Source organism: Podarcis tiliguerta (genome assembly GCF_965153285.1).
Source record: "Podarcis tiliguerta genome assembly, chromosome: 14".
NCBI classification, from domain to species: Eukaryota; Metazoa; Chordata; class Lepidosauria; order Squamata; family Lacertidae; genus Podarcis; species Podarcis tiliguerta.
The window spans coordinates 8,685,580-8,756,501 of NC_139547.1; the positions used below are offsets into that span (position 1 = coordinate 8,685,580).

The following is a 70,922-nucleotide window of genomic DNA, read 5'->3' on the forward strand; positions in this document are numbered from 1 at the left end:
CGCTAAGCTGCTAAAAGCATTTTAGCAGCAAAACCGCTAATCCCCCAAGCCTTTTATAGCCTTTTTTAGCCCTTAAAGTGCCAATAGCGCTAATAGCGCTAATCCGTCAATGGGCTTGCTTCGCAAGACGAAAAAACCGCAAGACGAAAAGACTCCTGGAATGGATTCTTTTCGTCTTGCGAGGCACCACTGTATATTCAATAAACATTTTCCAGCCTTCTCTAAATGCATGTTCTTCTTGTTCTCTTATTCTATATGTTACATCTGCAAGCTGCACATATTTTATCAGCTTAAGTGGCCCCAGCTTCCATCAGCTCCAGCCAGCATGGCAAGGGTCAGGGGTGATGGAAGATGGAAGATGGAGTCCTACAATATCTGAAGGACCACAGGTTCCCCATCCTCGTTTCAGAATTCTGCACCTCAGGTTGACAAACCTATTTTGAGAAGGGTGGCGAGGATGGGTTAAATTTAAGCCCAGCTTGCCTCACCCCATGTGAGACTTATACGCGATACCACAATACTATGCCGCAAATCATTGTTATTTTTTCCTTCTGTGGGTTTATTTGGGACTTCAAAGGGAAACACAAATAAATCGGGAGGGGGCTGGAAGTAGAATGGCAGGACTGCTGATGCAGAAAACAAAGCTGCCCTTTCTCTGAGTAATTCTCCATGAAATTGTTCTGCGGTAGCATATCTCGAGAATTAAATGGATCAGAAGGAAATTCAGGGTTTTTTATTTTCTTTTAATCTTGATTGTGGTTTCTTTTGAATGCTTTTGATGATTGAGGTTGGTTCTTTCAGAACCGAGGAAGGGAAGATTAGAGCAATGGGAAAAGTAAGGCGGGGGGGGCGAATGCGGCCCTCCGTGACTCTCTGTCTGGCCCTCAGAATGCTCCACACCTTTCACTGTCCCTGTTTTCCACCCGAAATGTTTGTTGTTGTTGTGTTGCCTGGTTGTAATGTATCCTTGATCTCTGATCATGCCTCTTGCTTGACTGGCGGAAGAATGGGGAGATCTGTGTGAATCTGTGTAGAAAGAAAGGTCAGAGTTGCATTTGTTCCTTCTCTAGCCTGCACCTGGCATGTGAGACACACACACACACACACACACACACACACACACCCCAAGGCAAAGCAAGATGAAGATAAATTGAACCGTGTAATTTAAAATACTCATTTTACATCCTTAAGATATCAACGGCTTCCCTTCTTATCTTTCCATGGTTCGTTTTACATATCATAAATCCCTGCATATTTTACAAAAACTATACCATTCAGTATTCCTTTATTGCATCCATCAAAACTTATTTACACTGCTGAATTTATCTTAATGCTGCCGGCGTTTTCAGCTGTACACAATTATTTCCCATATATCCAATTAACATTTTCCAATCTTCTTTAAACGTAGGTTCTTCTCGTTCTGTTATTCTATATGTTAAGTCTGTGAGTTGGGCATATTTTGTCTACTTATGTTGCCATTCTTCTTTCGCTGGGACCTCGCTCGTTTTCCATTTTGGGACTAACAAAACATGGGCCGCAGTACAGTGGTACCTCGGATTAAGAACTTAATTTGTTCTGGAGGTCTGTTCTTAACCTGAAACTGTTCTTAACCTGAAGCAGCACTTTAGCTAATGGGGCCTCCAGTTGCCACCGCGCTGCCGCCACGCGATTTCTGTTCTCATCCTGAAGCAAAGTTCCTAACCTGAGGTACTGTTTCTGGGTTAGCAGAGTCTGTAACCTGAAGCGTCTGTAACCTGAAGCATCTGTAACCTGAGGTACCACTGTATATCTATCTGTTGGCCACTTGTGTCTAATGGAGAGAAATATGCCGCCCCACCCTCCAAAGCAGCCATTTTGTGTCTGGCACCCACAGCACTTTCTCAAAATTGCAAATCTCCCCACTGGCCATGAAAGGTTGGCAAAGAATCAAAGAAAAGAAAGTGTGGGGGGGGGGTCCTATTCAAAGATCCTCTGCACCGCCATTTTGTTTGGCCTCGTCTCCCTTGCAGTAATGACATCCAGAACGCCTCGTGTATTTTCAGCCTTTATCCCTGCTTGTTTCCTGCGGTCAAGATATCTGCAAGGTGATATTCTAGTTTGTAATGCTCCATATTACAGTCCAAACACCATCATGGTCTCCTTGCTGGTATCATCATTATTAATTATTATTACTTCATACATTTGACTCTACAAAAACGCCTAGTAATTTGATAACATGATATCCAATTACTCGCCTGACTAGTTATTGCAAATTACTTCAAAATATTTAGGCAGTTAACTTGCTAAGTAATTGAATCACTTCTGATGTAAAGGAATGCAAAACACCAGCAATTACTTTAATTTATCAGAAGCTGCCAGTCAAACGGAAAGACTGCCTGATCACAGTTTGATCATCACGCACTTTTACCTGGTGGTATGCACCTGGAAAAATGTCTCCAGGGTTTTGCTTTTTGAACAAATGCAGGTGTCATGATACTATACCTATAGTTTTGTTTTGTTTTTTTACTACTGTGCGTTTAAAAAAACCCTAATTTTACTTACTACTCTGGATTATGTTTTGCTTTTTAAGTCATTTTTGTTTTTTCCAAGTGAAAGCACACACATAATGCCTGCTTTGCACGAAAAGAATGGCTTGCCAGGACCATACAAATGTGCAAACTACTGGAATTTACAGCCATTTTGCTCCTCTCTGGCCCTCTTGATTAAGTTTAACATGTTTGTTGTCTGAACCTGGGCTCATGGCTAAGCTCTTGCCTCACTAATCATTGTTAGCAACATCACTTAAATAATGTGAGCATTCATTGTAAGGAGAGCTGAGCATCCTTTGTTGTTGTTTAGTCGTTTTTTCGTGTCCGACTCTTCATGACCCCATGGACCAGAGCACGCCAGGCACTCCTGTCTTCCACTGCCTCCCGCAGTTTGGTCAAACTCATGCTGGTAGCTTCAAGAACACTATCCAACCATCTTGTCCTCTGTCGCCCCCTTCTCCTTGTGCCCTCCATCTTTCCCAACATCAGGGTCTTTTCCAGGGAGTCATCTCATCTCATGAGGTGGCCAAAGTATTGGAGCCTCAGCTTCAGGATCTGTCCTTCCAGTGAGCACTCAGGGCTGATTTTCTTAAGAATGGATAGGTTTGATCTTCTTGCAGTCCATGGGACTCTCAAGAGTCTCCTCCAGCACCATAATTCAAAAGCATCGATTCTTCAGCGATCAGCCTTCTTTATGGTCCAGCTCTCACTTCCATACATCATTACTGGGAAAACCATAGCTTTTACCATACGGACCTTTGTTGGCAAGGTGATGTCTCTGCTTTTTAAGATGCTGTTTAAGATGAGCATCCTTAAGAGACCCTTAAACCCCTCGCTGAGCTACAATTCCTAGAGTCCCATTGGAGGAGAGATTGGTTATTAAACCAGACTGGGAATTGCAGCTCAGTGAGGGAAGTCTCCCAACAACTCTCAACACCCTTAAAAAATTATAATTCCCAGAATTCTTTGGGGAAAGCCATGACTATCTATCGTAGTGTTTTAAATGTATGGCATGGATGTGGCCCCAGATAAGACAGATAGTAAAGGCCACCTTAGGTACAGCATCATTTTGATCAGAGCAATTGACGAAGGCAGAAGCTGGAACATTTTGCTATAACAGTTTAGCATTCAGGTTTTGTTAGCCACTGTAATATGATCATTCACATACACACACACACATAACCCAAAAACCATGTAAAAATTTAAAATCAGACGATCTGCTAACTATTACGGAAGATATGTTCTTAGTGGTCAGCATAAGTGTGGTGGCATAAACATTTTTAAAAAATTGAATCTGTAAAAATGACTTTAAGTTCAGTACAGATATTGACTAGGATTTAAAACAAGTTATTAGTACAGTGGTACCTCGGGTTATATAAGCTTCAGGTTACAGACTCCACTAACCCAGAAATATTACCTTGGGTTAAGAACTTTGCTTCAGGATGAAAACAGAAATTGTGCAGAGGCGGCAGGAGGCCCCATTAGCTAAAGTGGTACCTCAGGTTAAGAACAGTTTCAGGTTAAGAACAGACCTCCAGAACAAATTAAGTTCTTAACCTGAGGTACCACTGTAGTTTAACTTAGAATAAATTCCCCCAAATTGGGGGGAAAACTGTGGGTTTTTTATGAACTCTCAACACAGCCAAAGAGGAGATGGGGGTTCCAGAATGTTCTAAAGTGTTCTGCGTGTTCCCAACTGCCGGATATATATTTTCCACAGAAGCCCCTCTGTTCCAGCTCCAGGTGGCCATAGGAAGAGGGAGCTCAAGAGAGCAAGAAAAGAAGGAGGCGCGAGTGAGGAGAGCACACCGAGAGGACAGCATGCCTTGGACCACGTGTCGTGGGGATATGGTCAAGCGGCGGTACCTGTGGTGGGCCTTGGGGTGGCAGTTTAGGCAACTGCTACCACTGCCCTTCCTGGGCCGAAAAGTGCACCACAGGACCTGGCTGGGCCCAAGCGGGGAATCGGTACTGAAGATCAACCAAGCCAGGCCATGGGGACGCAGGGAGCCCCCACAGGTCAGTCACAGAAGGATGGGTGGAGATGAGACTGAGGATGCCAACCTGGCTAGGCTGCACCACTTATGGAGATGTGTGTGTGTGTCCTTGAATTGCGTGGCGATTCCCGCCTCCGCCCAACTGGAATAAATAAAGACACAGGACACCATTGATTAAGGTTAATGGGCAAAAACTGGCCACAATTTTATTGGTTACAGGTAAGAGCGGTATTGGCTTTAGGCATTGGTCCTATCAGACTATCCAGCGTCAGACTGTTAGCATGAACACCGGAAAGGGTTAACACCAGCAGCAGGAGCCCTGGGATGCACATCACTAGGAACTCCCCCAGGGGTCACCGCTCGGGGGCGTGCTTTAGGCCCTGGCCTCCATAGGTTTCAGACGAGACAACGCCCCCCGGAATCCTTTACCAGGTTACCCTTTAATATTTGGGGGAGGTGATGGTGCTCCTCCCCCCGAACACATCTACATAATCAAAATGAAAACAACAACCCACTAGCACCCCCGCCCAAAAAAGAGCCACGTTTTAAAAGGGCATAGGGACATTCCTAGTCTTAACTGAAGGTAAGTGTAAAGGTAAAGGTAAAGGACCCCTAGATGGTTAAATCCAGTCAAAGGTGACTATAGGGTTGTGGCACTCATCTCACTTTCAGGCTGAGGTAGTCAATGTTTGTTCACAGACAGCTTTCCAGGTCATGTGGCCAGCAGGACTAAACTGCTTCTGGCACAACGGAACACCGTGACGGAAGCCAGAGTGCATTAAAACGCTGTTTATCTTCCTGCCACAGTGCTACCTATTTATCTACTTGCACTGGTGTGCTTTTGAACTGCTAGGTTGGCAGGAGCTGGTACAGAGCAACAGGAGCTCAACCCGTTACGCAGATTCGAACCGCCGACCTTCTGATTGGCAAGCCCAAGAGGCTCAGTGGTTTAGACCACAACACCACCAGAGATTGAACCTAATACATTCTGCATACAGAGCAGATGTTCTAGCACTGAGTCACATCCCTTCCCCAAAAGGCCCGTCCCTTGATTTTTCCAGAACATTTAGGAAATAATAGCCATCCAAACTAACTCTTTAAGAAATGATTTCAGAGATCCAACACTCCACCAGTCCACTTTGACAGAGCATAGATGGGGCCAGCTACAAATGGCTTAGATTGTTTAATGGAAAATAGTGGATGAGGTAAAGATTAGGAAAACAATATAGGGAGGGGGCACAGATTAAAGAAGGAGAAGATAGAGAGTCGGACGTTGCTGAGGTGATGAAGAGACGGTGGTTGGGATTGCAGCCAAAATTGCAAAAGAGCTAAAATGTAATTATTCTATTTTCAGGCTCAATTGTAAGAACAGTCTGACCATTAAGTTATTGATGGCACAGCGGCAAGGTAGGTCATGAGTTTTTCTCTCCCTTTGAAAGTGTCAGGGTGTAGAGAGAGAATGATAGCTTCTAATCTTACCCAGAAAAAACTGTGTGGTACTGTCAACCACGTCTAGATATTTTAAACTGCCACCTGCTAGGGATGCTGGAGTTGCAAGATTGCTGCACCGAGAAAAGAATTTGATTAGATAGCTCCACAAGATCCCTTCCAACTCTACAATTCTATTGTTTTATGTCTTCATATTATTCTAATTTGGGACGCGGGTGGCGCTGTGGGTTAAAGCCTCAGCGCCTAGGACTTGCCGATCGAAAGGTCGGCGCTTCGAATCCCCGCGGCGGGGTGCGCTCCCGTCGTTCGGTCCCAGCGCCTGCCAACCTAGCAGTTCGAAAGCACCTTTGGGTGCAAGTAGATAAATAGGGACCGCTTACCAGCGGGAAGATAAACGGCGTTCCGTGTGCTGCGCTGGCTCGCCAGATGCAGCTTGTCACGCTGGCCATGTGACCCGGAAGTGTCTTCGGACAACGCTGGCCCCCGGCCTCTAAAGTGAGATGGGCGCCCAACCCTAGAGTCTGGCAAGACTGGCCCGAACGGGCAGGGGTACCTTTACCTTTACCTTTATTATTCTAATTATTGCTACTACAACTACTACCTGCAAAGTCCCAGGGGAGGCTGCAACAATTTAAAATTAAAAAACGAGAAGAAAGATGCAACAGATTATAATCACAGGGGTAAGAAAGCCCTGAGATGTCCTTTTTATATATAACAACAACAGCAGCATCTTCAGGTTGGTAAGATTTGTGAGGCAGGCTAGGCCCAGAGAGTATGAATGCCCCAAAGTCCCCCAGTGAGCTATAGGGTTGAGTGGGGATCCCCTCAGGTCAGTGGCTCCAACTCTAAGGAGTCCCTTTGAGACCCCAATAATACATCAGACTGAGCTCCTTGAAGGATAAAAATATAGTAACTAGAATAAGGTGGGAACAGGATATTTGGGAGCATGACTGGGGAGAAGCAGTTGTTGTTGTTTAGTCATTTAGTCGTGTCCGACTCTTCGTGACCCCATGGACCAGAGCACGCCAGGCACTCCTGTCTTCCACTGCCTCCCGCAGTTTGGTCAAACTCATCGAGAACACTGTCCAACCATCTCATCCTCTGTCGTCCCCTTCTCCTTGTGCCCTCCATCTTACCCAACAGCAGGGTCTTTTCCAGGGAGTCTTCTCTTCTCATGAGGTGGCCAAAGTACTGGAGTCTCAGCTTCAGGATCTGTCCTTCCAGTGAGCACTCAGGGCTGATTTCCTTAAGAATGGATAGGTTTGATCTTCTTGCAGTCCATGGGACTCTCATGAGTCTCCTCCAGCACCATAATTCAAAAGCATCAATTCTTTGGCGATCAGCTTTCTTTATGGTCCAGCTCTCACTTCCATACATCATTACTGGGAAAACCATAGCTTTTACTATATGGACCTTTGTTGGCAAAGTGATGTCTCTGCTTTTTAAGATGCTGTCTAGGTTTGTCATTGCTTTTCTCCCAAGAAGCAGGCGTCTTTTAATTTTGTGGCTGCTGTCACCGTCTGCAGTGATCATGGAGAAGCAGTACTGAGGTAAAAAAAAATAGGATTTTGGTTTGGGGCCCCAAAGGGGTCCACTACAGTCGGAGAAGATGGGTGATGTCCAAACAGGGAGAGAAAGAAGCAAGCAGCTTTTTAAAAGCAAAGATCCTTTATTCAGTTGCCATCAGGTTCCCTACACGAAGGTGACAAAAGGTACAAGGAACCCAAAGCTAAGTCCAGAATTTTATACAGTCACAATTGTGGGTGGTCTTATTTGTTATAAGAAAAACTTGTTCTTTTTCCCTTATGGGGTACCCAAGAGCCCGTATAGAGACCTTATGTAGGTTCCCTATCGGTAGGAGAAAATAACAGAGACCAACCAGAGAATATTGAGAAGCGAAGCAGCTAGTAAGCCTGATCTTTATTAACTGTTGCTACAGGGGGCTCACAACCACATGCAGGAGGCAAGAGGGACCCAGAACATTGGTGTGCAAGCTCTTATATAGACTTTTGAAATTGCCCACCCTGTAGCCCAAGACCACCCCCCTGAAACATCATACATACATCACAGAAGGAGGCGGTCTACAGCAGAAATCCTGTTTGCCAGGGTACCTGATAATGGTCGCTGATTGCTTTTACCTGGGCAGTCTGGCTACTCTTTTGGGATGGTAAATACTCAGTTCCTGAATCCAGGTCACAGGCTCACCCTATTCATACACAGATACGCCCTTAAGACAGGATTTGTGAGCAAAGAGACAATGGGGAGGTTTTCCCATTTCGAAACATTTGAGGTCAATTAGGGAGAAACTAATTGACCAAACTGCGGGAGGCAGTGGAAGACAGGAGTACCTGGTGTGCTCTGGTCCATGGGGTCACGAAGAGTCGGACACGACTAAACAACTAAACAACAACAGGGAGTCAAAATGGTTCCAGGACTGATTTCCTGTACTGTTTTCAGACATGTGGTTTATACTGTATATATTTGAGACCTTAAATTCTTATAACATATTTGTCACAGATTCGTCAAATTACAAGGTAAGGGGGAGGTACATGGGTGCAGGGTGCAAAAGGGAGGTTTGGGTGCAAGATACAAGGTGGGGTGCAAATCCTAACCACATGAGTTAGGTAATACCTAGAAATCCAGGAAGAGGTGGCAAATGATATGGTAATCCGTTTTTTTCTAGAATAGCAATAGGAATGAGGGTATCACCCAACAGTTGGGTTTTTCTCCCTACAGGGTCAAAGGAAATGGATCTGGTCCTCTGCCACTTTACAGAAGAAGGAAGGGGAGCTGAGTGGAAGTGATTAGTTTGAGGCTAAAAAGAACATTTATCGTTTCATGGTTGCAATAAAGTGGTGCAATTTGAATACATGGTGTAATGGTTCTAGGGGTTGCTCGTGCGTAAGTTGCCGCCACTCCTGGCTAGGTTACCTGGTTGAACCCTTTCTGTCTGGACAGCCTCAAGTTTTGTGGCTGCCTCAGTCACTGGCAGAATCCGTCAGTGGGCGTTTCTTGAACCTTTTCCAGCATAAAAGCTGTTTGACGCCCAGTCTTCTCCTACTCTCCCTGCGCAGAAGTATTCTGCGCAAGGAAGGTGTGGGCAGTGGAGTACCCGTACTCTCTCCGCTGGTCTCCGGCGAGGAGTCCTGGAGGCACCTCTCCGATTCCCCCATCTGCTCCCCTTCTCCACTGGTGTTACGCTGATTTCCTTCCCCAGCGGATGGGCTGCCTCTCTCCCTACTGGGACCCTCTCCGGCATCCCTCTGGAGCCTTCTCTCTGCCTCCAGCTCCGATGGCAGTTCCCTGATACATGGGTTCCATTTCTTATTTTCCTGACAGTAGTTACATTCATTGAGAAGTCCAACGAATGTTGATAAGGCACCAGAATACAAAGGGTTCAGTTCCATTCGCAAAGACGCCAAATGTAACAATTGCAAAAGGGTCACCTTAGGGATTCACATTTACAAAGACACAATTATGGGGAAAATACCTAGATACAATTTAAAATTACCTGGGTACAATTACAAAAGAATACTTGGATACAATTATTAAAATAGGAATAGGGTAAATTCAGGAAATAGGGTAATAGGCGGAAGGGAAGAAAGAAAAATGCTTTACAGTGGTACCTCGGCTTAAGAACTTAATTCGTTCTGGAGGTCTGTTCTTAACCTGAAACTGTTCTTAACCTGAGGTACCACTTTAGCTATTGGGGCCTCCCGCTGCCGCCGCACCACCGCCATGCGATTTCTGTTCTCATCTTGAAGCAAAGTTCTTAACCCAAGGTATTATTTCTCGGTTAGTGGAGTCTGTAACCTGAAGCCTCTGTAACCCGAGGTACCACTGTATTTGACAGAAAGGAAAGAAGGGATTTGAAGGAGGGGAATAATGGGAGAAGTGAATTAGAAGGAGAGCAGACTAAAAGGCAAAATTCAGAACAAGGTTTATATATATCTCTTAGGTTGTCGTCATTTGGTTTATTTGGTCTTGGTTTTCAGCTTCTTTGGCTATTTTTCTACACCAGTACTTAGACAGGAGTGCATGAGATAGTCTTCCTGTCTTTTTCTCCATTCCTTCCATTCAGTTTTTGTAAAGGTGTTTACTGGTGCTGGAAGGTTTCAGAGGCCCTGGAAGGACACAGCCTCCACCCATGAACCTGACCCGCTGCAAGCAGCAGCTCAGCGAATTTCATTCTCATCTGTCTGGCCTATGCATCTCAGTCAGCTCGAGGCATAGAGGACTCCAGGGCAGTAGATTGCTCCTAGAGGTCATGATGGACGGGTGTTTCTTGCTAAGACATTTGGCAAATGAGACCGTGGGGCCTGGCCCACAACTCAGCAGATGACAAGACCATGGAAGAGCTACTGGGTGTTGAAACATGATTATTGCTATTGTTACAAACCCTGTTCCAGTCAAGTGTGGGGAGGGAAATGGAGCTATGTCCTTACCCATATCATCCATCCATCCATTAATAAATTACCATTGCCCCAAGTTTGCAATAGCATTGGCTTGACTAACAACATCATGGATGTCGGCCCTATCACAGTGGCCTTATGAACTTCTCAAGGTGTCATTATGAAGTGACTCCTTTCCTTGCTGCGATGACATTAAAAGCTAGGAGCATAGGAAATCCCACAGGCAGGATATTAATGAAGGCCATTGTCCTCTCTTGCTCTTGCCTCTAACAGCTAATTGTCAATGGCCCACCATCCTCTGAACCTGCCATCTTCACAGCTTCAAGAGTTTCCTAATCCATTTTAAAATACTCAAAACCACAGTTAGGCAAGAGGCGAGGCTGACCCCTATCATCAGGTAGAATGAAACCAACCCCAAGAGATCTGGGAGACAGTAAAAGGTAAAGGGACCCCTGACCGTTAGGTCCAGTTGCGGACGACTCTGGGGTTGCGGCGCTCATCTCACTTTACTGGCCAAGTACAGCTTCCGGGTCCTGTGGCCAGCATGACTAAGCCGCTTCTGGTGAACCAGAGCAGCACACGGAAATGCCATTTACCTTCCCGCCGTAGTGGTACCTATTTATCTACTTGCACTTTGACATGCTTTCGAACTGCTAGGTTGGCAGGAGCAGGGACCGAGCAACGGGAGCTCACCCCGTCGCGGGGATTCAAACCGCCAACCTTCTGATTGGCAAGTCCTAGGCTTTGTGGTTTAACCCACAGCACCACCCTCATCCCTCTCTGGGAGACAGTAGCAGATGCCAAACAACACCAACCCTCAATGATAATGATAGAAAGCAGAGGCAGGGAACCTGAGACTTAGGGGTCGAATGCGATCTTCTAAACTGCTCCATCCAGCCCTCAGCACTCTCCCTAGGCCAGTGGTTGTCAAACTGTTTTCCTATGGGCCACACTCTCAGAATAAAAATTTTCTTGCACCACACCAATTTTTTTTATTGAAAAAGGAGCAGAAACAGCTCCTAGCAGTGCCTGATTTATAACATTGAACACAGCTATTTTATAATACGATCATGGACACCCAGAAAGTATAAAACAATGCAGCAACATAAGAACATGAATCATTCCCAAAATATAATTATAAATGAGCCTCTTACGTATGCACCTTAGGTATGTATACAAACTCAGTGAGGGGCATGAGCTTGCTTTTGCAGGGTAATCTCGTTTATATTAGGTCTAATTTGAGATAAACAGACTTTCTTCTCATCAACACAAAGGAGCCTTTCTCTTCTCTGGTCTTTCATATTTGTCAGAGTTGAAAATCCATGCTCATGATATGTCATGGAGAATTGTAGAAGAATAGCCAATGCTTTTGAAGAGAGGTGTGCATACTATTTCTGGCTGTATATTTTTTTATTTTTTTTAAAGTATTTTGATACTGTACTAATTAGCTGGAACTGACCACTACTTTATGACTAAACTTCTTATCTCTGATGACCCTTTATTTGCAGTCCGAACCAATTTATAACAGATAAACATCAGTTCATCACTAAACAGGGCTGCATTTGAGCAATAAAGTTGCATTTATAGCTTATTACAAATATAGTCAGCTGCAGATTAAAATTAATGACAATCTTAAGAGGAATGCTAAGGATAGAGGGGGGGGGAATCAGTGGAAAATATAGATGTTTGACTTATGCAAGATCAAAGGTTTATCCATGTACCCAGCATTAAAATTGCCACATGTATGTGACACTTGGCACCTGTATGGTGTAGTGGTTAACGTTTCAGACTAGGACCTGGTAGATGAGGGTTCAAATTCACACTCAGGCACTGGGTGACCTTGGGCCTGTTACTGTCTCTCAGCCTAATCTACTGCACAGGGTTGCTGTGAGAATAAAACAGGGAATGGAAGAACCATAGAATCATAGAAGCGTAGAGCTGGAATGCACCCTAATATTCCTCTAGTCCAACCCCGTGCAATTCATGAATACCACCTTGAGCTTCTGGAATGAATGAAAGTTTGTTTGTTTTTTCCAGTAGTGCACTTCAGCAAAATCAACCAGAAGACTGAAGACACCTTAAAACCTAACAAAAGTTATCGTGGCATAAGCTTTTATAGTTTACAGTCCACTGAAGTGGCCTCCAGGTCATGGACCCTTATGCCAACCTGGTGCCCTGCTAACGTTTTGAGCTATACCAGCTAGATGAGCTGATGAGAGCTGCGGTCCATAACATTTGGTGGGCACCCAGTGGGCAAAGGCTGGCTTAAAAGGTAAGGAATCCCCTGACCATTAGGTCCAGTTGTGGCCGTCTCTGGGGTTGCGGTACTCATCTCGCTTTATTGGCTGAAGGAACCGGCGTACAGCTTCCGGGTCATGTGGCCAGCATGACTAAGCCACTTCTGGCGAACCAGAGCAGCACATGGAAATGCCGTTTACCTTCCCGCCGGAGCAGTACCTATTTATCTACTTGCACTTTGACATGCTTTCAAACTGCTAGGTTGGCAGGAGCAGGGACCGAGCAACGGGACCTCACCCAGTCGCGGGGATTCGAACCACCGACCTTCTGATCGGCAAGTCCTAGGCTCTGTGGTTTAACCCACAGCGCCAACCACATCCCTAAGGCTGGCTTATGCCATAATAAAACCTACCACTTCTTAAGGGGACACAGGACTCTTGGTTTGTAATGCTTTCAAGCTATCCATTTTATCCGGTTGTCGATGCATGCATTTAAAAACTGAGAAAAGAAAATGTCCATTTCAAAAAATGAAAAAATTAGGAACTACAGTGGTACCTCGGATTAAGTACTTAATTCATTCTGAAGGTCCATTCTTAACCTGAAACTGTTCTTAACCTGAAGCACCACTTTAGCTAATGGGGCTTCCAGCTGCCGCCGCGCCGCCAGAGCATATTTCTGTTCTCATCCTGAAGCAAAGTTCTTAACCTGGGGTACTATTTCTGGTTAGCGGAGCCTGTAACCTGAAGCGTCTGTAACCTGAAGCGTATGTAACCCGAGGTACCACTGTATAGAATTGCTCTTCCTTTGAAGACTTATCTCAGCTGTGGCAAATTCAGCCACAGAGACCACGTCTATGACTAGGTTTTGCCAACCTCATCCGTAATCATTAGCAGTCATGGATGTTGCTAGTCAAGTAGAGCAACGCTGGGCTAGCAGCAAGGGTCCTGCCACCCTTGTTTCATTTCATTACCCAGTTTAATTGCATTTTATAAAGGTTGCTGTATAGGGGAAAGCCATTACACATAGCAAGCACAGTGGAATACCTTTTCTGCCTCGTCTCTGCTTCCACTTTCACCCCTGGTGAAATTCATTCTACTCCTTGTCCCCTGGTGAGGGACTGGCTAAGATCCTCTAACTGAGCTGAAGATGAATTTTCAGAAACAGGGAAGCGCAAGTATCATAATTGAGATGATACACAATTCCTGTGCCAACTGTTGAGAATTTCCATTCCACCTTAAGGAGCAGACATGGGATTGTTACATGTCACATGTCTGTTTACATTCCAGCACAGTCTGCTGGGAACTTGCGTTGTGTGTATAGCTTTTGCTTTTCTCTGTCTCTCTGAGGAGAAGAAAGGGAGACGACATGTTTTCTTTGTCCTGATTTATGCTTAATAAATCTTTAGCTGTTAGTATGTTTTCACAAGCCTCACGCTTGTTCTGTTTGCGCAGTATGCTCTGCTAATATAGCATGCTCAGGCTTTTGAAGTCTGAGTGGCTGATTTACGTCGCACCAGAGATCGAGGGATCATCACGGCTGGAAGGGCATGATCCAGCTGGGGGCTAGCCAGCTGGCATCTCAACCCCCGAAGGATGCTGACACCAACATGCTCCCACCAAAATGTCATAAGAGCCCTTCTGGGTGAGAATTTAGTCCAGGGGTGAGGAATCTGTGGCCCTCCAGATGTAGTTGGATGCCAGCTCCCATCAACCCCAGCTAGGATGGCCAATGGTCAGGCATGATGGGATGGAAGTTCACAGGTTCCTCACTCTGATCAGCAGTGAATGGGACACCTCTGGGAAGGTCACAAGAGAGGTATGGAAGAAACACAGACCTCCCTATTGCTGCTTCCCAGCAGCTGACCTTCAGCGTCATACTGTGTCTAATGCGAACCAATGCCAGTGTACTGGAAGAAGAATAGATTGCCAGTGATGAAGCAACAATTCTTCAACATCAATTTCACTGGACTGGTCATGTTGTGTGGGTGCCTGGTTATCGTCTTCCAAAGCAACTACTCTACTCCAGACTTAAAAATGGAAAGCGTAATGCTGGTGGTCAACAAAAGCAGTTTAAAGACTCTCTCAAGGCATATCTAAAAAAAATGTAGTAGAAACATCAACAACTGGGAAATACTGGCCTGTGAGCACTCCAGTTGGAGAACAGCCTTTACCAAAGGTGTTATGGACTTTGAAGACGCACAAACTCAGGACGAAAGGGAGAAACATGCTAAGAGGAAGGCACGTTTGGCAAACCCTCACAGTGATCAACTCCCGCCCGGAAACCAATGTCCCCACTGTGGAAGGTCATGTGGATCCAGAATTGGCCTCCACAGTCACTTACGGACTCACTGTTAAAACCGTGTTCAGGGAAGATAATCTACGAGGGATCACCAAAGAAGAACTGTGTCTTCCCCTCTTTATTATTATTTAAAGGACATACATACTACTTTTGATCAGAAAAGGTCACTTAGCAGTTTACAAAGAACAGCATGGAACAAAGGACAAGAAATGAAACACAGGATGCCAAACAGAGGCTTAGAGGGCGTCTACAGCCTTTTCCAATGGTGTCAAAAAATATACCCGATGTCCCTTAAATGTGCAGGGCCTCGGAATGTGACCCCTGCAAAAATGGGGAGCTGCCGGGGTTCACACTTTTCTGAACTTTGCAGTGCCATTCCCCAGCCAAGTAATGTGTAGAAAAAGGCATAACTAGGGTCAAGTGTGTATAAAGTGAAACTTTCAACAACCATCTGCTCCTGCTTGGGATATTTGGAATCACCCACTGAATGTCATATGCTGTCTACATGCTTCCTTTCTTCTGTGTTTACTGAAATTGTGGTTATCCAGATGTTTACTGCTTTACTTTGAGTTTTATAATGTGCATGCCAGGAATAGGGGAAGTCGCTTAATCTAGTTTTATATGGTTTTCTCCCTTTCTCCTTTCCTTCTTTCTCCCTTTTCCATTTTGCTCTTCTCCTCTGCTATCTTCTCACTGTCTTCTTTCTTTCTTTCTTTCTTTTCTGGTATGCTGTCCCTGCTGAAAATACAATAAAATGTTATTTACCAAAAGTGCATATATTAGTGAAGATAATATACAATAAATGCATTATATTATATTCACTTGAAAAACATGTATATTACGCAAGGTTGCATTTAAAAAGGTGTATATTGGATGCAATTCACACGAAATTCAAAATCAGATGTGGAACTGAACTTAAGATTGGAACAAATGAGCAACAGAGAAAAACCAAAATAGACTGATTTGCCTATTATTGAGAGCTGGACCATAAAGAAGACTGATCGCTGAAGAATTGATGCTTTTGAATTATGGTGCTGGAGGAGACTCTTGAGAGTCCCATGGACTGCAAGAAGATCAAACCTATCCATTCTGAAGGAAATCAGCCCTGAGTGCTCACTGGAAGGACAGATCCTGAATCTGAGGCTCCAATACTTTGGCCACCTCATAAGAAGAGAAGACCCTAATGTTGGGAAAGATTGAAGGCACAAGGAGAATGGAACGACAGAGGACGAGATAGTTGGACAGTGTTCTCAAAGCTACCAGCATGAGTTTGACGAAACTGCAGGAGGCAGTGGAAGACAGGAGTGCCTGGCGTGCTCTGGTCCATGGGGTCACGAAGAGTCAAACATGACTAAACGACTAAACAACAACAACAACAACTGCAGCTTAAACCTATTGACAGGTTTGGCGGTGCAAGTTCAATCTTCTCATTTGGATCAAACCGTGTGTGTGTGTTTGAGAGAGAGAGAGAGAGAGAGAGAGAGATTGTTAGCCAACATAGCCAAGACCCCAGCTATAAACTACAACATGAGCTAGAAAGAGAATTCCTCATTTAGCAATGGCACCCCAGCCTTTTCCTCCCTCTCCCCACCTCCTCTGTTTGAAAATAGGCTCACCCGCAAACAAACAAAAAGGAGATAACTTTTAGTCTGTTGCAACATCGGGACTCATTTCCAAAGTGACAGAAAGCTGAGCCAAAGGTATCATTATGCTGAGCCATATACCTTGGCAGAGTGTTGACGGCAGCTCCTGCAGAGTTCAAGTAGGCATCCATGGCAGGGAGGCCATTGTTCCTCTGAGAAGTAAACAACGGATAATGGATACCTTGCCCAAAGTCAGCTGAAAGGTAATCATTTCTGCATCCTCTGACTGGCAGGCAGATTACTAGCTTCCATACCCTTTCACAAAAGGAAAGGGAGATATAATTAATCTATTTCTTCTTAACCAAGTTAGGCAACTCATCATTTCCTCTCTGTGTGTGGAAGCCAGCTATTAGAAGAAGGAGGGTGGCACATTCAGGGCACTTCAAACTAGTGTGCAAGCAGCAGACCTTCCCACAAAGGGCACTCATCCAACAGGACACTCTCTTGCACAGATTCCCTGTTCAAATTCCCCTCCTGCTTGCTTGATATGTTATCGGGGCAGGCCCAGGATGAAACAAAGAAGTCCCACCCTGTCAAAGGCAGCCATTGCTTTCTCATGGATGGATCTTTCAACCAGCTGGACTAAACTGTTGGATTATGGCACCACCTAGTGCACCATCTTTTCCAACATGGTCAAGTGTCCGTCTTCAGAACCAAGGATGTTTTAGCACAGGCGGGGGAACGAGGGAGAATCCCAGGTCCCGGGAGCAGATGGGGACTTGCAAGCCTCTCTATCTGGCTCTTGGGACCCTCCCCAGGTCTTGCTTCATACCATCTCCCCCCCAAAAAAAAAAAATGGGGAAGGGGTTTCCTCTGGGTGAAACACATCCTTGAACTCTGATGATGCTTCCTGCTTGCGTGGATGGAGGATAGAGGTGTGAATGCATATGCGTAGAAACCAGCCTGCTGTAAGGTAAAGGGACCCCTGACCATTAGGTCCAGTCGTGACCGACTCTGGGGTTGCGGCGCTCATCTCACTTTATTGGCCAAGGGAGCCAGCATACAGTTTCCGGGTCATGTGGCCAGCATGACTAAGCCGCTTCTGGTGAACCAGAGCAGCACACGGAAATGCTGTTTACCTTCCTGCCGTAGTGGTACCTATTTATCTACTTGCACTTAGACGTGCTTTCGAACTGCTAGGTTGGCAGGAGCAGGGACCAAGCAACGGGAGCTCACCATGTCGCAGGGATTCGAACTGCCGACCTTCTGATCAGCAAGTCCTAGGCTCTGTGATTTAACCCACAGCGCCACCCGCATCCCTGCTGTAGAAAGCTACAAATCACACTGAGGCCTCTACCGAGTCTTGCCTCCTGCCCTACCCACCACTGGCCTATGACCTCCAGAAAGTTGCCCAGAAGGGAATATGGCCTTCGGCTTCAAAAAGTTTCTCCACCCCAGGCCGTATATACACCAATCGCTTTTCTATTATTACATCCATCAAAGATTATTTGTACTTTTGAATTACCCCAATGCTGCCAGCATTTTCAGCTGTACAGTTATTTTCCGTATAACCAATAAACGTTTTCCAGTCTTTAAACGCATGTTCTTCTTGCTCTCTTATTCCACATGTTAACTCTGCAAGTTGCACATATTTTGTCAACCAAAGCTGTTATTCTTCTTTGGTTGGGACCTCGCTCACTTTCCATTTGGGGGCTAATAAAACACAGGCCACAATTGTTTCATACATAAATAACCCTTTCTGACACCTGGGGATTTCAGTCTGAGTTATCCCCAACAGAAAGGACTCAGGGGCGGAAAGTAATTTTAAACATTTTTTTCAATTCATTATAAATCATTTCCCAATACTCTTTTACCTTTTTACATGTCCACCACATATGAAAGAATGTTCCCTCCACCTCTTTGCACTTCCAGCACTTATCTGATTCAGTCTTGTAAATCTTACCAAGCCTACTCGGAGTTAGAGACCACCTATGAACCATTTTCAAATAGTTCTCCTTCAAAGAATAACATGCTGTAGATTTCAAGTCCACCCCGGGCCTTTGGTCTGATTCAGCAGGGCTTGTGGTGTTGTTGTTGTTGTCATTGTTGTTATATTTATACTCCACCTTTCCCCCTGATAACTTACTTCACAGTGCCTTGGAGTCCTTCCTCCAGCACTTTGGACTCCACACATCACAGTCTGAAAGATTCAGCTCCCCAGAGGCAAATCTCCCATTTCTAAGAACCTCCTTGCTCACTCTCTTGGCTGAGTTTCTCCTGTCAGCAAAATTAGGTCAGCAAGCTGTCCGCATTCCTTAGGAACATAAGAAGCTGCCTAACTCTGAGTCAGAACTTCGCCTAGGGAATGACACCACCCGCCACCCCATGTTCTTCTTGCTCGGCAGGCGACGCTTCACAGAACTATGATTCCCAGAGCAGATTAACGTACAATCCCCCTTCCCAGGGAACAGGGGAATATGGCTCTCCTGGAAATTCTCAGCACCCTTAATAAACTGCATTTTCTTTGGAGGAAGCCATCAGCTTTTAAAGGGCATTAAATGTAAGATGCAAATGCGGCCCTGAAAAAAGTGTCCATCTGCGATCTAAAGGAATGACCATATCTATAGTAACTGTTTTGGATCTTAAGAGCCCTATACAGTGGTACCTCGGGTTAAGTACTTAATTAGTTCTGGAGGTCCGTTCTTAACCTGAAACTGTTCTTAACCTGAAGCACCACTTTAGCTAATGGGGCCTCCCGCTGCCACCAAAGCACAATTTCTATTCCCATCCTGAAGCAAAGTTTTTAACCTGAGGTACTATTTCTGGGTTAGCAGAGTCTGTAAGCTGAAGCATATGTAACCTGAAGCATCTGTAACCCGAGGTACCACTGTATTAGATCCTTCCTACTGCCACTAGCATATGGGTAGGCAAACTAAAGGCCAGGGGCTGGATCCGGCCCAATCACCTTCTAAATCCAGCCCATGGACGGTCCGGCAATCAGCATGTTTTTACATGAGTAGAATGTGTCCTTTATTTAAAATGCATCTCTGGGTTATTTGTGGGGCCTGCCTGGTGTTTTTACATGAGTAGAATGTGTGGTTTTATTTAAAATGCATCTCTATGGGGCATAGGAATTTGTTCTTTTTTTTTCCTTTCAAAATATAGTCCTGCCCTCCACAAGGTCTGAGGGACAGTGAACCGGCCCCCTGCTGAAAAAGTTTGCTGACCCCTGCATGTGGCCCCTGAAAACTTGCCCTGAAGGGAAAGCAGACCTTGGACGAAGAAGGTTCTACATCCATGAATAGGAGGTCACAACATGATCTGCAGTATGAGACTAAGGGGCATTATAAGCAAGCCCTTCTTTCCATCACCTGGGGGGGGGGGGTTGCCTCAGAGGCAGGAGTTCTGCCTGCCTGCCTGCCGTCCCCAAACTTCAGGCTCACTTGCAGTCAACTGAGCCTTGTGTCCTGTGTAACTACATGGGGAGCCCGGCTGTTGAAAGAAAACGTTACAAGAGGATTTTGTATCTTTAAACTCTGACCGTGTTTTAATTTATTTTCCCCCTGCTGCTTCCAATTCTCAGCTTGAGCGCTGGGGAATGGGGCCAGCTCAAGCAAAGGGAAGAGGGAGATGTTTGGAGGCCAAATCGAGCGCATTTGGGAAGGCCTTGTCAGGCCACCGGTTTCCTAACACCCTGGAGTGGGTTGCTGGCAATCAGATCCTTCGGCCAAACAACAGCTCAGCGTTCAGGACCCCAAAGAACTTGGTGCCCTTGTGTGCTATTTTCCTGTTTATTCTCTCCCCCTCTCCCTTCCTCTCCTCCTCCTCTCTCTTCCCCCCTCTCCCCTTCCCCCCTTTCTCCCCTCAGGGATTGGAAATACCAGAGCTGATGTCACGAGCAGGCAGCACTCGCCAGAAATAAAATCTTGGATAAACTCACAGGCTCCAGCCAGTCCTTTTCAGTCCCTCTCTTTGCCATCTATATTCCCTTCCCCTCCCAACGCCACTTCCCAACAAGATCTCAGCCTGAGCCAACCAACTTCCTCCCCACCCTCCCAATATATATTTTAAAAATTGTGTTAAGGCATTTCAAGCAGTTGGTCTTAGAGGGCAGATCCCAGACCAGAAACCAGTTTTCATGTCAGAGTGTATGGACAGGAGTCACCTTGGCTTGTGGCCGGTAGCTGTGCCCCAACAGGTTTGTAGACAGCAGCCTGCTCACAGGGGTGTTGGCTAAGTACTTGAAAGAATTAGGGTAGTACAGCCCCCTGACATAAATCTGCACCAAATCTGCATATGCTAATTTATATAACAAGAGAGGTGCATATTAAAGCAATGCATGGTTGGAGATCTCACTGGCGATGTGCTTTGCAAAATGCCCGGCAGCTCTGCAAGCAAAGGCCACAGCTTCACCATACATTTAAAGCCCTCTTATACCAGTCCTATGGGATGTGGGTGGCGCTGTGGGTTAAATCACAGAGCCTAGGACTTGCCAATCAGAAGGTCGGCAGTTCAAATCCCCGTGACGGGGTGAGCTCCCGTTGCTCGGTCCCTGCTCCTGCCAACCTAGCAGTTCGAAAGCACGTCAAAGTGCAAGTAGATAAATAGGTACTGCTCCAGCAGGAAGGTAAACAGCGTTTCCGTGCGCTGCTCTGGTTCGCCAGAAGCGGCTTAGTCATGCTGGCCACATGACCCAGAAGCTGTACGCCGGCTCCCTTGGCCAATAAAGCGAAATGAGCGCCGCAGCCCCAGAGGGGTCCCTTTACCTTTACCTTATACGAGTCCTGGCTCCTCCAAAGAATCCTGGAAACTATATTTTATTAAAGGGGGTTGTCCATTGTTAAGGGGCCACCACTGAGAAAGCCTCTCTTGTGCATCCCAGGGAAACATCTAGATCTTAATGGTGGGCTCCCAAGAAGGACCCCTGAGCTAGATCTTTGTATATGGGAAAAATTATTTGACCAAAGATGACTGTTTAGATAAGTTACACCCATGCTGTTCAGGCTTTGAACAAAAGGGGGTAGGTATCTAATCTTTCCTTCTCTCTCCCTGCTCCTGTTGCTTGCAGCTCTTCAGCCTTGCCAAGTGATGCCTGTTACTGCCGACCAAATGGCATATGATGGAGGCATGAGCAGGGCATGGCTCATATAAACCCCAGTGTCATCACACATCCTCTGCATGGGAATACATGCGGCCTGGATGACTCAGTTTCTTCAAGCGTGGTGCTGATAACACCAAGGCTATAGAAAACTCAAACTTTTATTTGGCTGGAAAGTAGCCTATTCCACAAGTGTTCTGCCCATCACTCTGCCCACTTCTGCCTCTGGCCCCACTGATCACCAGCATGTGGTTCCTGGAAGTTTCTCCATGAAGGAATGTGGCTCTTGGGCTGGAAAAATCTTGAGTGGCGATGGTGGTTTCCTGACAGAAGGAGGAAACTGGCGGTGCAATTCATTTCCTACTCAGACATTAAAGATTCAACAGCATCTGTCAGGAAAGGGAAGGTCAATTGTGAATCTGGGCTCTTAGTAATAATGTTCAGGAACATCTGGGCCAATGCCAACCCTCCCAGAAGAATATTCTACAAACAAGCCAGCTATGTCAGCACCGCAAATTCCCCTCAGGCTACAGCAGCATATTTATTGATGCCGGATTCATTCCTCCACGACGACTGATTTCCATAGTTTCCTCCATCCCCAAGGTACAATCTTCAAATTCAATTCGACGACCCAAAACACACACCTGGTTGCAATATTTCTTCAGTGCACAACTGGGTGGTTTCCATCCTGAGAAGCGTCAACGCACTACAAATGTGATGCTTTCAAAGCTGGGATAAAATCACAGGCAGAGACTAACCTCTCGAGACCGTGGCCTACAAATAACGCACAGTTGTGAGGGCCCCGTTCACATCCACCCAGGGCAGCATGGGACCCTGTTCCCTGTGATGCAATCCTAAACCCTTGCTGAAACCCCACCCACTCTATTTCCATCTTTCAGGTTGCATGTGCCATTGGTCATCAGGGCAAAAAGGTCGGTGGAAGCTGGAGTCCAATAGTGTGTGAATGGCCATAGGTTCCTCATACCTGTCTGACACAGCAACAAATTTCTCCTACATAGCAATGCTTCAATCCTTTCCCTTAACCTCCACCCAAGAAAAACCCTTGAATGCAGAGTCAAATAAAGAGCAAAGTTTCCTTGCATGCTGGAAAACCCATGCTCAGCTGTTGCGTGTATGCATGCATGCATTCATGTATAATCCTGAGGGCTTCATTTTGCCCTTCTATCACGGACTGGCAAAACATAAGGACGTGTTTCAGTTGCTCTGTCTAGTTCTTTGGGGGTGTTCACTGTTATCCCTGAAGACAGAGTTTTGACTGAAGCTGTTTGGTCGAGGTGCTTCGAGAGTGGGGGGTGGGGAAACACTGAGAAGCTAACAAAATAAAAGTGGGCGGTTTTTAGGACCCTGCATACCAGACACTCGCAAAAGAGTCCTGAAACTTCCCAGCATTTTTTCAGAGCCTGTTGCTTATTCATTCAGACCAGAAGCAAAGACATTCAGCCAAGAGTAAGCAGGATCAACTGGTGTCCCCTGCGATGGGCAAAGCAGCAACGTGAAGACGACGACCGAGAGCAAGAAATAGACAAGGAACAAAACTTTCCAGGCTCTCCTGAGTTCTCAAGAGACTCGTTCATCTTCCTCTCTCCCTTTCTCTTTCTCCTCCAACAAGCTCAACATGAAGCTTGCGGGAGACCCCTGGAGCAGCTTCAAACAAACAGGGAATGGACAGAGTTGAGACCGATTCACCTAAAGAAGAAGAGAAGGCAGCGGAGAAAGAGGACAAGCTGTTGCCACAGGCCCTCCAGGCTGCTCTTCCACGACTTCCTCCCATCAAAAACACCCACCAAGGTCATTGATCCCTTTCATCACCATGGCACCTCTCAGCTTCTGGGACCTGTGGGCTTTGATGGGCTTTGGGGCTGTCCTGCTGGTCCGGGGGCAACATCCACAAGGCAGCAACGTAGACGCCGGTCGATGGAGGCAGATGATCCAGTGGGAGAACAACGGCAGAGTTTACAGCCTCCTGAACTCAGGCTCCGAGTATGTCCCGGCCAGCCACACAAGGGCAGACAGCAGTGCAAGGGTTATGCTGGCTGACGCTGCCGCCAGCCAAGGCAGCCGAAGGGTCCCGGGGAACACCCGGCGGCAGGCTCCCACTTTGCCAGTCCGGGCAGGATCCGATACCATCCGGGGCCAGACACGGCATCCGTTTGGCTTTGGACAGGTCCCTGACAACTGGCGGGATGGGGCCACCGGGGACGGTCACTCCAACTCTCCACGTCCCTGGTCGCCCACCTATCGGCAGCGTCAGGTGGGCTCCTCTTCTTCCTCCTTTGCACATTCCTCGTTTGGACAGCTCTACCCGCAGGCCTCTTACCCCCAGCCACAGCCGCCGTTTGCCAACCAATATGAGGCCTACGACCCGCAGGTCCCCCGTGCGTACGACGAGAGCTACACCTACTACCGCACCACGGGAGCCGGAGGGGGTGCTGTCGCCGCAGCGGCAGCCAGCGCTGGGGTCGTCTACCCTTTCCAGCCCAGGGTGAGATACGAGGAACATGCTGAGGAGCAGAACCCCTACAGAGCCCAAGGATACTACCCGGCGCAGGAAAGACCCTATGTCCCTGTGCCCCAACAGCTACAGCCCTCGGACGGCTTAGACCGAAGGTACTCGCACAGCCTCTACCATGACACTGGGACTAGCTATGACCAAAGTGTCCAGGACCCTTATGCCCAGAACCAGCAGTCTGCGGGGCAAGGGGTGCCTGTGGCAGACAACTTGCACATCAACTCGGGGTCCCCCGTGAGTGCTGGGACCAGGTATGGGAACGAGCCGTGGGCAGGGCAGTACCCTCCCTTTGGAGAGGCGCCCGCAGAACCCTACGTCCCTCCCCGCAACGTGGAACCTCAGCCACCTTTCCGGCCCTTAGACCCCCATGGGGTGCCTAGGCCAGAGCCCTACCTTCCCATCCGGAACGCTGAGCCTCCCCAACAGATTCCAGACAACCAAGGTGTTAACCAGGCCCGGGTCAGCGTGGGCAGCATCTACCGGCCCAATCAGAATGGACGGGGTGAGTCACGGACCCCAATGATTGGTGGGAGGGGTGCTGGGGAGGAGAGGAAGCAGTGGGTTGTGGGGTGATTCCTTTGTGTAGACCTCTAGGGATGAGGTCCAAGAAAGAACCTTCAGCACCTTGTCTTAGCTTGAATCCCTCCTACTCTTCTTAAGGAGACCAGCTAGAAAATCCCGTATCTTCTGGTAAAGCTGCATGAGCAATGAGCTGCAAAGCTACTTGAGCTGCATATAGCTATAGGGTCTAAGAGAAGAGGTTCTACTTCAAACTGGGGCATATTTGTGCCATAGCTTCCTGAAAATGTGAAACAGTTGTGTTGGTGTGGAGGGCCTTCCCCTGTGGAGGCTGTGCCATTGCCATTATCTTACTCATTTGTTGGTGGCTCCTGCCAAGTTAACCTAATCGGCTAATGGCATTGTTTCTGGAAATCTCTTTAGATGACACCAAGTTGGGCAAAAACAGGGATGGGAAACTGATGGACCTCTGGATATTGTTGGACTACAAGTTCCATCACCTGTGACAACCAGCTGTGCTGGCTGGGGTAAATGGGAATTGGAGTCCAACAACACCTGGTTCTCTATTCCTGGGCAAAAGCAACTGATAGCTAATTCCTAATAATTTGTATGGGATTTGCATAGGGGAGAGTTCCACCTAGAACAGGCATCCCCAAACTTGGCCCTCCAGATGTTTTGGGACTACAACTCCCATCATCTCTAGCTAACAGGACCAGTGGTCAGGGATGATGGGAATTGTAGTCCCAAAACATCTGGAGGGCCGAGGTTGGGGTTGCCCTAGAACATCTGCAGACACTGGGGAAATGCAGGGACAATTTGGGCAACCAGAATATTATGGTTAAGACTAAGGGAAAGCAAACATGTCTTCCAGATGTTTAGGCAACTCCCATCAGTCTCAACTATCATTGTCAACAATCACAGATGATGGGAGTTTTAATCTACAAAATTTGTAGGGCATATTGGCTACCCCTGGTTCATAGGATCAGAAACAAGCCGCAAGTGAAAGCACACTTTTCCTACTCCCTTCATTTCAGATGTGTGACTTCCCTTGCAGTTTCCTGTTTCGCATTAGCTGCAGTTTTCAGTTTCCAACATCCAAACCGAGAAAACACATTTGCTATTGCTAGGATTGCTGTCTATTTCTTTCATAACAATTTCTACTTGCGTGGTGGTTATTATTTTTAAAGAAACCCTCAAAATGGTTTACAAAGAGAATAAGACAATAACACGATCAGTATACCGTATATCAGTATATAAAATTATCAGCAACTACCGTATTTTTCGCTTTATAAGACGCACCAGACCACAAGACGCACCTAGTTTTTGGAAGAGGAAAACAAGGGGGAAAAAATATTCTGAATCTCAGAAGCCAGAACAGCAAGAGGGATCGCTGTGCAGTGAAAGCAGCAATCCCTCTTGCTGTTCTGGCTTCTGGGATAGCTGTGCAGCCTGCATTCGCTCCATAAGACGCACACACATTTCCCCTTACTTTTTAGGAGGGAAAAAGTGAGTCTTATAGAGCAAAAAATACGGTATTTAAAACATTTAAAAATGGCAATAAAATAAAAACAGATTAAAGCATGCATAGGCATTCCACATGCCTGGGTAGACTTGTCTGAACAAAAATGTTTTTAGCAGGTGCTGAAAGGCACATAGCAAAGACGCCTGTCTGATGTTGTGGGGAATGTGCCAGAAATTCAACAGGCATAGCTTTCCCCTGTACTAGATATAGGGAGAGGGGCGGAGAAGCTGCCATTGTTAATCTTGCCCTGCCTGCCATGCAACTGGCTGGACAGGGTTAGGGAACCTCAGGTCTGGGGGACCAAATGAGGCGAACTGAGCTTCTCTGTTTGGCCATGGGATGCTCCCCAGGCCACACATCCACACACCTGAGCCACACACCTGAGCCACATCCATCACTTGCCCTGCTTTGCACCTTGCGTGAGCATTTCTGCCTGGCTGGAGCATCTCCTTGAAACTTCAGCCATGCTACTTGTTTGCCCAGATGGAGGGTAGAGAGGGGTGGGTGAGTGTGAAGAAACTGGCCCACCCTACAAAGGTAAGATTTGCCTGGATTGCTCTGTCCACTTTTGCCTCGGACTAGAGATGAGAGAGAAATCAGATTCAGTTCACATTTAAAGCCAATTTATCAAATTGGTGCTTTCGAGACCTGAAGCACAGCCCTCTTTCAAAATCAGCAGCGCTCCGCATTTTGCGATGCGGTTCTGCAACCCAACATTTACAAAAATGCATACTCTATCAGGGTGGAAATGTGGATAAAATTAATATATCAGGGAGAGTCACAGACAAAAGACATTGCATTACATTCCTCAGAATGCAAGCAAAAAATGTGTTCACTGGGGGAAAGCAGTACAAAAAGATGGGAGAATTTTCAGGAGGATTTACAGAAGTTGTTGCAGAAATCTGGAGAAGTGCAGACTGGAAAAATGAGAAACAGAGAGAGAGCCAAAACGGAATGATCCTTCCATTCCTAGTCTCCACCTACAACTGATATGTGACCCCCCCCCCCAATAAAAGAGTTGCCCAGAAGGGAAGGTGACCCTCAGGTTTAAAAAGCTTCTCCAACTGACTTGTGAAAAACAAAGGAGGCTAAGACCCTTAGCACTATCACACACACACACACACACACACACACACACACACACACAATCCACCCTTCTCCCTTTCCTGGCCACAAAGAAGGCAGTTTCTACACGAGCTGTAGAGGAAAATGAGGGGGAAATGGGGCTCATCACCCTGGGAAAATAGCCCATCTAGGAAAAGGAAAACGCTGATCCTAAAACTCTGCTGCCTTGTGGCTATACTCATCCCATCTTTGGGAGAAGAAAAGATTAAGGACTAAACCCAACACAAATTCAGAGTGGAGTCCCTAAGCAGTGGCAGAGCTTCATGTTCTGGTACGGGGGGGGGAGGCAGAGAGCAGGTGGGGGCGGGGCTGGCACGCATCCTGGGGACATGGCACGCCACCCACAGGGGCTTGGTGCGCATCCTGGGGGCGTGGCATGCCGCCTGCGGGTTGTGGCGCCTAGCACGGGGGGAGGGGCAGCCACAATGGCTCTCCACCAGGATCACGCTGCGGGGGGCAGTACGCTCCCCCTGCAGTCCTCTTCCTCCCCCAGTGTCCCTAAGGCAGTTGGACGGCAACTTGTATCCCTCCTTTTGGCAACTCCTGCAGCCCAGCTAGTTGTCAAATGTCTTGCTCTGCTTTTCTTTGGACCACATCTGCCTATTGTTGGAGTCAATATGTCCCTGAATGCCTGTTGCCAGCATGGGCATAGCCAGGATTTGGGGGGGGGCAGAACCGATGTGATTGGTCAGTTAGTTTAGTATTTCTATGGTTTTACTTGATTTTGAGGGTGGGCAGCTGCCGCCCCCTTGGCTACGCTCATGATTGCCAGGAGTCATAAATGGGGAGCGTGCTTTTATCAGTGGCGTAGCGTGGGGGTGCAAGGGGGGCCGGGCGCACCGGGCGCAACATCTGGGGGTTAGGGTTAGGGGGCACAAATCCACAGGTTAGGGGGCGCAAATTACTTGCCTTGCCCCGGGTGCTGACAACCCACGATACGCCACTGGCTTTTATGCTCAGGTTTTGCTTGCAGACTTCCCATAGGCTTTTGGTTTGCCACTGTGAGAACAGGACGCTTGTCCGGATGGGTCCAGCAGGGCTTTTCTTGTGTCCTGAACTTATGGAGCTTTCTTAGCTCTGCAAAGCCAGCACCAATTACTTTTTCTACAGGGGAATGTGCAAAGAACATGTGCCTACAGCCTGAGGCTGTGTCTGAAGATCTGTGGGTTGTGGTAGTGATCGGCCCTTCACCATCTTGCATGCGGTCTATTCATTTCCTCTGCAATAACTCCATCCTCTGCTTCTTTAAAAGCCAAGAGGGTGATGTTTCCTTGGTTTGTTAAAGATATAGTAGGAAACCAGGGTTGTCCTACAGTGTATTATTATCAGTTGGAAGCACAGTAGCTGCAGCTTGCAAAATGTCAGGCATTGCATGATGACTTACACCACAAGTGTATATAGCTTATTCAAAAGTGAGGCCCACTACGTTCCATGGGACTTACTCCCGGGGAAGTGTGCATAGAAGACTATTTTGCAGCTTACATGCATTTGCCCAAAGATGGAAAACCTGTAGTCTGGGAACATCTGGAGGGCCACAGGTTCCTCATCCCTGCATTTACCTATGTACCCAGTCAAATTCACCCTTATCTGGAAGAAATCCCATGGGATTCAATGGGGCTTACATCCCAGTAGACATGTAGATAATTGCACCATTAAAAGGTAAAGGGACCCCTGACCATTAGGTCCAGTCGTGACCGAATCTGGTGTTGCGGCGCTCATCTCGCTTTACTGGCCGAGGGAGTCGGTGTACAGCTTCCGGGTTATGTGGCCAGCATGACTAAGCCGCTTCTGGCGAACCAGAGCAGTGCACGGAAATGCCGTTTACCTTCCCGCCAGAGCGGTACCTATTTATCTACTTGCACTTTGACATGCTTTCGAACTGCTAGGTGGGCAGGAGCAGGGACCGAGCAATGGGAGCTCATTCCGTTGCAGGGATTCGAACTGCCGACCTTCTGATCAGCAAGTCCTAGGCTCTGTGGTTTAACCCACAGCACCACCCGCGTCCCTTTATTGCACCCTTATCCGCCACCAATGCTTGAGAACAGAGCTGGACTTTGGACACTGACAGCTATAGCTAACAAAATTGAACCAGTACCTTGGAAGGCCCCAGGTTTACCAGAAGAGGCTTGTTACGTCTGAACCCAAGAGAATTCCTTTCACGGTGCAACAAGACCATGCCAGAACTGTGCTTGAGTAATGGCAGGGCCAGCTTTTGGCTCTCTTTTTCTCTCCCAAGGCCTGGTGCCTCCTGATTAGATAACCCCTAGCACCGGAGTCACAAACTGTCTCTCAGACTGGTGGGAAATCCCAGCGGTCCATGAGGATGCCAAGCTCCGAGCATGTTCCTGAGATTAGACCTCCTCCTCGGAGTGCACTCCACGTTTCGTGCAAGCAAGAGTGAACAAAAGGCTAATTTCATTAGCTTGACCTCATCTGATTTGGGCCTGGCTCCAAGAGCTCTAGAGGCTAAAGGGAGCCATGAGTGTGAATATTCTTGTCAGCTTTCTCTGACATATGTTAGCTTCTCTAAAATAAAAACAAACTCCTACTTTACTCCCCTTCGTTCCGCTGGTACTGCCCTTTGCACTCTCCTCCCTATATTAGCTCACACCAGTTAGGGATGATGCAAACCTTTCTCTTCAATCAAGCCCTGAGGAGAATTCAGCTGTTCAGCAGAATTCAGATTACAGGATGTGAAGCCAGGTCTGTCTTCAATGAGTCGCACTCCTGAATGCCCCTGGATTTTATTTATTTATTATCAATTAACTGAGTACGGTGGTACCTTGGTTTACGAACTTAAGCTGTTCCGGAAGTCCGTTCTTAAACCAAAGTGTTCTTAAACCAAGGTGTGCTTTCCCATAGCAGCGGGGGACCCAATTTACAAATGGAGCACACCCAACAGGAAGCGAAACATGTTCTGCTTCCAAGACAAAGTTCACAAACCAAAACACCTACTGCCGGGTTTGCAGCGTTCTTAATCCAAGTTGTTCATAAACTGGTTGCCCAGAAAAGTATAATTTATTCAATAATTACAGAGAGAGGCTATAGAACCCAGCCTCCTGGATAACGGTGCTGTCCCGAGTGAATCTCCACCCCCGTCTCTCCCACTTCCTCATTTGTCACTTCTACGGGCGCTGCTATGTGCCCTCTGTCTTTGAGGTCTTTGCTCTCCTACTTTCAAGGCTCGCCAGGCTCTGGGAGAGGGTGGATCTGGAATGCTTTCTCAAGGCACCGTGTCCATCAGCTGCTGCTCTGCTTATGTCCCATCCTCCTCCTTCTCTCCCATTATTTCCCATCTTTTCCATCATCTGCCTCTGAGCTGCGACCTCTGCAACTCCTGTTGTAAATCTAAACTGTCTTCCTCTTCCTCCTTCCTGGAGAGATCAGGCTGGAGAGGCAGTCTCCACCATTCCTCCTATGCCCAGTCCCTGACTAATAATAATAATAATAGTAATAATAGTAATAATTTATATCCCTCCCATCTGGCTGGGCTTCCCCAGGGACACGGGTGGCGCTGTGGGTAAAACCTCAGTGCCTAGGATTTGCCGATCGCATGGTCGGCAGTTCGAATCCCCGTGGCGGAGTGAGCTCCCATCGTTCGGTCCCAGCTCCTGCCCACCTAGCAGTTCGAAAGCACCCTTAAGTGCAAGTAGATAAATAGGTACCGCTTTATAGCGGGAAGGTAAACGGCGTTTCCGTGGGCTGCTCTGGTGCCGGTTCGCCAGATGCAGCTTGTCACGCTGGCCACGTGACCCGGAAGTGTCTGTGGACAGCGCTGGCTCCCCGCCTCTAGAGTGAGATGAGCGCACAACCCTAGAGTCTGTCAAGACTGGCCCGTACGGGCAGGGGTACCTTTACCTTTACCTTTTTATACCCCTCCCATCTGGCTGGGCTTCCCCAGATGTACATCAAAGGCAGGCTGAGGTTGATGGGGCAGGGCCCTGTGTGCAGTGGTGGGTCAGCCTGGGTGGGTCATTAGGGGTGTGGAACCTACAGCCCTCAGCCTAGTTTCTGGCAGCCTGAATTTTAAGCACTCCAGAGAGGCAAGGAGGCAAATACAGTGGTACCTCGGGTTACAGACGCTTCAGGTTACAGACGCTTCAGGTTACAGACTCGGCTAACCCAGAAATAGTACCTCGGGTTAAGAACTTTGCTTCAGGATGAGAACAGAAATTGTGCCGCCGCCGCGGGAGGCCCCATTAGCTAAAGTGGTACCTCAGGTTATGAACAGTTTCAGGTTAAGAACGGACCTCCGGAACAAATTAAGTTCTTAACCCGAGGTACAACTGTAGGAGGGAGAGGGCTTTACAATCCAGCAACGTTGCAAACCCTGCCCATTTTTTACTCTGGCACCACCCACTGCCAGCATGCAGTCTTCAATATAAGACAGAGAGCGGGGTGGGGGGGTGAGCAGTGCTGGACAGGGGTGGGGGGAGAAATAAAGTTTCCCCACCCCCTGTTCATCGTGTGCCAGGTCGTATCAAAACAAGCCTGGACGTCTTGCCAAAGAGTTTAGGAACCATGGAGAAAGCAAACAAACAAACAATGGAACTTTTGAGGCTATGAAAAGGAAAGATGATTAAATGCAACCTTACAAAGCAATAGGGGAAATCTTCACATCTTGAAAGGCTTATACGGGAGACAGCAAACAGGAAGCAAGACCAGGACACAATTGTTTCTCCCAGACAGGGACGGAACAGCAGCAGGAAACTCCTGACTCTACCCAGAAACAACTAGGTCTAGGGCCACCTAGTGGCTAAGCTATATAACAACAGTATCCACACGCTGCTCCTTTCATTTGCAATGTTCCTTCATTCAAACCTTGAAAGCATAGGAAGTTCAAACCAGCCAGGACATACATTTGATATTTCTTCCACACTCTCTTGCACGTTGGTAACATTCAATAGCCCGAGAGTCAAAAACATTCATTCAGTGTTTTGCCATGAGAAGCATCATTTTATTTGTTTAATAGGATTTTTTAATATTAAAAAAATTGAAAGCATTTTTTAAAAGAATCTCCTCACAAAGTAGCAAACATAGCATGCAGCAGCAAACCAAATTAAAATCTTCAAATGTCTAAACATCAACACAGAGGAAAAAACCAACAATCTGGCCAGCACAATTAAAAGCACAATATGGACAGCGCTACCTATCAGTAGCCTGCTTAAAATCACTTCATAAAAGTGTAAACGTGTTGACTGGTACCCATTAAGACTGGTAGAGAAGAAGACAGGGAGCCCACCAGTTGGTGGCGCCAGAGCCGATGACAGGCAGAGACAACTAATTCTAATTTGGTCCATATCCTCCTTCCTACTGAGATCTAGGAGGCCATCACTGAGACCAAAGAGGAGGAAATTAACAGGCAGGGCAACTCCTGGACAGGCTGTAAGTAAGAAGGCAGGCAGGTAGGGCCTGGCTGAGGGCAAACTGAAGTTGCTGAAGCAGTATCCCATTTTTTCCTAATGAACCAGCCTCTACTTCATGACAGACGAAAAACTGTAGATGACAGCTGAGGAAGGAAGCTGTACAGAACAGAGATTGCATGGAGAATGTCTACACATGTCCCAAATGTGTGGATGTAGACTGTATATAGGTAGATGAGCTTAACAACATGTGGAAAAATTATTATTATTATTATTATTATTATTATTATTATTATTATACCCCACCCATCTAGCTGGGTTTCCCCAGAAACTCTGGGCAGCTTACAGCACATATAAAACATAGGAAAACATTAAAAACGTCACAATACAGAGCTGCCTTCAGATGTCTTCTAAAATTCAGATAGTCGTTTATTTCCTTGACATCTGAAGGGCGGGTGCCACTACCAAGAAGGCCCTCTGCCTGTTTCCCTGTAACTTTGCTTCTCACAGTGGGGGAACAGTCAGAAGACCCTCAGAGGAGAATCTCAGTGTCCGGGCAGAATGATTGGGGTGGAGACGCTCCTTCAGGTATACTGGGCAGAGGCCAAAATGGGCTTGATGCTTATCTATCCCTCCATGCATTACTTCAAACAAATTCCTAACAACATATTAAAACCAGCACCATTATGGCAATTCAGCTCTCAGAACTAATCTACAGATCAGAGTTGCTGTTGCTGCTTTTTGTTTGTTTTTTGTCCTTCTACTGTGGTTGCATTTTTCTTTAAACTTTTTCTCTTCCTTGTGTCCATTAACTGGCCACTGAGAAGCTGAGCTCTCGCAAGGAGCTCTGAATTGACATAGCAGGTTAGCTCTTGCAAAGCTGATCTTCTGTAAGCCTGCCGGAACAGCTTCCTCGGAAAAACAAAAAGAGCAACACCACAGAGCCACAAGGACAGTGGATCAGATCGAGAGCGACCTAAAACCTAGACCAGGCCCTGCAGTGGTAACCTACCATTTTAAAAGAAAACACTTGCCTTCTATATTCAAGCCTGACCCAATGACCAACAGAGGCATTCTGCTTAAAGCTGCCTGCCTTCTCCTCTGCAGCCTCCACATGTCTCTGATTAGATTTATTTTCATTTTATTTCCGTATATGTACGAGGGTCACTTAGCAACAGCTTGGCTTTGCATATTTGTCTTGGATTCCCACCGGGATTTTGATTCACCGCGTGGGCGTTGGGGTGATTTTTGTGTGTTCCCCCACCCCTCTTTTCCCCATTTGCAAGTTGGTCTGAATCTCAGACCCTGGGATTCTGGCGGCAAGATAACCAGGTCTCTACATTCCTTCCCTGCTCCCCATATGCTCACTTAAAGTGGATGGCGATTCCTTGGGTTTCTGCTGAGAGGTAACACCAAGGTCCTGACCCAGGGTGCCCCGAAAAATTCCTTGACAGTTTTCGCAGGAGGGAGAGAGGGAATCTGCGTCTCTTGGACGCTTTTCCATCTGAGTAATTCGTTTCTGGCTTATCGGAAATTCCCCGGGCAGTTCCAATTACCAAACTTCTTCTCCTATAAACAATATTTGCAAAGCACTGCTAACACAGAAGAGCTGTCCATTCCACTTAAGAAGGGGCTGGGCTTAACATGCCCAGATGTTCCCAGGCTGTATAGGAACCCAACAGTGCCCAAGCCTCATTAAGTGAGACCAGAGAAACTGGCTTTTAGGGCCCTCTTCCCACAAAAAGCCTCCCCTGTCTTGAAAGGCAAAGAGTATCAGAAACTGCCTTATAAAGATGCACACACACCATAAATTTAAAGCCCATCTAAAGCACATGCATTCCGCTAGAGAATCCCAGGGAGAGCAGTTTATCTCTCACAGAGCTACAGTTCCCGGCACCCTTGTTGTTGTTTAGTCGTTTAGTCGTGTCCGACTCTTCGTGACCCCCTGGACCAGAGCACGCCAGGCACTCCTGTCTTCCACTGCCTCCCACAGTTTGGTCAGACTAATGCTGGTAGCTTCAAGAACACTGTCCAACCATCTCGTCCTCTGTCGTCCCCTTCTCCTTGTGCCCTCCATCTTTCCCAGCATCAGGGTCTTTTCCAGGGAGTCTTCTCTTCTCATGAGGTGGCCAAAGTATTGGAGCCTCAGCTTCAGGATCTGTCCTTCCAGTGAGCACTCAGGGCTGATTTCCTTCAGAATGGATGCGTTTGATCTTCTTGCAGTCCATGGGACTCTCAAGAGTCTCCTCCAGCACCATAATTCAAAAGCATCAATTCTTCGGCGATCAGCCTTCTTTATGGTCTAGCTCTCGCTTCCATCCCGGCACCCTTAGCAAACAACAATCCCCAGGGCTTTGGGGGGAAAGTCATGTGCTTTGAACATATGGTGTGGGCACAGGCAGAGTCTGACAACTGGTCCGTGTAGCATAGTAAGATTTATTCCAATGCAAATCACCCTGTGCAAGTAAGCCTAATTAATCTAAATTAGCCTAATTTCCAGGGGGGGGGGGGAATCTACACATCCTTCCCTCCCACCCCCAAAACCCACATCACTGGTCTTCCTTCTTCCAGATCCACCGACTCCAGTCCATTCCTACCTGCTCCCAGTTTCCCATTTCCCCCCAAAATCAACAGTCGACATTAGAGGAAGCCCCCTGGTTCAATGGCAGAGTATCTGATTTGCAGGCAGAAGGCCCCAGGTTCCATTCCTGGCAGGTAGGGCTGGGAAAGAGCCTTTCCTGAAAGCCCAGACAATACAATGGACCAATGGTCTATGCATAAGGCATCTTCTTGTGTTCCTGTGTGGCAACTGCCCATGCTCAGTCTTTGTTAGGCTGCCTTTGCAGGTTGCAGGACACAAGCTCCAGAAATAGCTTGCCACATTCCAGAGCCGTGCACGCTCTATCAGCTCTATCAACAGATACAAGTTTATTTCTGCGTTGATCAGAACAAAGAAAAACATGACTGCCTGCTTCAGTGTTCCAGCTCCGAGAGAGAGAGAGAAATGAAAGCAAAGACACAACATAAACATCCTGTGAAACAGGAAATACGCAGGCTGTGACACAAACATCCTGCTCCCTTTTAAGGTGGAACGGAAATATCCTAACATATAAGGCATCTTCTTGTGTTCCTGTGTGGCAACTGCCCATGCTCAGTCTTTGTTAGGCTGCCTTTACAGGTTCCCCCAAAAGCAGTACTCCTGAAAACCTTTGGGAACCCCCAACCGATGGGCATGGTTGGTGCTGTTTTTCACTGTTTGGCACATCGTTTTAACTGAGTACCCTCTGGGCTTTTAAATTAGCAGAAGAGAGGCTATGTCAGTGTACCATACAGTAGGTGGAATACAGCCTATAGCAGGGTGAAATAGCAAGCCGGGGCATCTTGTTGGATCCTTCATTGAAGACCAGGGTTGTTATATAAGCACATTTTCACCTGTAACGCGTTGGGGGTCCTGGTTGATTGCTACCAAGCTGTCATAGCAAAACCAGGAACTGATGGCTCCAATACCAATCCAGGAAGAATGCAGGGCATTCAGATGTCATGCATGCTGCACAGGAATCCAGCTTTCTCCTGCCTTCTGTTTCCAACCAGTTATCACAGGAATGGGAAACCAGAACTCTGGCCCACTGGTTATGCCTTGGTCCCTGAATGGTTTCTCAAAAGTTTTGAAACATCTAGCTCAGCACTGGGACATGGGTGGTGCAGTGGTCTAAACCACTGAGCCTCTTGGGCCTGCCGATCAGAAGGTTGGAGGTTCAAATCCCTGCGATGGGGTGAACTCCCTTTGCTCAGTCCCAGCTCCTGCCAACCTAGCAGTTTGAAAGCATGCCAGTGCAAGTAGATAAATAGGTACCACTACGGCGGGAAGATAAATGGCGTTTCCATGCACTCTGGCTTCCGTCATGGTGTTCCGTTGCAACAGAAGCGGTTTAGTCCTGCTGGCCACATGGCCCAGAAAGCTGTCTGTGGACAAACGCCGGCTCCCTCAGCCTGAAAGCAAGATGAGCGCCACAACCCCATAGTCGCCTTTGACTGGACTGAACCGTCCAGGGGTCCTTTATCTTTTTGTTTACCTTTTGTCTACACTGACTGGCAGTAGCTCTCTAGGAGAAATAGGAATGCTCTTCCACATCCACTCCTTTATAAATACCATATTTTTTGCTCTATAAGACTCACTTTTTCCCTCCTAAAAAGTAAGGGGAAATATGTGTGCGTCTTATGGAGTGAATGCAGGCTGCACAGCTATCACAGAAGCCAGAACAGCAAGAGGGGTTGCTGCTTTCATTGTGCAGCGATCCCTCTTGCTGTTCTGGCTTCTGAGATTCAGAATTTTTTTTTCTTGTTTTCCTCCTCCAAAAACCAGGTGCGTCTTGTGGTCTGGTGCGTCTTATAGAGCGAAAAATACGGTATACAGTGGTACCCCGCAAGACGAATGCCTCGGAAGATGAAAAACCCGCTAGACGAAAGGGTTTTTCGTTTTCTGAGGTGCTTCGCAAGACGGATTTTTCTAAGGGCTTGCTTCGCTAGACGAAACAGCCCTGCCTCTCCTGTCATGGCGACGGTCACTGCACGCACGCACGCACGCTTCCCCGCTCCTCCGGCTCCCTCCCACCTTCCTGCTGATGGCTCCTCCGGCTCCCTCCCACCTTCCGGCCGACCTTCCGACCTTCCGGCTGCCTTGCGCTGCTGCCCACCGCCCTCGCGCGCTCCCCTCAGGAGCCGTTGCCGCCAGCAGCCAGCGTTGCAGCCGGAGTCGCGCTCCTGAGCCCCGCCGCCCTCCAGCAGCCGCGTCGCGCGGTGTCCACAAGGCGCGGGTGAGTCCAAGGACCGGCTGCGGCAGCTGCCCTGCTTCTCCCCACCCCTCCCCGCCATGGTGCTTCGCAAGACAAAAAAACTTGCTCTATGTAAAACTCACAGAACAAATTAATTTCGTCTTGCGAGGCACCACTTTATGTTGCTTGTAGTCTGACACCAACCATTTGTTCTGCAGGTGAATATGGGCACTGTACCCCATCACGTGCAGCCCACTGTTGCATGTGAAGATCTGCAGGGTGGGGCACCAATCCAGGGATGGGCAACCTTTGCATCGCCCAAGTTGTTGCTGGACTCATCAGCCTTGACCATTGGCTGTGTTGACTGGGCTTGATGCAAGCTGGAGTCCAGCAACATCTGGAGAGCCATAGCTTCCTCATCCCTGAGTTATTACAAATAAGGGGAGTGTGTGTATATGTATGCATGATGACAAATCTCTCCCCACCCCCACCCTCTTAATGCATGTATTAAATCACTGAGTCATAAAGATCCCTTCTCCTTAAACACTGACAATCAGCTCAAGGAATTGGGGGGCGGCAAGTCTCACGTTTCACTTTTTAAGAAGGGAATAGCTCAGTTAAAGAAACCGTTTCCCTTCCCCTCCACAACACCTCCCCCCCCCCATCTTCTCTTAATGTGAGAATCCCTAGGGGATTACATCAGCAGAAATGACTAAGCATCGAGGCAGGAAACGAGAGCCAATGTGGTGATGTGATTCCTCTGGGGAGAACAGCCCATGAAACAAGAAAGCATTGTTCTTTTTCACTCTCAGTAAAAATCAAAAAAATGAAAAATGAAATCAGGGGCCAATGGTGCTCCCATTAAAATCTGGATCAGAGGAGAGCAGGCTTTCCCCTTGAACAGTCAGCATTCGTTTTCAAGCAGAAACTCCATGGCCCATTAGCGGGTTTCACATTTTACACAGCAAGAGTGCATCAAGAGAGGACTTTGGGGCAAAAGCCTGGGAGCCCCGCCCCCCACCACAATGAGCTGTTGAGGGGTGGGGGACAACCACAACAGAGCTGGCTTGGCCCACACATGGTCATCTTAAGAGGTAGGTGTTGGGGACAAGATCATTATGACCAGAGTTTAAGGTCGTGTGCACATTGCTGCTTACCCTGACTCCAGCATGCTCCCACTGCTAGGGGCAAGTGGTGTTAGCCACAATCTATAGGTATTCCATAGGTTTTTGAGAAATATTCCTGTTTGATGCACTTTCCTACAAACCAGCTTCCATCTGATTTGAAAGCAGAAGCTGCCGTTAAGTTGAGGTGTGTAATTTCAGGCAGCCATTGCGAATGCTCATATGACAGCTTCAGGGAATGGGGAAACACATCAGGGAATGGGCAACAGAATGTGACTTGAAACACTGCAAAGCAAAACCTCACAAACCACTGGTATGAACATAGCCTAGAGTCACCACTGGGATGTCTTCACACTGATGGCAAAAACTGCAGGACCCTCCGTTGTGCACCTCTGAAGGCATTTCCAGGTGACATGCTCATCAAGCATTCAACCTAAGGTTAAATGATGTTGTCTATTTAACGAACATTCACTTCGATTTGTTTGCGGGGCAGTCAGATGACATGTCAAAGCAAGTGTTATCCCACGCATTCCAGCGGATTTTCCCCATCACTTTCCTTACAGCAAAAAGCCCAATGCTTTTGAGGGAGTAGGAGAGAGAAATTCCCCCCCCCCCCAAGAGCATCCAATCAGCTTCAGTTGCATGGCCTCAGTGGCGTAGTGTGGGGGGTGCAGGGGGGGCCAGCCGCACCGGGCGCAACATCTGGGGGGGGCGCGCTCGCACTCGCAGCTCTCTACTCCTACCTAGCTCACTCACTCTCTCTCACTGCAGTGCTGGCTGTGCGAATCCGATCCGAGCCGCCGGGTCGCCGCCCACTGTGGAGGGGAGGGTGCCAGGCGTGCGGTGCGGTGCGGAGAGAGAGAGAGGGACTATCTGGGGGAGGGACAGTGCAGCGGGTGGGGGGCGCAAATTACTTGCCTTGCCCCGGGTGCTGACAACCCATGCTACGCCACTGCATGGCCTGAATTCATTTGCTTGAAAATAGCCATGGTCTGGAAGCACCCAATATCAGTAAATCTCCTATGAATATAGGGCTGGGCCTTACAGGGGGCAAAATCACCACAGATGCTCTGGTTGGGGCCAGCCTAGCGAAATGAAAACACTTGATTTAATCAACTCCAGAAGAACAGCCAAGTGGTCTTGGACAAGGTACGTTTTTTATTTGCCAACACACACAAAATAAACTAAAACAGGGTCAGGCTTAGACAGGCAGGCTCTTTAGCTAAAAATGAAAGCTGTCTTCTGCTTTGAAAATTTTTATAAGTCCATCTTTGGCTGGTTGGTCTTGTACAGGGGTAGGCAACCTAAGGCCCATGGGCACAAGCGGCCCACAGGGGTCATTTAACCAGCCCAAGAGCTGTCCCCCGAACCAAGCCGCCCGCTCGGCGAGTCCCCGAGTGCTGCACTAAACTGGCACAGTGTAGCATGGGGACTCGCTTCCGTGGCGCTAGAATTCGCGACTGCGCAGACGCAGATGCCGGAAATCGTGCGCACGTGCGCTCATGCACACGCAGGATCCGGCCCATGGAGGGATCTCCTCTGGAGTGAACTGGCCCAGGCGAGGTAAACCTTTCTGATCCCTGCTCTTGCACCTACATCACAACAGCTAATAATAATAATAATAATAATAATAATAATAATAATAATAATTTATTATTTGTACCCCGCCCATCTGGCTGGGTTTCCCCAGCCACTCTGGGCGGCTTCCACAAAGACCAAAAATACACTAAAATGTCACACATTAAAAACTTCCCTGAAGTTGTCTTCTGAATGTCAGGTAGTTGTTTATCTCTTTGACATCTGATGGGAGGGCGTTCCACAGGGTGGGCGCCACTACCGAGAAGGCCCTCTGCCTGGTTCCCTGTAACTTGGCCTCTCGCAGTGAGGGAACCGCCAGAAGGCCCTCGGCGCTGGACCTCAGCATCCGGGCAGAACGATGGGGGTGGAGACGCTCCTTCAGGTATACTGGGCCGAGGCCGTTTAGGGCTTTAAAGGTCAACACCAACACTTTGAATTGTGCTCGGAAAGCTAACTAACTCACTCCTGCCTCTCTCGACAGGCCTCCCTGACCTTGTTCCTGACCCAAACTATGTCCAAGCTTCCACTTACGTCCAAAGGGCTCATCTCTACTCCCTGCGTTGCGCTGCTGAAGAGAAATGTCTTGCAAGGTAATGTCCCTTCCTTCGGAACAGTCCTGTCATGGCTGCCTTTATTCCGCAACCCCCCACTCCTGAAACAACTTTCTGCTGTGTGGTTCATCTGTCTGATTGTTCATAATCAGATCTGCCATTTTAGGTTGCCGCTGGAAACATCCCTGCGGTGCCTGTTTGAGCTCATTGGGGGGGGGCCTTCCCGAATGGGCCCACTTTTTCACCACTAATGTAGGAACACAGGAAACCATCTCATACCGAGTCAGACATCCCTCTGGCTCAATATAGCCTAGGCTATGACTGGGACGTGGGTGGCACTGTGGGTTAAACCACAGAGCCTAGGACTTGCCGATCAGAAGGTCAGCGGTTCGAATCCCCGCAACGGGGTGAGCTCCCGTTGCTCCGTCCCAGCTCCTGCCAACCTAGCAGTTCGAAAGCACGTCAAAGTGCAAGTAGATAAATAGGTACCGCTCCGGTGGGAAGGTAAACGGCGTTTCCGTGCGCTGCTCTGGTTCGCCAGAAGCGGCTTAGTCATGCTGGCCACATGACCTGGAAGCTGTAAGCCAGCTCCCTCGGCCAATAAAGCGAGATGGCACCGCAACCCCAGAGTCGGCCACGACTGGACCTAATGGTCAGGGGTCCCTTTACCTTTATCTATCTGGCAGTGGCTCTCCATGATTTCAGGCCCTACTTGGAAAAGTCAGTTCCTTACATCCATACCTAACTTTGTTCTCCGTTTCTGGGCACAGGTCTGGGCTTTCCAGATCTATGTTGGACAACTTCTTTTTTTCTTCTTCTTTTCTTTTATTTTGCCCCGCTGCAAAAACCCACTCTTTACAGCTAAAACGGAGCAAACGGCAATACGTAGAAAACCCAAATGCTGTTTGCTCTGATTCAGGGGTAAAGAGTGGGTTTTCCTGGGGAAAGCAGTGCGGGGGGGGCACTCAAAGTGCTCAGACATGGACTAGGAAAGCACAGAGCTGCCCCTGGAAAGTGTGGGGCAAAACGTAAGTGTGGATAAACCCTAAATGCAGACAGGTCTTAAAACCTAACTGCCTCTAGGCTCTAAGGTAGTGTTAGGATAAATGTGATGATACCTTTAAGGACATTTTCACTATCTAGTTTAGGAGGTAGACCCAAGCAGGACGCAGAAGGAGAAAGTACTGTATTTTTCGCTCTATAAGACGCACCAGACCACAAGACGCACCTAGTTTTTGGAGGAGAAAAACAAGGAAAAAAATATTCTGAATCTCAGAAGCCAGAACAGAAAGAGGGATCGCTGTGCAGTGAAAGCAGCAATCCCTCTTGCTGTTCTGGCTTCTGTGATAGCTGCGCAGCCTGCATTCGCTCCATAAGACGCACACACATTTCCCCTTACTTTTTAGGAGGGAAAAAGCGAGTCTTATAGAGCAAAAAATACGGTAGCTTAGGGAGAAAAGATGTGTTCTACATGGTTCTTTCATCAGACTATTTCATACTCAACTCCTCATTAAACAGAGTATATTACAGATAGCAACCAACTGACTAGGATCTCTTCTTCTCTCGACACCTGCCCTTGTTTCATCTGGCAGATGTTTGGGGAAATACTATATTGATGAGGCAATGTTTCACGACAGCAATATCATGACTTGCGGACCACAGACTAGCAAACCAGCAATTAGTTTTTAATGTTTCTCTGGGTCTTTTCGATCGCCAGTCCAAGGCGACTAACCGTCCAGAGGATCACTGAAAAGAAACGAGAAGAGCATTTTCATGGAAGATGCCTTCATGCACAGGTACTGCCAATAAGGTCTGTGCTGTGTGCATAAGTATGGGGAGTTTGCTCCACAGCTGCAGAAGCTGGCACCGAGCTTGAATGACCTTGGTGAAGGGGCCAAGCTCAGTGGTAGAACATCTGCCTTGCTTGCAGAAGAATCATAGAATAGAATCATAGAATCATAGAGTTGGAAGAGACCACAAGGGCCATCGAGTCCAACCCCCTGCCAAGCAGGAAACAACATCAGAGCACTCCTGACATATGGTTGTCAAGCCTCTGCTTAAAGACCTCCAAAGAAGGAGACTCCACCACACTCCTTGGCAGCAAATTCCACTGTCGAACAGCTCTTACTGTCAGGAAGTTCTTCCTAATGTTTAGGTGGAATCTTCTTTCTTGTAGTTTGGATCCATTGCTCCGTGTCCGCTTCTCTGGAGCAGCAGAAAACAACCTTTCTCCCTCCTCTATGTGACATCCTTTTATATATTTGAACATGGCTATCATATCACCCCTTAACCTCCTCTTCTCCAGGCTAAACATGCTCAGCTCCCTTAGCCGTTCCTCATAAGGCATCATTTCCAGGCCTTTGACCATTTTGGTTGCCGTCCTCTGGACACGTTCCAGTTTGTCAGTGTCCTTCTTGAACTGTGGTGCCCTGATACAATCCCTGGTATCTCCAGGCAGGTCTTGAAGGAAACCCAGCCTGAAACCCAGGAGACCCACTGCCCATCTGTATATAAAATACTGAGCTATATAGACCAAGGGTCTGACTTAGTATAAAACAGCTGTCTTTGTTCCTAAGCCAGCCTGGGATCTGGGTGTTCAATTTATTCAACAGCATGTCTCCAGCATTTGTGGTTACAGAGAAATTTCGAAACATCTTCGTGTTGTTGTTTTCTCATTTCCTCAATTCCCTCTCTATTACCCTTTCCTTTCCAAAAAGGTATTATATGAATCAATTATTCCTTATGGTCATCGACCAATAAAATTAAACGCACATTTAAAATCATACAACTAGATATAACAATTAAAAGTTTAATATAGATAAATATGCATTTTTTAAAAGAAGACAACAAAATATATCTCCTAATCTGCACTGCAGAATCTTCTTCTTCTTCTTCCAACATCTCTTAATGATATGGAAGAAACATCCCTTAGGTAAAACAATACCAAAACCACAGATCTTCCCAATTCTTAACAGTGGGAGAATCAACCTCTTTCTTCATTCAATATACAAGTTATAATGCAAAAGGAAGTGATATCACTATTAACACCAATTTCAAATTATTTTAACTTGAATCGTAGAAGATTCCAAGCACTTACATGGGAGTAAGCATCACTGAGGCCAAAGGGACTCACTCCCAAGTAAATATGCCTGGGACCACAGCCTAGGTTGTATGATACTAAGCAAGCCATGCTAATAGGTGTGAAGTACAGTCCTTCTAACAGCAAACCCATGTGGCCAGTGCCAACAGCAATGGGGCCCACCGAAGAACAAAGAAGGGGGGAATTTTTGCAGAAATACAAAGGCATTTTTAAAAATCCAATGATCACCCCAAAGCTGGGGGTGCTATTTTATGGCATGTAAGTAAACACTTACATTATTAAATTACTTACTTGGGACGCGGGTGGCGCTGTGGGTAAAACCTCAGCGCCTAGGGCTTGCCGATCGAAAGGTCGGTGGTTCGAATCCCCGCGGCGGGGTGCGCTCCCATTGCTCGGTCCCAGCACCTGCCAACTTAGCAGTTCGAAAGCACGTCAAAGTGCAAATAGATAAATAGGGACTGCTTACTGGCAGGAAGGTAAAGGGCGTTTCCGTGTGTGGCTCTGGCTCGCCAGATGCGGCTTTGTCACGCTGGCCACGTGACCCAGAAGTGTCTCCGGACAGCGCTGGCCCCCGGCCTCTTGAGTGAGATGGGCGCACAACCCTAGAGTCTGTCAAGACTGGCCCATACGGGCAGGGGTACCTTTACCTTTAAGTAAACACTGGGTGCACTTCGAAAGCTGGTAGTCCTTCTGCATTTGCACCCAGGACTGATCCTTTCCCAGAAATCCTCTTACCTTGTCCTGCCACCTGCTTTAATGTCCTTCCAGCACCGCCTACACGCCTGAAGCAACAGACTACGACGTCCGAGTTCTCCTGCGTTTCCCGCAAAGGGTGAAGAACCAGGGCACAGCAGACTTCCTGCCCAACCGGGCCCGCCACACCTGGGAGTGGCACAGCTGCCACCAGTAAGTAGGGGGTGCTAGTCATGGGGCTCTCTGAATGGGGCTGGGAAAGGGCTGGGTGATAAACAGGGTTCCCTGTATAATCCCATTGTTCGATGGGATTTAATAACAGTTTTTCATTATTATTTTTTATATAATTTTTATTAAGTTTTCCATTTAACAATCCAATCATATCACATTAATTATTCCAAATTATACCAATACATATCATAAAGTCCAAATATTTTGTCAAATTATAAATTTTTGTTGGGACTTCCCATGCTTCGAGTTCAGTAGGGTTCAATCATCTCATATTTCTGCTGCTTTTAGTGTTCACCAGTCCCATCTTTCAGTTTTTCATTTATTCATTAGACTTTTATCTCACCGGTTCTCCAAGGAACTCAAGGTAGCACGGATGAATCTCTTCCCACCCCCACTTCCTATTTTATCTTCACAATGACCCTTTGAGGAAGGCCCAATGTCACCAGAAGTGAGCCCAGTGGGAATTTGAACCCCAAACTTCCAGATCCTAGTCCGACACTCTAAAACCACCACCCAGGTCCCTTCCTTGCTAATTTTATTAATGTATTATTAATAATAACATTTGCAATTTTTTTACTTAATAAGTGACTTCTGAGCCCAAGTCATCTGCAGATTTTTTTTTAGGAGCGGCTTGACAAAATACCTTCTGATGGACTGCATTTATTGACTACAAATCACAGGCTTATCTGGCTGGTGGGAAAAGCTGCAGGCAGCAATTTTAAATTCCCCACCATGCCCTGGAGTGGGAAATTTTAGAAGGCAGTCCTCAGAGGGGCATGAGTCCTACTTTACAGAGCACAATCCTCTCAGTGTCCTCATGTCCTCATCCTGTTTGTCTTGCTGCTCCACATGCTTGAAATCCTTGTATCGAATCATAGAATCCTAGAGTTGGAAGGGACCCAAGTATCATCTAGTCCAACCCCCTCCAATGCAGGAATCACTGCTAAAGCATCCATGACAGATGGCCACCCAACCTCTGCTTAAAAACCTCCAAGGAGGGAAAGTCCACAACCTCCCAAGGGAGTCCGTTCCACTGTCAAATAGTTCTTACTGTCAGAAAGTTTCTCCTGGTGTTTAAAACTCTCTTGAAAACTTTTTTTCCCCTGAAGCCATGGGTCTAAATAGCTAGTTATTACCCCTGATGTAACGACTTGTGAATTATACATTTTAAACTTTTGATTTTCACTGTATCGATTATTTGTTGTTTTAGATTGTGTGCCCTTTGGGGTAGAATATTTTTTTTACTTATTCATTCATTTTTAATTCTGTGAAAAACTATGTACATTGATGGCACTATATAAATGAGGATGAGGATAACAACAACAACAATAACAACAACAATTTGAAGTGGTGTCAGAGGAAATTCCTCCGTTTGAAAGTGTCCTCTGTTTGAAATGCTGTCTGGTTCAAGTCCAGTTAAAGGATTTCTCCCACTATGGGAATAAATATATTGCAATTCTATTAAAATTACAGCCATTGTTCCCAAATTTGCATGAATACATAAAAAATAGCATTTAGGTTTTCCCCTTTGGTGATTTATTAGCGACCACCCAAGACAGCTTGTAGACATGACAGCTCAGCACAGCTGCCCAATAATAGGGATGTAACAAGACAGCAAATTTCGCCCCTACCTACATTCGTCACAATCAACGCTGTTTCCATTTCGCTGCAGTTCGGCTTCTGCCAAAAACTGTTATCCACCTCCCTGTCCACTATTTAACATAAGGTACCCAAGTTAAATAACTTACATGACTATTTACATAAAATGCCTTCATTTCTGTGTAAAGGGAACACCAAAATATGGAAATAAAAGAAGTCTGTGGACTTAAAAACATCACATCGTGAATGAATACAGATCGCATTCCCTTAGGTGATTTCTGTACCGGACCAGCAGTAAACTTGTGAACTGGAGCAATTTCCACTTCCTTTCCCATTTTCACTGGGATTCTTTGACATCCCTACTCAAGAGTGGCAGGTACTTATGCCAGGCCTGTTCTTGGGGCTTTGGTAATGTAGAATAGTAACATGAAGAGGTGGCTCATATAATGATCTCTAGCATTAGAGCAGATGTGGGAAAACTTTTGCCCTCCGGTTGTCACTAAATCCAGGGCCGGATTTAGGTTTGTCGAGGCCCTAAGCTACTGAAGGTAATGGGGCCCTTTATATGTCCAGCTGTCCTTTGTCAACAACAACTTGTTGACAAACCAGTGATATTTTAGGGAGCAGGCTAGCAGGTGGGGCCCATGACTTACATCACAGGAGCCTACACAACACAAAACACTGCTGCAGTATGTAGGTTTTATTTGTTTTTTATCTTATATTTTGGAAATGTACATCCAGTGGGGTTTTCTTCCTTTAATTTTTTTGGGGGTCCCCAAAGAGTGGGGCCCTAAGCTATAGCTTGTTTAGTTTATATGTAAATCCGGCACTGTGCAGATCTGTGTGTGTATCCTCCTGCTACCATCCTCAGGCATTACCACAGCATGGATGAATTCAGCCACTATGACCTGCTAGATGCTGCCACGGGCAAGAAGGTGGCAGAGGGCCACAAAGCAAGCTTTTGCCTGGAAGACACCACCTGTGACTTCGGGAACCTAAAGCGCTATGCCTGTACATCGCACACCCAGGTGAGGACTGGGAGAGGGAGGTCCTCTGCCTCGGGACAGGTCTTCTGCCAGCTGTTGGTCACGAAACAATTTAACCCTGTGTTGCAAACAATAGTCAGTAATATCCAAGGCAACACGATGGCCAAATACAATGATATCAATGCACACTCTTTATATAATATGAAATATATGAAATCACATAAACAGAAAACTTATGAATCTCTGAAAGTCACAAAATATGCACTCTTAATGGATTCTCTTGAAAACAGAAAACCAAATAAGCATAAGTCTTATAAGTCTCTGAAAGTCTTTGAAGACTATGCAAGTCTCTGAAAGAAGCAATGTATCAGATTCTTATCTGGTGAAAACAATCTGTAAAGCTTTGTTTATGGCGTCCAACACTGCCAAAGTAGTTTGCAAACAGACGTTGTGAACAGTGATTCCAGATATACCCACTGTTTCATGGAATTCTTCTTCAGCACAGCATAAGGATACAGAAATGCTTCATAAACCCATCTATATGGTGAATGGAAAAGTAGAACAACAATTGCTATGGAGCAGTGTATATTGATATCGTATCATTGTATTTGGTAATTGTGTTGCCTTGCATATTACTGAATTGTTGGTCACGGGCATGCAAGTAGCGATGCCAAGGCCTCATGCTTAAGACTAAAGCAGACATGTTGGAAATTCCCAGGTTCAGCTTCTGGCAGTTGCTCAGGTAGGTCTGAGGGGGAAATCCTGAATAAAAACCTGGCCAGCCACTGAAGACCAGGGATGGGGAACAAGATCCTGCCAGGAGGCTGATTCCTGATATTCTCATCCACCGGGATGGAAGAGTGATGCCATCCATGTGTCAGTTGCCTGACTTTACCATGGCATCAGGTAGAGCGTTTGCCTTTGCAAACTGGTTTTTCAAACCACACAGGCAAAAGACACGTCGAGCAAAACACTTCCTTTGTGTGCGCAGTTCAAAGTTAAACCCCACAGGCTAAGGAAACAGGACTGGCAATCATTGCCAATCAGTTGATTGATGGATGCCAGTCTTGCTTTCAGCAGGGATCAACCTGGGGAGGTCCTAAGTGGACCCCTTCCCTGTTTGAGCTTAATAATAATAATAAAGCAATAAAATATCAAACATTAAAAACTTCCCTAATCAGAGCTGACTTCAAATGTTTTCTAAAAGTCAGATAGTTGTTTATCTCCTTGACATCTGACAGGAGGGCGCTCCACAGGGCAGGCCCCACTACCAAGAAGGCCCTTTGCCTGGTTCCCTGTAGCGTTGCTTCTCGCAGTGAGGGAACCACCAGAAGGCCCTCGGAGCTGGATTTCAGTGTCTGGGCTGAACAATGGGGGTGGAGATGTTCCTTCAGGTATCCTGGGCCAAGGTCGTTTAGGGCTTTAAAGGTCAGCACCAACAGTTTGAATTGTGCTCGGAAATGTACTGAGAGCCAGTGAAGATCCTTCAAGACCGGTGTTATATGGTCTCGGCGGCCACCCCTAGTCACCAGTCTAGCTGCCATATTCTGGATTAGTTGCAGTTTCCGAGTCTCCTTCAAAGGTAGCCCCACATAGAACACATGGCAGTAGTCCAATCAGGAGATAACCAGAGCATGTACCACTCTGGCTTTGTGATTGGCGCCAAATTAAAGTTATGTTTTCTGTGTTAGGGTCTGAGCCCTGGTTGTTATGACACTTACAATGCTGACATCGACTGCCAGTGGATTGATATCACAGATGTTCAGCCTGGGAATTATATCCTAAAGGTAAGTCGTCCTCTTCATTGTCTTTCTAAATCTGTCAGGACAAAACTGAGCTGACCATAAAATGAAAAGCAATTTCTGTGCTCTGCTGTGCCAGTAATATTCGTAGAAGAGATTCTGCTTTTTGGCTGGCATTTTGGATGTTTCATAGCCAAAACACTTATCTCCAAATTTGCCATCTATCGGTTTCCATTCTAAAGGAGAGAAAATTTCACAGATTGGGAGGAAATTTGAACATTTTTAAGTTTCTTTTTTAGAATTTTATTGAGCAACAAAAACAGACAATACACACAAAGAAAAGAAAACCAAGAACAAAATAATATCAGAGAGGCATGAGGAGCTTTTGATAATAAAACCAAAAGGGAAAAAAAAACCAGGAGCAATTAAAATGGATACGGTTATTACATTATAAATTGGGTATAAAGCAGAGCTATATGTAAGAGGCAGAGGCAGAAAAAAAGAAAATCAGAAGGTCTTCCTGTTTACAGACGTTGCCAGATAAAATAAAATTTCTAAGGGATTTGACTATGCAGATGAATGATGGCTATACAATACACCCAGTTCTTCATCCTTCATCCTGACTTGTTCTTTCTGCTTTGTTGCCGCAGGTTCAGGTGAACCCCAAATATATTGTGATGGAGTCGGACTTCACCAACAATGTGGTGAGATGCAATGTTCACTACACCGGGCGCTACGTAGCCACTACAAACTGCAAAATCTCCCAGTAAGAGTTCTGAGAATCATAGAGCTGGAAGGGACCCCAAGGGTAATCTAGTCCGACCCCCTGCAATGCAGGAATCCTTTGCCCATGACTTGAACCCACGACCCTGAGATTAGGAGTCCAGTGTCAACTGACTGAGAAATCCTAGAATTTTAGAGCAGCGGTTCCCAACTAGGGGTCCATGTAACCCACACAGGGGGTCTGTGGCACCAGTCACATAACAAAAACTACCATAGAGATATCAACATTTTCAAAAGTAGAGAGTCCTTGGCTTGGCTTTGGAAAAACAGGGGGGCACAGTACTTAGATAACTGGGACCCACTGTTTTAGAGACTAGAGGGGATCTTGTAGGTCATCTAGCCCAACTGCCTGCTTCAGTGCAAAAGTCCAATATCATCTAGAGGTCCACAGCAGTGGTGTAGCGTGGGTTGTCAGTGCCTGGGGCAAGGCACTGCCCGCCAATAGGCTGCAGTGAAGGGGCAGAAGTGTGGCGACCTACCTGAGTGACAACCACAGCATCCCATGAGCACTGAGCAGGGCGGAGAGCAGGACAGGGGATTGGTCGGGAGCCGGCATCTTTTCAAAGCCCATGCAAAAGGTGCCGTAGCAAGCAGATGCTGCCCAAATCTGCTTCTCAGTCTACCTGTGCAAACATTGGGAGAATTTTTGCGTGAAGATGAGGACACACTATTTTAAATTTGTTATTGCTACATTGCTTGGCTTTGCTTTGCTTTTGACATTTTGCACCCCAAAGAATTTTGCGCCCAGTTCAACCACCCCTGTGGCCCCACACTACACCACTGGTTCACGACATCTTCATCCCTGAATGGCAGCATCCCTGGCAGAAGGCCATCCAGCCTCTTCTTAAGCACCTCCCAAAGCAGGTCTCTTCCACTGTCAGAACAGCTCTCACAGAGTTCCCTGGGAAGAGGGACTGACAGTTAAATCAATCTGAGAATTGTAGCTCTGTGAGGGGAACAGCGGGGTGGTCTCTCAGCACTCTTGACAAACTGAGGTCCCCAGGATTCTCTGGAGGAAGCCATGGCTGCATAAAGTGGCACAATACTTTTTAGAATGTATGGCTCAAATAGGGCCCAAGTCACTATGTCCCTGCAGATGCTCAGACAAGAGGAGCTAGTGGCAATCGAAGTCCCCACCTCCGATCATTTCACTCATGACCACTAGCTGCAGTTCCCATCTTTCCTTTGGCCTCCTCAGCCCAGCCCAGCCTCTCTGCATGTTTTGGTTCCTGAGGCTGACCAGAGTCAGCTTTTTCATGCTTCTAAAGCCTTTTCATGCTCCTAACCACATTCGCTGGACCGCCAGTATAAACAGGAGCCTTCCCAGAACTGCACTGCAATGCTTGTTGATTTTGACAAAGGAACTGAGAGGGGAAAGGAAGCGGAAGGGAGTGTTTTCCCCTAAAATTATGTAGTTGTGTTGCTGCTCTTTTTTATTTAAAAAAAACTCATAAAAATGCATTCCTAGGTTTGAATTCTCATAAAAAGTGCATTTCCAATGTTTTGCTCCAACTTGGGTTTTGAATGGAAAAGCAGGAAGACGCCCCTGGTGGATTGGGATTGGACCTGGGGATATAGTGGTGCTCAGAGCAGAGTTCCCTAAGCAGCCACAATCCTGGATTTGCAGGGGTGCCGATTCTGGCTCCCTAAATGTTAAGGAAGGAAGATGAACGGAAGTGGATCCACACTTAACCCTGCTGCAGACCGTCTCAAACTGGCGGAGTATTCAAAACTGGACCTTTCTTGGGCTCATTTGGAACATTGACTTCTCCTGTTGAAGCTGAGCTGCTTTAAGAATTTAAAACCAGCATGGCATTGGGAGGCATGTCATGCCTTACACCAGTGGTTCTCAACCTGTGGGTCCCCAGATGTTGTTGGACTACAACTCCCATCATCCCTGAGCTCTGGCCTTGCTAGCTAGGGGTTGATGGGAGTTGTAGTTCAACAACATCTGGGGACCTACAGGTTGAGAAAGGCTGCCTTAGACTGTAATCAAGAGGTGCGACGAAGGCACGCACAGATGGGAGCATCCATTGGCTTACACACACACCTGCTCAACACTGTAGTCAACCGTTTTCGCTTCAGCCATCTGCCCTCTGCTGAACTGCTGCCAATTGTATCAACTCCCCAGTGGGTTGTAAGCATTGTAGTTCTGAGTTAAAGTCAGTCAGAGGTCTCCTTTGTCCCATTGACCAAATGATTTGCTCCAGTGGAACATTAATGCGCAAGGGGATGCGCATGCAGGTTGCTGGTAGCTTTGTGGCACAATAACAGCAGGTTCCTGCTAGCACAATGTTTGTGTTGGATTCCTCTGTTGCACAATATAAAAAAAACTCACCGTTCCACTATGCAAGACCCCATACCATAGGAATATAGTTTAAAAGTGCATGAGTGTCAGGGACTGGACAGGAGAGGAATGGTGGAGACCACCTCCCCAGCCTGACCCTTCCAGTCGTTAACAGTCATCAACAGGTTTACCATACCCAGTGCGTCAATCATCCATCTCCTACTACCCTTCTGAGAAAAACCCCACCCTCCCACTATATATAAGGGTCTGGTGACTTCTGTTTCAGTGTATCTGAAGAAGTGTGCATGCACACGAAAGCTTATACCCAGAACAAACTTAATTGGTCTCTAAGGTGCTACTGGACAATTTTTTATTTATTTATTTATTTCGTGCTTCCAGAGAAGAAGACAACAGTTCAGAATTACAACAGGGGTTTGAGGAAGGCCACAGCTCAGAGGCAGATAAAGGGAAAGCTGGGAAATAATGGGAGAGGAGGAAGAAGAAGCACCAGATGGGGGACAGCTGATGGGCACAGTGTCTTTAGAAAGCATTCCAGACCCCCACCTCTCCCAGAACCCAGCAGGCATTTAAAGTAGGAGAGCAGAGAGCTCAGAGGCAGAGGGCACATCTCAGCACCCGTAGTGATGATGCATAGTGGAAGTGAGAGAGGGTGTCAGTGTTTATAAAAAGGGGGGGGTTCTGACCTCCCTTTTTTGCCTCTCCTGGTCTTCGGACCCTTGTCGGCATAAAAGAGTCCACGAGAAGAGTGTCCTTGCAGAGTACTTCCTGCTTTTATTCTTAAAAGTCTTTCTGCAAAAGCGACTGACCAACTGTACACATCAACACTACCAGCTTTCACTAACCAACCAACCAACCCAACAACAAACTAACATTTCTCACTTGATATATATATACAACCCGGTGCAGGCCGCTGTCTCATGCTGACCCAGCATTTTAAGCATTAAAGAAACAGCGGCCAATTTCTAGCCGTGACAGAGGGGAGGTGGAGACTCACTTGAAGCACTGTCATCACTCCAAGAGGCTGCATTTCTAAGCCTCTCTCTGTGAATATTGAATAAAAAGCATTGGTAAGCCAGATGGGTGGGGTATAGATAAATTGTTGTTGTTGTTATCTGTTCCTGGCAACCTACCATGGGGGTTTGACTCTGACACCTGACAAGGAGCATCCACAAACATCAAGAAGTTGCCAGTACAAAACTGATGTGCAGTTGCTGTCCGTAGCCTTAGACCTTTCTCCCTCACTCTTCCTTTTACAGGTCTTGATTCCAACCAGGGTGGTAGAATGGTAGAGGCCTCACTCTTCCCCTGTCCCCAGACCCTGCAAAATCCAAACATCTCTCAAGCTGGTAGCACACCCAGAGGAAACGGCTTGACCGCCACCAGCATCTGCGTGAGAGGACAACCGTTCGACTGCTTTGTTTTGAGAACACAAGTTAAAGAGTTGTCACTTTAAATACTTTTATAAATACTTTTGTCTTTAATCTCTGTGTCTGTTTTGCACGAAGGTCATCAGTCATTTGAAGTGGGGGCATGTGATACGTGTGAATGGGACACAATAGTCCGCTCTTCGTTGAATATCTTCTATCCCAGAGTAGGGAACAAAGCAATAAGAGAAACAGGGGGAAATGGTATATGGAAATTACAAAATTATATAAATAGGTCCAATAAACAAGAATAAACTTAACAATCCTGCCATGGTAAGCAAGCAAAACTACAAGCAGCCACCATAAGTAGCAATAATTTTGCACCTGGGCAACGTGGACCCCTGTAAATTAATGGGCCCTTTATCTTCTCCTGTAGCTTTGCTCTCTTTCTGAGAGCTAGTGTGGTGTAGTGGTTAAGAGTGGTGGACTCATAATCTGGGGAACTGGGTTCGCGTCTCCGCTCCTCCACATGCAGCTGCTGGGTGACCTTGGGCCAGTCACACTTCTCTGAAGTCTCTCAGCCCCACTCACCTCACAGAGTGTTTGTTGTGGGGGGGGGAGGGAAAGGAGAATGTGAGCCGCTTTGAGACTCCTTAAAGGGAGTGAAAGGCGGGATATCAAATCCAAACTCTTCTTCTTCAAGCAGAGAAGAAGCACTCCAACACTCGATTCAACTGAGCAGTGTTCACAGTGGATTCTACAGCACAGTCATTTTGCTTCACATAAAATGGAGTCTCTCCTTCATGTGGTGTCTTTAGGATACATGGTTTTATTTCCACATGCAGTCAAACCTCGATTCCCAAACAGCTCCATTTTGGAACATTTCGGCTCCCGAATGCCGAAAACCTGGAAGTAAATGCTCCGTTTTTCAAACATTTTTCGGAAGCAAATGTCTGACGCAGCTTCCGCTTGAGTGCAGGAAGCTCTTGCAACCAATCAAAGCCACGCCTCAATTGTCAAACATTTCAGAAGTTGAACGGGCTTCCAGAACAGATTACGTTCAACAACCGAGGTTTGACTGTACAGTGGTGCCTCGTAAGACGAAATTAATTCGTTCTGCGAGTTTTTTCGTCTTGTTAATTTTTCGTCTTGCGAAGCACGGTTTCCCATAGGAAATGCATTGACGGTTTCCCATAGGAATGCATTGACGGTTTTAAGAAAAAGGCGCAAGACGTTTTCGTCTTGCGAAGCAAGCCCATAGGGAAATTCGTCTTGCGAAGCAACTCAAAAAACAAAAAACTCTTTCGTCTTGCGAGTTTTTCGTCTTGCGAGGTACCACTGTATATACAACCTGAGCATAGGAGCATTAAAACCCCAACAGATCTTGCATCTGCATGAGGTTTCCAGGGGAGCCCCAAAGCCCAATATGGAGCAAATGTGTCTCTCTAGCTTCCAGCCTCCTTCCAACTCACTCACACACAACTCTGGTTCTGGTTCTATGTCACAGCTAGAACCCAGAGCAAATTCTTTGCTCATGCTGAATCGTGGAACTTAACCACCCATGCTTGACAAAGTTACGGGTTTGGCAAGCTTTGCTCTCACAGATATAGGGTCCCAGGTTTGGTAGGGGATCTGGGGTTTCATCCAGACTCGTAACAGCATTGACTGTCTGAAGGAAACCTGATGCATTTGTAACACATTGTGTGAGGCAAGGACCTCAGTATACTGTAACTCCAAAGTGACATCTCTTGCATCAACAGAAGGTGGTCTAATTGCAGGCATTGTTCAACCTGCTGTTTGTTTGTTTCTTTAAGGTTCTAACCTTTAATAACTGATTAATCAATTTTAAGCTTTTTCAGCCAACTGAAAAGGCATCTGCAAGTCATCAGGAAACACATTTGTTTGTTTGCTGGCTTTGTTTTTGCATACCAGCTGGTTTTCGGGACAGTTAGCAACCTGGTAAACAATAAAAACAAAACAGTATAAAAAGAAATGGACAATTTGGGGGTGGGGGAAACAGGCTGCTTACAGTCAGAGTAGAACCAGTATAATTAAAGGACATGGCTAACTTAGATGCATTCATTTCAGGTCTGAGTAGAACTTTGTTGGATCCAATTCATTAAAGTCAGAAATGAACAGGGCAGCTCTATCCATGTCTGCTTATTTTCTATGCCTGGTTGTAAGTGATCTGCCTTGCTCTTTCATAATTGTGCTATGAATATGCATTTGTTTTAACTGTAACCCTCTCTCAAATTACAACTGCAATGAAGAGCAGGTAATCACAAGAGAGCCTAAGCCAGAGGAAAAACCTACGCCCATGTATCCGACGTCTTCAACAAGCAGGAATCAAGTACTAATGAGCTTCTCCTTTTGCCTCATTGTAACCACCAACACAGGGACGCGGGTGGCGCTGTGGGTTAAAGCCTCAGCGCCTAGGGCTTGCCGATCAAGAGGTCAGCGGTTCGAATCCCCGCGGCGGGGTGCGCTCCCTCTGTTCGGTCCCAGCGCCTGCCAACCTAGCAGTTCGAAAGCACTCTCGGGTGCAAGTAGATAAATAGGGACCGCTTACTAGCGGGAAGGTAAACGGCGTTTCCGTGTGCGGCTCTGGCTCGCCAGAGCAGCGATGTCACGCTGGCCACGTGACCCGGAAGTGTCTCCGGACAGCGCTGGCCCCCGCCCTCTTGAGTGAGATGGGCGCACAACCCTAGAGTCTGTCAAGACTGGCTCGTACAGGCAGGGGTACCTTTACCTTTAACCACCAACACAGCACAGTATATGGCCACCAACATACCTGAAGCCCTGCAACTATTGGAGAACCTCAGAATGGCAACCAACAGACCCACCAATTGACAGCCATGGAAACAAAACAAGGGAACTGTAAGAGAACCGATACAAACGCTGAAAGAAAACCTCACACATACATTAAGCAGAAGAATAGAAGCATAACCACCCCACCCCACCCCAATCACTATCCCAACTCTTCCCCCCCCCCCTTTTCTTCCCAAACTAGTACTGCACACAAGACTAATGTCTCGCAAGGAATGAAACTGATCTGTAAAAAACAGAACTTGGAAAAAGAGACAATGCACGTATTTTTGCGAACGGAGAAATCTTTCATAAAAATATATATAAATATATAAATATATAAATAAATGAAGTGCTGGGAAGAAATGCAGCAAATGAATGAAAACAGAATAAATACTCAAGAGTAAGCCCCATTGGTTTCAACTGGACTTGCTCCCAGGTAAGTGTGCGTAGGACAGCAGCCCAAGAGCAGCTGATTAAGGTTGCAAATCTATGCCTGATTACTAGGGGAGTTAAGTTCAACAGAACACAGCAACATTTACTTTTGAGCAAGCCTTAATAGGATTACACTGGAAATTGCAGTTCAGGCTCAGAGCTTAAAAGCTCAAAATGCCCAGGAGAACAGAAAGGTCTACTTCTGGCACTAAAAAAAAGATGACAGCAAAGTGAGTGCCAAGACCAGACAAGCCTCTTTGGGGAGGGAGGTCCTTAAACAGGGTGCTGCCACTGATTAATAGGGCTATGCACGACCCCCTGACTATATGCCTGATCAGATCAACTCTTCCCCAGGCCAACCCAGGGACCCCCCCCCATCCCCACCGTGGATCTGGCCTGAATCAATTAAGAGGGTGGTTCATGGGACGCGGGTGGCGCTGTGGGTTAAACCACAGTGCCTAGGACTTGCCGATCAGAAGGTCGGCGGTTCAAATCCCTGTGACATGGTGAGCTCCCGTTGCTCGGTCCCAGCTTCTGCCAACCTAGCAGATTGAAAGCACGTCAAAGTGCAAGTAGATAAATAGGTACCGCTCCGGCGGGAAGGTAAACGGCGTTTTTGTGCGCTGCTCTGGTTCTCCAGAAGTGGCTTAGTCATGCTGGCCACATGACCCGGAGGCTGTACACCGGTTCCCTCAGCTAATAAAGTGAGATGAGCACCGCAACCCCAGAGTCGGTCACGACTGGACCTAATGGTCAGGGGTCCCTTTAACTTTACCTTTACTAATGTTCATAATTTTAAAACACTGATTAAACTAACAGTGGGGGGAGGGGCAGGAGAGGAGATGCTGTGTGAAAACAGCATCCCAAAATGCAAAATCGCATCCAACAATGTGCATATTGGAAGGAATTTGCATTAAAATGCCGCTGAATTAATAATAATAATAATAATAATAATAATAATAATACAGTGTTACCTTGGTTTGCATACGTCTTGGTTTGCATACATTTTGGATTACAAACATGTCAAACCCGGAAGTGCGTGTCCCAGTTTGCAACCTTTCTTTGGATTACAACCCATCTGTTTGTTTGTTTGTTTGTTTGGATTACAAACAAATTTTTTTTGGAGGCCCCATTGGCGAAAGCACACCTTGGGTTACAACCTGTTTTGGCTTAGACACGGATCTCCGGAACGGATTATGGTTGTAAACCAAGGTACCACTGTAATAATAATAATAATAATAATAATAATAATAATAATAATAATAATAATTGCAGCAAACTGGTGTGGAAATGTGAACATCTGAAGACTGGAAAGATGAGAAACTGAGAGGACCGAAATGGAGAAGTTTGCTCCTCCCTAGGAGGCACCTTCAATTACGTTCTGTAGATGTCACATTCGGAAGCCCGCCAGGCCATTCTACATGCTTTCCATTCATCTAGCGCTCCTGAGATTAGACAGTAATCCTCCCCCCGCCCTCCACCGCCTGCCCTCCCCAAGAAAGAGCAGCCAAGTTCCCAAGCTGCAGGGCCTGGGAAAGCAGGTCAGGGCAGAGACAGTCAGGAATGAGTAGAATGCAGTGGCCGATTCAGCACATTCCTCTCGGAGTTAACCCCTTGAAAGAAGCAGGAGAGGACACAACTCTGGTTTTACGCATAATCTCCAAAGCCAGACCTCTGTAACTGAATATTTTAGGGCAGCGATGAGGGATTTTTGGCCCTACACCCTTGTGGAAATCAATTGAAACAAAGTCAGCACATTTGAAGGTCACAGGGAGAGAAGCTTCATGATTGCCACATCGATGAGTCTGTCAAGCACCCACAAAAGAAGATGTTTTCGGGATATTTCATTTGCTATGGTGTCGGAAGCCTGCAGCCAATAGAAGGAATGATGCGCTCGCCACAATATATTGAGGTTCTACTAACGAGAGTTATTCCAGAGCTGGAAAAGAGGTACCGTATTTTTCGCTGTATAAGATGCACTTTCCCCCTCCTAAAAAGTAAGGGGAAACAGTGGCGTAGCGTGGGGGGTGCAGGGGGGGCCGGCCGCACCGGGCGCAACATCTGGGGGGCGGGCGCTCCCACTCGCAGCTCTCTGCCCCCTGCTAAAATCCACGGGTTAGGGGGCACAAATTACTTGCCTTGCCCCGGGTGCTGACAACCCACGCTACGCCACTGAGGGGAAATGTGGGTGCGTCTTATGGAGCGAATGCAGGTAGGAGGCTCTGTCAGTGCTCCCTTTAAAGAGCTACATGGAGCGTATGTGCAGCTCTTGGGGGCTTTTCCCCGAGGAGGAGGAAGGGCTGCCCTTCTCCCTCCTCAGGGAAAAGCCCCCCAAAGCTGCACAAACACTCCACGCACTCTTTAAAGGGAGCGCGGCTCTTGGGGGAGCCTTAGCCGTGCGTAGCCTCTCCCAGGCAGGGGATGAAGGCTCCCCTTGCCCGGGAGAGGCTGCACGCAGCTAAAGAAGAAGCCAGGACAGCGAGCGGGATCCTGGCTGTTCTAGCTTCTGGCTTAGCGCGTGGCTCTGTCCCTTCCCCCACCTCCCAGAAAAGCCCCCAAGAGCCGCACTCCCTTTAAAGAGCGTGTGGCTCTTGTGGGAGGAAAGCCAGTAGGCTTCCTTTCACTCAGTGGTGTAGCGTGGGTTGTCAGCACCCGGGGCAAGGCAAGTAATTTGTGCCCCCCCCTCCTGCACTGTCCCTCCCCCAGATAGTCCCTCGCTCTCTCTCCGCACCGCACGCCTGGCACCCTCCCCTCCACAGTGGGCGGCAACCCGGCGGCTCGGATCGGATTCGCACAGCCAGCACTGCAGTGAGAGAGAGTGAGTGAGCCAGGTAGGGGCAGAGAGCTGCGAGTGCGAGCACGCCCCCAGATGTTGCGCCCGGTGCGGCCGGCCCCCCCTGCACCCCCCACGTTACGCCACTGCTTTCGCTGAAGCCAGGAGGGCAAGTGCACACCAATCCCGCTTGCTCTCCTTGCTTCAGGGGTAGCCCCGAAAGGCCTCCTGAGTGAAGATGGAGGAGCGCTCCCTCTTAGCTCAGGATGTTTTGCGTTACTTTCTTATTTCTTGCTTTCCTCCCCTAAAAACTAGGTGCGTCTTATCGTCCAGTGCATCTAATAGAGCGAAAAATACGGTATCCTGGTGGTACTGGGATATTGCAGCAGGTCCTAGCCCATTTCCACACATCAAAAGCGGTGAAGAAATTCGTGACAGAGCAGCAAATACAGGTATTTGATTGGCCAGGGAATTCCCCGGACGTAAATCCCATTGAGAATTTGTGGGCTATATGCAAAATATGTACAGATGCAGCAGAACTCCCAACTCAGATGAATCCCCAGCAGCATGGTCACTAAGGATTTCAAAAGAGGCCGACTGCTGGATCAGGCCCCATTCCCAGAGTGGCCAATCAGATGTCTCTTCTGGGAAGCCCACAAGCAGGATACAAGCACAACAGCATTCTCCCCACACGTGTTTCCCAGCAACTGTTGTTTAGAGACCTCCTACTGGAGCTGGATTGTACCCATCATGACTAGTAGGCACTGACAGCTTTATTCTCTGCGAATTTGTCTTGCCTCTCCAAAAGGGTATGGGAAGATTTGGTGCTAATGACCAGGTGGGTGGTCTACCAGGCTTGCGCGTTAAGCACACTGCTTTATGGAAGTGAGTAATGTGTTAGAGGGAACGTTCTTTCATATGTGGTGGACTTGTAAATGGGTAAAAAAGTTTTGGGAAATGATCCATAATGAATTGGGGGGGGGGGGTGGAGTTTAAAAGTACTTTCCAAAAAAACCCGGAGTCCTTCCTGTTGGGGATAATTCAGACTAAAACTCCCAATTCGTTCTGGAGGTCCGTTCTTAACCTGAAACTGTTCTTAACCTGAGGTACCACTTTAGCTAATGGGGCCTCCCGCTGCCGCCACGCGATTTCTGTACTCATCCTGAAGCAAAGTTCTTAACCCGAGGTACTATTTCTGGGTTAGTGGAGTCTGTAACCTGAAGTGTCTGTAACCTGAAGTGTCTGTAACCTGAAGTGTCTGTAACCCGAGGTACCACTGTATTTAAAATGGGGGCTCATCACGGGTAGTTGAGCCAGTGGCATAGCGTGGGGGGTGCAGGGGGGCCAGCCGCACTGGGCGCAACATCTGGGGGGGGCGCTTGCACTCACAGCTCTCTGCCCCTACCTGGCTCACTCACTCTCTCTCACTGCAGTGCTGGCTGTGCGAATCCGATCCAAGCTGCCGGGTCGCTGCCCACTGTGGAGGGGAGGGTGCCAGGCGTGCGGTGCGGTGCGGTGCAGAGAGAGAGCGAGGGACTATCTGGGGGAGGGACAGTGAAGCAGGGGGGGGCGCAAATTACTTGCCTTGCCCCAGGTTAGGGGGCACAAATTACTTGCCTTGCCCCGGGTGCTGACAACCCACGCTACGCCACTGAGTTGAGCACATCCGGGTGTTGATGCCCTTTGACTTCCAAAGCACTATACAGACACTTAGCCAGAGAGGATCCGCCCTGCCCCATACAAAACTCAGCCAGCCTCCTTACCGCCTCTGAATTCCAAGCAGAAAGCGCTTTGAACATGAAAAGGCATTCAAGCCACAGGGGAAAGCGGGTAAATATGGTGAGGAAATGGCTGTGGTGAGAGTGTGCAGGCAGATCAAAGAGCTTGCAAAGCACCTTTGGCAACGGCAAGCAAAGCCTGCCGAGCCCCAAAGCGGCAGGTGCAAGGTTCTTCCTCCGCAACTAAATAAAATCACATGTACCTATTCCAGTCTGTTTAAGTTACAGACAGAACTACACCCCAGGCCACATTTTGCACGTACAGCTGTATCTCGGGTTACAGATGCTTCAGGTTACAGATGCTTCATGTTACAGACTCTGCTAACCCAGAAATAGTACCTCGGGTTAAGAACTTTGCCTCAGGATGAGAACAGAAATCGCGCAGCAGTGGCACGGCGGCAGCAGGAGGCCCCATTAGCTAAAGTGGTACCTCAGGTTAAGAACAGTTTCAGGTTAAGAACAGACCTCCGGAACGAATTCAGTTCTTAACCAGAGGTACCACTGTACTTCTAAACTCAATGCGGGATCTGTTCCTTGTCAGGTGACCACGTGTTCTACTTTGTGGAAGACAGCCCTCCATTGGAAAGGCAGCCAGATTCAAGCCCAGTCTGAAGATCAAGCGAGAAAGGAGAGCAGGAGAGGCCTTGAAATTGCTCATCAACCATCATGTGGAAGTTGGAGCAAGCTTGTTCCTGCTGCTCCAGAGGGTAGGACCCGAACCAATGGCTTCAAATTACAAGAAAAGAGAGTCTGACTAAACGTTAGGAAGAACTTTAAGGCAATAAGAGCTGTTCAGCCATGGCATGCAGTGGCATAGCGTGGGGGGTGCAGGGGGGGCCGGCTGCACCGGGCGCAACATCGGGGGGGGCGCTCGCACTCGCAGCTCTCTGCCCCTACCTGGCTCACTCACTCTCTCTCACTGCAGTGCTGGCTGTGCGAAGCCTATCCAAGCCGCCGGGTCGCCGCCCACTGTGGAGGGGAGGGTGCCAGGCATGCGGTGCGGTGCGGAGAGAGAGCGAGGGACTATCTGGGGGAGGGACAGTGCAGCGGGGGAGGGACGCAAATTACTTGCCTTGCCCCGGGTTAGGGGGCGCAAATTACTTGCCTTCCCCGGGTGCTGACAACCCACGCTACGCCACTGACGGCATGGACTCCCTTGGAAGGTGGTAGACCCTCCTTCATTGGAAGACTTTTTTAGCAAAAATGTATAAAACAGGATCAAATGTTTGTTGGCAATGTAAGGGAAAAGGCGGCACCTTTTATCGTATGTGGTGGGCATGTAAGGTAGTAAAAGAATCTTGGGAAATGATTTATAATGAGTTGAAAAAAATGTTTAAAATAACTTTTTCTTAAAAACCTGAAGCTTTTTTTTTACGAATTCTAGGTGCCAAAATCCCAAGGGAGCAGAAAACACTATTTATGTATGCGACCACGGCTGCACGGATATTATTGGCCCAGAGATGGAAAGAAGATGAAGTCCCTACCAGAGAAGAATGGTAGATTAAATTGATTAAATTGATGGATTATGCCGAATTGGCAAAAATGGCTGGAAGAATCAGAAGTAATATCAGAAATAATGATCCATATCTTTTATCTCTCTATGTCCAAAATTCACCATTAAACTACAAGTGTTATTCCAGTCCTACTAATGGTTTTAACCAATGCTTTTTTTCCTTTAAAAAGGACCAAAATTTATAATTTATAATTTATCTTAAAAACCATTGCAAACAATGAAAACCAGGTTTTTTTTCTGGGGGGATGCATACCCCTAAACATTTTGTGAATCCAAGTTTGGCCTCATTGAGGGGCAGTATTTCAATATGAGTAGGAGAATGAGAGCACCCCTAAACATTATTATTTTTTTAAGGAAAAAAGCATTGGTTAAAACCATTAGTAGGACTGGAATAACACTTGTAGTTTAATGGTGAATTTCAGACATAGAGAGATAAAAGATATGGATTATTATAAAAGATGCAGGAGGAAATGATTCGTAATAGGACCCTCAATGGGGAGGAGGGAAGTCCAAGAGATTCTTTGGAATCTTGTTTTTATGTTGTATATTGGATATGTGATTGTAAAACATTGATCTGAAAACCAAATAAACAATTTTTTTTCAAAAGACAATGTTGAGCTGGACAAACCAGTATAAGGTCACTTCCTACGCCTTCCAGTCACAGTGCGCACATTGGAATCCTGCACGCGAGACAGCCTCCCAGTGGAAAACAGGAGTTTTGCTAATCTAATAAACTCCAAACTACCGCTAAGTGGCAGTCAAGGACAAGCTATCGCAGGCAATTTAGTTGATTTGTTAAACAGCAGCTATTCTAGCAGGAAGGCAGGAGAACCTCTTAGCTTAATGGAAGGTGGATAATAAACATTACTGGATAAAAACCATCCCAAGTGTCCCGCAGCAGGCCCAACATGTGATTCATTAGACCCTGACCTCCAGAAGCCTCTCTGAAGCATCAGCAGCAACGGAGAGACTTCCGCAGTGATTTCAGGCACTCACGTTGCTTTGCAGACAAAGTTCTGTTGCAATCCTTACAAGCAGCCTGTAAAGGTTAGTCAGCTTTGTTTTCATCCTGCGCAGTTCAGGAAATAGCACCCCAAAATGGTTTCCAGAAGCAATATTCGGGATTAGTGTTGCTTGGGAAACTGAAACCAAGAGATTGCTGTTGGTTCATGTCCTATCTGACCCTTTTAAGGGTTCAGAAAGCTGTGTAAGTTGTGTTTGAGTTCTACAAATGATAAGCGTGAGTCAAAGATGAGGAACCTGATGTCCTCCAGCTGTTTTACATTATATTACATTTTAAAATTACCAATCATCAATTATCATTATCATTTCGCTGCTTAATGCCGGTATATAAGTGGTTACAAAGTACAAAAAGCAGTTGGGCAAACATTTTAAAAAGAACATCCACGTTTAAAACACACAATAAAACTGGGGTGAGGAATATAATGCCCAAAAGCTGAAAGTGGCCCTCCATTCTTATCTGGCCCCCAGAAAACTCTCCTTACCACCCCACCCTCTCCCCCCAGGCCACACCCTCTCATCACCAGCCCTGCTTCACACCCTCCTTGTGTGTTTTTGCCCGGCTGGAAGGTGCCCTTGAACTCTGATCATGCCTCTTGCTTGCCTGCATGGAGGATAGAAAGCATGCACAGAAACTAGTCTAGCGTGCAAGGAAAAATTTACATTAGTTGTTCCACCCACTTGGCCTTCCGAAGGTTGCGGAGAATGGAATGTGGTCCCTGCACTGAAAAACACCGTATTTTTTGCTCCATAAGACACACTTTTTTCCTCCTAAAAAGTAAGGGGAAATGTCTGTGCATCTTATGGAGTGAATGTCTGGTCCCTGGAGCCAAATTGCCCAGGGGTGAAAAGGAGATCATGCTTTTTTTTTGCTTTTTTTTTTAGAAAGAGGGAGGTGGGTGTTGAAACAAAGCCGCTGATCAGCAAGCGATCGGGAGGGAGATAAGGCTGCTGGTAAAGGAGGCTACCAGGGGAGGGGGGAGGTAACTTGCAAGGAGAAGAGACAGGAATACTAAAAACAAGCAATGAGGAGAGAAATTAGAAGAAAAGGAGGAGCAAAAAACTGCTCCAGCTAAGGAAAAGACACTAAGGCAAACAAGAGGGAAGGGGGTGTTGAAAGGAAGCAGCTGATTGTGATCAGGAGGGAGATAAGGGAGGCTAGCGATAAAAGAGGCTGCCTAGGAGGGGGGAGGTAAAAGCCCATGGATCCTCAGGATTTTTGCATTGGGACACCCCAAATTCACCATCAGATCACATAGCATGTCCATGGCTACAGCCTGCACCCAAAAAAAAAAAAAAATCACACACCCACTGTTGCGTGGGGCCACAATGGTGTAAAAATGTGGTTACAAAGCACGGATCCACATAGATCCTCAGGATTTTTGCATTGGGCTACCCCAAACACAGCATCAAATCACACATCATGTCTGGGGCCACAGCATGAACCACAAAAATCGTATATCCACTGTTTCATTCAGAATATTTTTTTTCTTGTTTTCCTCCTCTAAAAACTAGGTGCGTCTTATTGTCAGGTGCATCTTATGGAGTGAAAAATACGGTATTGCCCTCCAATGCAAGAAAATAGATTATGCAGTTCATTTGGCAAAAAGGAGTCACTTACACCAACTTAAAGCAAACAGGAGACAGATCTGCATATCAAAAGTTTTTATTTTCCTTTCCAGACAGATTATCGCTTTTGTACATCAATACTTCAGAGGATGGGTAGTACTGGACGTCCCAGGGCATTGTAAACATGCCAGCTCTTTTCCTGGCACCTCTTGTGCCTTCAAGAGCCACACGCCCAGCAGGAATTCACCATGCGGTTTGCCCTGGCACCAGGATGCAATTCTCATGAAGAGCTTTATCTGCTCTAGCCTGCAGATCTGGCAGCCAAAGAGAGAGCACAGCCGGCAGCTGTGAGCCACTCGGAATGGATGCCAGCCCAGACGCTTGAGCTAGGGCAGGGATTTGGCAGGGCCAGAGGCAGATTTAGGACAGAGTTCCACCGTGTCTTGCTCTTTGCCCTACACTCTTACTTCATTTCCATTCCTTGATTCTTTCTTCCCTCTGTACGCACTAGTTTATGGAACAAGTCACAACAGACCGGGTTAAATATGCTTCAGGTTGAGCGCTTTCGGGTTGCATTCTGCGGCGACCTGGAAGTAACGGAATGCATTACTTCCAGGTTTCGCCGCTCACGCATGTGCAGACGGTCAAAATGAGATAAAATAAGATAAAAATAAGATAAAAGGTAAAAGGTAAAGGGACGCCTGATCATTGGGTCCAGTCGTGACCAACTCTGGGGTTGCGGCGCTTATCTCGCTTTATTGGCAGAGGGAGCCGGCGTACAGCTTCCGGGTCATGTGGCTAGCAGGACTAAGCTGCTTCTGGCGAGCCAGAGCAGCGCACGGAAATGCCGTTTACCTTCCCGCCAGAGTGGTACCTATTTACCTACTTGCACTTTGATGTGCTTTTGAACTGCTAGGTTGGCAGGAGCTGGGACCGAACAACGGGAGCTCACCCCATCACGGGGATTCGAACCGTTGACCTTCTGATTGCAAGTCTTAGGCTCTGTGGTTTAACCCACAGCGCCACCCGTGTCCCTTATTCAATAAGATACATTATATAAAATCATAAGCAGATTTTGTCTTCCAATATAGTACATCGGGCATGCCAACTCCAGGGGGTCATGTTTTTAGCTCCCTTGAAATCCTTGGGCAAGGGGCTGGACCTCCTCAATATGTGATGTCTCTCTCTCTCTCTCTCTCACACACACACACACACACACAGAGAGAGAGAGAGAGAGAGAGAGAGCGCGCACTGGTATGCTGGGCTCTTCAAATGGTGGAGTGCTAGACCTTTGGCATTCTGGCATAACCCTGCTGACAAGTCCAGTGCACCTTCCTGTCTGATACTGGCACTCTGGGCTCATCAGCAGGGTCGCATCAGAGTGCCGAAAGTCTAGCACTTTAGCGTGACCCTGTGTATGAACCCAGCACACTTTCCCATCTCATCAGAGGTCATGCCAAAGATCTGGCACAATCCTTTGAGGGGGGCCCGCAATCTTGGGCGCAACGGAGTGCCTCTGCAGTACATCACGTTTAACTCCCCTTCTTCCCCTTTTCTCTTTTAATTTGGCCATTTGTCTACCTGTCCTGCAAAAAAAATTTAAACTCTCGGATAAGCCCCTAGCAGGGTCTTACAGACCCACCTGGCATAAAGCATATGGATGAACTTGAGAGATTTATGTTGGCTACATGCCAAGTACTAAGTAGTCCTTTGCCTTACAAAAATGTATAAACATCAGGCTGCTGAACAATAATCTGAGTACTAGGTGTGATTTATGTAAACCTGACAGTATATAAGTCTGAAGAACACCTCTGTCAGGTAGAACCTCAGCGCAGGCTAGATTTGGAAAGTGATGTGTGCTGGCCAAGCTCCAGCTTCAAGAGTCCATTGCTCTCAGGGCTCCCAGCAACCAAAGGAAAGGCAGCAAGAAAATAAAGCTTTTCCCCCCAGCTATTAACAATATATTCAGCTTTCACCTAATCTGCGTGATCACTGTGTTCTGAATCCAGAAATAACCTCTGCTCAGAAAAATATGGAGGGTCAAAGGTTCCGAACACCTGTTCCGGGGATGCATCTTGGAAAAATATTAACCTCTTATGACTGTAGAAAGAGAATAATCCCCTCTCCTTTTGCTCATGCTCGATTTAAACTATCATTTCTTATTTCAGCTACCTCCAGAGATCACTTGGACACTCTTTAAACTACAAACCTACCCATTCAAGAGGTCCCCTAGGTTGGACAACACTGAGGTGGACAGATTCTTGCATCCTTTCAAGGTCAATAAAATAAAGCTCTGCCATAGATACTTGGATCTAGTGACTCCAGCCGCTGAGTCATGTTACTGAATTTGTAGACTCTAGAGAATGGAGTTAGCACAGTGTTATTTAGGGAGGGGAGGAAGCTGTCAGGGCTACCACACACTTTTTAGACATGGCACAGGTGCCCATGCAACTCATAGCATTACATTTGGACATCGCTTCAAAGCTCAAGTATCATGTGGAAATTAACAGCTGAGGAAGCTTCAGGGAAATTGAATAAGCCAACATGTGAATGCAGCTGTCATGAGTACACTGAGCAACTTAATTCAAGAGTGGGGAACCAATGGCCTCCCAGGTGTCCCTAGAATGCACCTCCCATCATCTCCAACTATTGATCATGCTGGTTGGGGCTGATGGGCACTGTAGACCAATGGCTTCTTGGAGGGCACCATCCCATTGGCTACTCCAATTACATACTCCCCTTTCCATTACAGAAGAAGAGTGCAAGTCACAGTCCATTTCACCCATTTTTATTTTTATTTTAATTTACACAGCTTTTCCAGAAAGCTCTGAGATTGGAGTAGAATTGGAGTGGCTTTTTTTCTTGCAGGCAATGAGATATCCCAGAATCCCCAATGCCAAAGCTAGGAAGACAGTTGCTATGGACAGTCCTGCCATTGTCAACAGAGACATCTCATGGGTACCTGAGAAGGAGAAGTGGAGATTGAATATGGGCCCTTCTGCGTTTAGAGCATGTGCACTACCATAAAGGTAAAGGTAAAGGGACCCCTGACCATTAGGTCCAGTCGTGGCCGGCTCTGGGGTTGCAGCGCTCATCTCACTTTATTGGCCGAGGGAGCCGGCGTACAGCTGTAATGTGGCCAGCATGACTAAGCCGCTTCTAGCGAACCAGAGCAGCACATGGAAACGCTGTTTACCTTCCCACCGGAGTGGTACCTATTTATCTACTTGCACTTTGATGTGCTTTTGAATTGCTAGGTTGGCAGGAGCAGAGACCAAGCAACAAACCCCTGTCGCAAGGATTCGAACCACTGACCTTCTTATCAGCAAGCCCTAGGCTCTGTGGTTTAACCCACAGCGCCACCCACGTCCCTTTACAATCACCTACCATGGGCAAAAAGATTGCAGGGGGGTTGAATTAGATGACCCTAACTCTATGATTCTAGCTCTCTAAGTGTCAAGCAGAGGTCTTTTTTAGCCCTACCTAGAGAGGCAAGAGTTTGAACAGCAGACTTTCTACATGCAAAAAATGCCACCCAAGAGTGCAGCCTTACCTTCTTCCATTGCCCCTATGGTTCTTTGGTTTTCAGGAAAATGCCCCAAACTCTTTGGGACACCCAGGACAACAGGTCCTATCACCACGTCAGCCTCTGCTCTTCCCACCGAAGAGTCACCTGCAAAAGCATGAAAGCCTAAAAACTTATTTTTATCAGGTTCTAGTTAAGCTCGTTTTAACACATTTCCTCCTATGGGACAATTGTAGCCAATCTAGACAGTGATAATGCAGAGGGATTGGTGGCAGCAGGTGGGGGGGTACGACTGGATGAGCTCTAATGGGATTAAGTCCCAGGAGGAGGGTACTTGTTGGCTGAACATTAGGAGAAACATCTTGGATGGCAAGAGCAGTTGACTGGAACCAGTTGCCTTTTCGTCCTCTGAAAAATTGGAGACAATAGGAAGCTTTTTTGACCCATGCCTAATTGCTATGCAGGAAGCAAGGCCTCATGTCCTGGAGTCACCACCCCTATGTCACTCTGGACACAGAATTTACCATGCACAATAACAGGAGCATCTCTCTGGAAGCGTCCTCTCGTCTCTCTCCACCAGGGATCCATCCTTCCAGACCGGCCTCCAGGTGGCATACAGTTCCTCCTCTCACAGCAGCTGCAGATGTCTGCAGCACCTTCAATGGGAGTCCAGCTGCAGCAAAAGGCGGGTACAGGAATCACTCGTCCCATGCTGCTCTCAGCTTCTCAGACAGCCCCACCCTCCGCAGTTCTCGGCTGCTCCTCTCACCTGTTCCTTGCTTTATTGAAAGAGCAAGCCTTGTTCAGAGGACCAAGAGGCTGATCAGCTGCTGTGACTTTCAAGTGGCAAGTAATGTAGACCTGGAGAAAGTAAGGGGGGAGAAAGTGAGGGGGGAACCCCAAAGAAAGACCATTGGACTTTCCAGCATTGCAGCCTATTCAGCAACTCAATGCTCTCCAAATGCCATTGGGCTCCAAGTCCCATCAGCCCCAGCCAGTATGACCAATGGTCAGGGATAATGAGAGTTCTAGTCCGTCCACATCTGGAGAACCACAGATTCCCCCAAACAGCTCTGTCACAGTGGCTTTACCAAGTCCAAAGAGCTAGTTCTATTGTTTTATTTATATACAATATTGAATTTATAGACCGCCCTATTCCCAGAGGTCTCAGGGTAGTTCACAGAACAAAATCAAAATATAAAACCTCAAAATATATAATCAGAATAAAAACAACAGCCCAATAAAAGGCTAAAAACACAGCATGTAGCTATATCTGGAATCCATAGTGTACAACACAGCCTCTCTAGCCATCAAAGTACAGGAGGCACAGGGACGTTAGCTAGTTGTTGGCCCTTGGGAAGCACTGTGCAAGGGGCTTTTGCAGGCATTGACAGTCAGCTGACCAGCATTGTCTGCAAAGCCCCTTTCATCCATGCCCTGCTTTTCCTGTAGGTAGGGATGGAGGAGAAATTCAATTCTATACATATTCAAAGCCAAATTTTCCAAATTTGCATGTCCCTAAATAATATGAGAACTGAAATGCAGCTATCCTTCAAAATCTGCACCGATTTGAATGTTTGCAATGCAGTTCTCCTAAAAACATAGAACTGTAGAGCTGGAAGGAACCACAAGGGTCATCTAGTCCAACCCCCTGCAATGCAGGGATCTTTTGCCCAATGTGGGGCTCAAACCCACAACCCTGAGTTTAAGAGTCTCCTACTCTACCAACTGAGCTATCCCAGCTGACAATAATTACAAAATTGCACACATTAAGGAACGTGGATTTTTAAAAAACCAAGATATTAATGAAAACAACATACAAAAAAGCATTGTATTATTGGAATGTCCTTGCAAGAATGTATACATTAGTCAAAACTGCATATAAAATGTGTTTATTACAATAAATTCACACTAAAATGCTGGTGAACTTTCGTGGGGATTTTTTTTAAAAAAAAATGCCAATTGCTGCAAAATGTGCCAGATCAGGAGGCTTGCTGTGTTCAGTAATGT

The 70,922-nt window shown here is 47.0% G+C and overlaps 2 protein-coding genes and 2 long non-coding RNA genes across 5 annotated transcripts in view; 2 read left to right on the plus strand and 2 right to left on the minus strand.

Annotated features, from left to right (window-relative positions):
* Positions 1–4,202: 4,202 nt before the first annotated feature.
* LOC310664276 lies at positions 4,203–8,841 on the plus strand. The gene is made up of 3 exons (XR_014504843.1): positions 4,203–4,547; positions 5,880–5,932; positions 8,711–8,841. It is a non-coding gene; the product is annotated as an uncharacterized lncRNA (long non-coding RNA).
* A 6,184-nt stretch (positions 8,842–15,025) lies between these two features.
* LOC310664291 lies at positions 15,026–19,123 on the minus strand. Its single transcript, XR_014504871.1, has 3 exons — positions 18,652–19,123; positions 16,647–16,820; positions 15,026–15,660 (listed from the first exon to the last, which is right to left on the minus strand). It is a non-coding gene; the product is annotated as an uncharacterized lncRNA (long non-coding RNA).
* A 3,814-nt stretch (positions 19,124–22,937) lies between these two features.
* Positions 22,938–53,610, plus strand: LOXL1 (lysyl oxidase like 1). 2 transcript variants are annotated; one of them, XM_083413085.1, is made up of 7 exons: positions 22,938–24,635; positions 40,618–40,726; positions 44,556–44,693; positions 47,182–47,338; positions 48,988–49,083; positions 49,689–49,846; positions 53,386–53,610. In XM_083413085.1, exons 1-6 carry the CDS (start codon positions 23,435–23,437, stop codon positions 49,806–49,808), a joined length of 1,821 nt encoding a protein of 606 aa, XP_083269211.1. In that variant the 5' UTR covers positions 22,938–23,434; the 3' UTR covers positions 49,809–49,846; positions 53,386–53,610. The 2 variants fall into 2 exon arrangements, with proteins under 2 accessions (XP_083269211.1, XP_083269210.1); XM_083413084.1 differs by having other exon boundaries at positions 22,948–24,635; positions 49,689–49,804.
* Positions 53,611–68,181: 14,571 nt separating this feature from the next.
* The window catches only part of LOC310664234 (zona pellucida sperm-binding protein 3-like), a 5,947-nt gene continuing 3,206 nt past the window's right edge, over positions 68,182–70,922 (minus strand). Inside the window, exons 6-9 of the mRNA XM_083413124.1 lie at positions 69,682–69,773; positions 69,437–69,585; positions 68,940–69,059; positions 68,182–68,348 (exon numbers count right to left, since the gene is read on the minus strand). Of these exons, the coding sequence (XP_083269250.1) occupies positions 68,191–68,348; positions 68,940–69,059; positions 69,437–69,585; positions 69,682–69,773 (519 nt within the window). The 3' untranslated portion in view covers positions 68,182–68,190. The remainder of the gene's footprint in view (positions 68,349–68,939; positions 69,060–69,436; positions 69,586–69,681; positions 69,774–70,922) is intronic.

Excerpts from the sequence above, each read along its gene's own strand:
- LOXL1 (XM_083413084.1), top strand. The coding sequence starts at position 23,435 with ATGGCACCTCTCAGCTTCTGGGACCTGTGGGCTTTGATGGGCTTTGGG. Across the intron at positions 24,636-40,617 it reads GCCCAATCAGAATGGACGGG|GCCTCCCTGACCTTGTTCCT; the intron begins GTGAGTCACGGA and ends CTCTCTCGACAG. Across the intron at positions 40,727-44,555 it reads GAAGAGAAATGTCTTGCAAG|CACCGCCTACACGCCTGAAG; the intron begins GTAATGTCCCTT and ends ATGTCCTTCCAG.